This window comes from Myripristis murdjan, chromosome 9 (assembly GCF_902150065.1).
Source record: "Myripristis murdjan chromosome 9, fMyrMur1.1, whole genome shotgun sequence".
NCBI classification, from domain to species: Eukaryota; Metazoa; Chordata; class Actinopteri; order Holocentriformes; family Holocentridae; genus Myripristis; species Myripristis murdjan.
The window spans coordinates 1,454,277-1,526,365 of record NC_043988.1 but is presented as its reverse complement, the minus strand read 5'-3'; the positions used below and the strand labels follow the sequence as shown (position 1 = coordinate 1,526,365).

General features: G+C 42.8%; 3 protein-coding genes across 4 annotated transcripts; 2 read left to right on the top strand and 1 right to left on the bottom strand.

Annotated features, from left to right (window-relative positions):
• The first annotated feature begins 20,694 nt into the window (after positions 1 to 20,694).
• On the top strand, positions 20,695 to 28,024 carry LOC115365541 (Golgi-associated plant pathogenesis-related protein 1-like). Of its 2 annotated transcripts, none has more exons than XM_030060602.1 (6): positions 20,695 to 20,723; positions 20,946 to 20,972; positions 21,158 to 21,367; positions 22,942 to 23,019; positions 26,090 to 26,233; positions 27,432 to 28,024. In XM_030060602.1, exons 2-6 carry the CDS (start codon positions 20,966 to 20,968, stop codon positions 27,512 to 27,514), a joined length of 522 nt encoding a protein of 173 aa, XP_029916462.1. In that variant the 5' UTR covers positions 20,695 to 20,723; positions 20,946 to 20,965; the 3' UTR covers positions 27,515 to 28,024. The 2 variants fall into 2 exon arrangements, with proteins under 2 accessions (XP_029916462.1, XP_029916463.1); XM_030060603.1 differs by having other exon boundaries at positions 27,409 to 27,500.
• Positions 28,025 to 41,796: 13,772 nt separating this feature from the next.
• tubb2b (tubulin, beta 2b) lies at positions 41,797 to 44,599 on the top strand. Its single transcript, XM_030059920.1, has 4 exons — positions 41,797 to 41,947; positions 42,994 to 43,102; positions 43,188 to 43,298; positions 43,392 to 44,599. The coding sequence occupies exons 1-4, from the start codon at positions 41,891 to 41,893 to the stop codon at positions 44,450 to 44,452; spliced, it is 1,338 nt and encodes a 445-aa protein (XP_029915780.1). The 5' UTR covers positions 41,797 to 41,890; the 3' UTR covers positions 44,453 to 44,599.
• Positions 44,600 to 45,311: 712 nt separating this feature from the next.
• On the bottom strand, positions 45,312 to 50,289 carry bcl2l16 (BCL2 like 16). Its single transcript, XM_030061089.1, has 2 exons — positions 49,807 to 50,289; positions 45,312 to 45,489 (listed from the first exon to the last, which is right to left on the bottom strand). Exons 1-2 carry the CDS (start codon positions 50,287 to 50,289, stop codon positions 45,352 to 45,354), a joined length of 621 nt encoding a protein of 206 aa, XP_029916949.1. The 3' UTR covers positions 45,312 to 45,351.
• Between the last annotated feature and the right edge of the window lie 21,800 nt (positions 50,290 to 72,089).

Below are 72,089 nucleotides of genomic sequence, written 5' to 3'. Positions count from 1 at the left end.
GCAGACGCTGCTGCTCACTGTGTCTCAGGCCTGCAGCTGATGACCTCATCATATTCTGCTTTGACATGGGATTTAGTGACAAGGAACTCCTGCTAATTTGAGCCCAGAATCAAAATATAGTTTTCTTCTTATGAAAACCCACAGAATAAGAAAAACAGTTTTTTCTCATAAATTTTAATCTTTAAATAAAGAATGATAGAGGGTTTTTTTATTTTTTTTGCACATTTGTCACTTTGTAACCTCAGAATTTTCCTTTTTTTCATAAATTTCTGACTTTAATGGAATGGAATGGAATGGAATGCCTTTATTGTCATTGCATGTACACATACAACAAATTTTGGAATTTCACCCCCTCTGCCCCGGCTTCATGATTTTTTTAGCCCTACAGTGGCCCTAAAATGGCGTCAAGTGCATCATTCAAAAAACAATAAACAATTTCATCCTCAAATTTCACCCATTTTGCAAGGAGCTACAGTAATGATTTTGTTCAACATAAAACTATAATGCTAAACTATTATGATATGATAAATATGATACATTTTATGATACCCACTTGAAATGTTTTGGTCTTCTCTAAAATTATAAATAGACCAAATTTATTTATTTATTTATCCTTTATTTTACCAGGAAGGTCCCACAGAAACACAATGTCTCTTCTTCCAGGGAGTCCTGGTCATGCCATGATAGTAAAGCCTCATCACTAAATAAAAAAGTCTGTGAGTGCAGTTATGTATAACAGTTCAACTTCATGCTCGGACTGGCCTGTGTTAGAAACAATAAATCCTGGCGACACTGCGGCTGGCTAAGCACAGGAGATATCAATATGGAAGCATGAAGGCAGGTTTCAGTCCTTTTTTTCCCCAGCACATCAATTGTTTGCACAAGAACTGCACTGCTTTACAGCCTCATAAACCCATGCTGATGGAGGATTTTTAGTACATGAAAAAGACAGCGCTACACTTGAAGATGGACACCTTCGCAGCATTGCCCCACATGCTGCAAAAATGTCCACCTTCAAGTCTCACATTGAAATCTTATTTTCTCTCTCTCTTCTTTCTTAAAATAATTGGAAAATGCCTAAATTCCTCTGCTTGGTACCAATAATTTTCGAACACACTTTAAGTATTGTGTTCAAGCTGTTCTTCTCCGTCACAGACAACCCATTGAACCAGCAGATAAAGGAAAAAGTTAAAAGGCTTTCAATAAAAGAATGATAAAAATGACACAAAATGGTATCAAAAGGACGTATCTTCCTCATTAAATGAATTCTCTGTTGACCCTGTTTGACAATAAGCCCTGTTTGACAATAAGCTCAGTGTTTTCCTTGAATTTGAGCCAAGGTATTTATAAGAGTCAACAATTTGAACCTGCTCATTATGGATGGCGCTGGCTCTCGTTGTGTCCTGACGTTGCCTAAAGTCAATGATCAGTTCTTTAGTTTTTGACACATTGAGATCCAAAATGATCATCACACCATTTAATGAAGGCAGGTAGGGCCTGACCATGATCTGAATCTTGGCCCTGAAGGAGAGTCAAAAGGGCAGTGTCATCTGAAAATTTTACAATGTAGCTGCCCTCTTGTGATGTTCTCCAGCTGTCTGTGTACATAATGAAAAGTAATGGTGACAGGACACAACCCTGGGGTGACCCTGTGTTTGAAAGCCTGATGCTGGACAAGCGTCCATTCACTAAAACCTGCTGGATTCTGTTTGTAAGAAAATCTAAAAGCAATGCTAAAAACTGATCTGGTAGCTTAAAATAGGATGCAAGGTGTTTGATTAAAATATAAGGCTGCATCTTATTAAAAGCAGAAGAAAAATGGGCGAATAAGATCCTTGCATGGGACTTTGGTTTCTCAAGATGTTTACACACTTTCTCCGAAATGAAGAGTTTTGCATCATCGACACCTTTACCGGCTTGGTAGGCAAACTGTAGACCATTGTCAATCAATCTCCTCCGTGCCGTGTCTCCTGTACAGTACAGAATGCGTTCAGCTTGCCAAATTTACATAAATCTTCGATCGCTAGCAGTGTGACTCTGAAGTGCTGTATGTTTGCAAAGGTTTGAACTTTGAGAGTTTAAACAAGAGAGAAAAGTGAGAAAATGTTAATGCCTGTCTGAGAAAAGTGTATAAAGTGTGTAGTGAGGGGTTTTACAGCCTTAAAACATATTGTAAAAAATAAAGCTGACTACTTTGTGGATTTTGCCTATTGCGGGTTATTTTTAGAACATAACTCCCGCGATTAACGAGGGACCACTGTAATGTGCATGTAAATGTGTTTGTGTGTGTGTGTGTGTGTGTGTGTGTGTGTGTGTGGACGTGTCTCTGTCTCTCTCTGTCACCTCATCACCTCATCAGCTGGTCTCTGCTGGACCATCACACTGGACTCACGGTTTGTTAGTTGTGAAACGCCTCCAGCTTTTAACTCTGTCATTCTGCAGGTTTGTCTGCATGAAGTGGACGGCATTCATTCATACAGGGCTTCTGTAGTCCTGACACTACTCGGTGTGAGCTTTACATTCATCCACTGACACGTGGGCTGAGGCTGGCGCCATGCAAGGCACCAACCTGTTCATCCGGACTGGTTTGGGGTTCAATGTCTTGCTCAACAACCCATCTTGCCAGGAGGGGGACTCACAAAGTTTTGCAACAAGCAAACATTCATTTCACATTTGAAACCTGAGCAAATTCAGTTGATTTTCTTTCAAACCACCACCACAAAAAAAGAGGGGAAAAAAGTAGTTAAGAATTACCAGGGGGAAAAAATGTCGCCCTCACTTCTGGAACCTGTCCCTTCTGTCCCCTGCACTTTATTCCAGTTACAAACAGCTAATCCAGTCACTAATCCTCAGCACAGCTCTACTGCATTTTTCTGAGGCTGCCTTCAGACACCTTTCCCCAGCATTTAACCGTTTCAAAGCTGAGCAAAATGACTTGATCTCAGACTGACTACAAGTGACTACAGTGACTACAAAATCAACAAGAAAATAATGAGGAAAAAAAACAGACAGAGAGAGTGAAGAAAAGGGACAAAATCAACGAGAATCAACAAAATCAACAAGAAAATAATGAAGAAAAAAAACAAAGACAGAGAGAGTGAGGAAAAGGGAGAGAAAGATAATGACCAAAAAATTCTAAAATTTCACAATACTGTACAATACAGTTACAACAATGTGTTATAAATACAATATATTCCTAATTAAATTAACAAATAATTACCACACATTTGCCCCCAAAATGTGAAAAAAAAAAAATAATAATAATTTGACAGACAAAAAGGAATAATGTGAATTTTGTTAAGAGGGTGAAATAAAACAAAAACTAACCCAAACCTGATGATTTACTTTTACGTAAAAAAAAAAAAAAAAAAAAGAAAAGAACATTTTAAGAATTGATTTAAATGGTACAGTGTCTTGACACTTGACTTAACTAAAAACAAAAAAACCTACCAGCCACTGAGGGGCTGCGTACCAGGAGTTGTCTAATGCACACGTCTCTTCTGCCTAGCATGTCAGTAAAAAGGTTCCAGAGCTTCACTGCAGCCATGCCCAAATGCATTTCTTGAAGTGTGACAATCCAAAAGTAATGAATAGTGAAATGTGAAATTGAATGTTTTTACTAGCTGTGCGACATGGTTTAGTGTTTCTTGTGTTTTGTGGGATTCTGTCATGGTTTAGTGTTTCTTGTGTTTTGTTTGATTCTGTTTCATTTGTGCTTCTGTCATGGTTTTGTGTTTCTTGTGTTTTGGTTTGATTCTGTTTCCTGAGTTTCTTTTGCCTAGTTCCTTTCAGTGATTTCACCTGTGCCTTGTTTGCTCCTCCCTGTGCCACACCTGTCCTGTGTCTGTTAATCATCCCTGATTGTTCTGATCCCTCCCAGTGTTTTACTTCAGCCTATCCTCTGTGTTCTCCTGTCTTGTGCTCCAGCCCCTTCCCCAGGTGTGTCTTGTTTGATCATTAGTTCTTGTGTATTTTAGTCCTGTCTTGAGTTCTGTTCCTTGTTGGTTCATTGTTTTGTTTTGTGTTCTGTTGCGTTCTGCCTGATTTCTTGTGTTCTTGTAGATATTAAATTTTGTTTGCCATTGAGCAATTTTTGCCTGCGGCTCCTGCGTTTGGATCCTCCCACCTTCCAGCCCTTTCGTGTCAGAATGAACCAACCAATTCAGGATCCAGCGGAGCAATGTTTTTTCACGGAGGGAGCTGGCCGTGCCGTGGGCCCTGCGGATCCGGTGCACCAGGCCCTGGCTGGACAAGGCGCTTTACTGGGCTCTCATGAGCTGCTACGCAGAAAACTGTCTGACTGCAACCAGAGACTGTTGGCCACCATCGCTCTGCTCACCCAACAGGCTGCGGAAACCACCACCTCTGTCAGGTCGATGGTTGCATTCCAGGCTCCAGCTGCTCCTGTGAGTGCGCTTTTCGGGAGTGTCGGCCACTTTCAGGTTAGCCGCAACTCCGACACCAGCCTCAGCAGCCCAGCAAGCCCAGCCACTAGCCTCTGCCGCCTAGCAAGCCCAGCTACCAGCCCCAGCATCCCAGCAGCCCCAGCCACTAGCCTCAGCAGCCCAGCAAGCCCAGCCACTAGCCTCAGCAGTCTAGCAAGCTCAGTTCCCCGTGTTCGACTGGCTGACCCGGTCCCAGTCCCTGTCCCAGTTCCCCGTGTTCGACTGGCTGACCCGGTCCCGGTTCCTGTCCCAGTTCCCAGAGTCCGACTGGCTGCTCCTGTCCCAGTTCCCCGAGCCGGACCGGCTGCCCCGGCACCAGTCCCTGTTCCTGTCCCAGTTCCCAGAGTCCAACTGGCTGCTCCTGTCCAAGTTCGCCGAGCCCGACCGGCTGATCTGGACCCGGTCTTGGTTCCTGCCCCAGTACCCCGAAATAGACAGGCTGTCCCTGTCCCAGTGCCCCGAGCCAGACTGGGTGTTCCAGCCACTGCCCTTGTCCCAGTTCCCCGTACCAGACTGGCTGCCCAGGTTCCTGTCACAGTTCCCCGAGCTGGACCCACTGCCCCAGTCCATGTCACAGTACCTCGAGCCCGACTGGCTGCCCAGACCCCAGTTCCTGTCCAAGTTCCTGGAGTGGACGTCGCCGCTGCCCGGCGGCCTGGAGTGGACGCCGCCGCTGCTGCCTCTGCCCGGCGGCCTGGAGTGGACGCCGCCGCTGCTGCCTCTGTCCGGCGGTCCCGAGTCCACGTTGCCGCCGCCGCTGCTGCCTCTGTCCGGCGGTCCCGGGTCCACGTTGCCGCCGCCACTGCTGCCTCTGTCCGGCAGTCCCGAGTCCACGTTGCCGCCGCCGCCGCCGCTGCTGCCTGTGTCCGGCGGTCCCGAGTCCACGTTGCCTCTGCCGCTGCCTCTGCCGCTGCCTCTGCCGCTGCCTCTGCCCGGCGGCCCCGAGTGCACGCTGCCCAGCGGCCCCGAGTCCACGCTGCCGCGGCCCAGCGGTCCCAAGTCCACGCTGCAGCTGCTGCTGCTGCTGCTGCTGCTGCCGCTGCCCGGCGGTCCCGAGTCCACGCTGCAGCTGCCACTGCCGCTGCCTGGCAGTCCCGAGTCCACGCTGCCGCTGCCTGGCAGTCCCGAGTCCACACTGCCGCTGCCTGGCAGTCCCGAGTCCACGCTGCTGCTGCCGCTGCCACTGCCTGGCGGTCTCGAGTCCATGCTGCCGCTGCCTGGCGGTCTCGAGTCCACGCTGCTGCTGCTGCTGCTGCCGCTGCCTGGCGGTCCCGAGTCCACGCTGCTGCTGCTGCCGCTGCCTGGCGGTCCCGAGTCCACGCTGCCGCTGCTGCTGCTGCTGCTGCTGCTGCCCGGCTGTCCCGAGTCCCGAGTCCAGCGGCGAGTGGACGTCGCCGCTGCCCGGCGGCCCCGAGTCCACGTTGCCGCTGCTGCCTCTGTCCGGCGGTCCCGAGTCCACGTTGCCACCGCCGCTGCTGCCTCTGTCCGGCGGTCCCGAGTCCACGTTGCCGCCGCCGCTGCTGCCTCTGTCCGGCAGTCCCGAGTCCACGTTGCCGCCGCCGCTGCTGCCTCTGTCCGGCGGTCCCGAGTCCACGTTGCCGCCGCCGCTGCTGCCTCTGTCCGGCGGTCCCGAGTCTACGCTGCAGCTGCCACTGCCACTGCCTGGCAGTCCCGAGTCCACGCTGCCGCTGCCTGGCAGTCCCGAGTCCACGCTGCCGCTGCCTGGCGGTCCCGAGTCCACGCTGCTGCTGCCGCTGCCACTGTCTGGCGGTCCCGAGTCCACGCTGCCGCTGCTGCTGCCGCTGCCTGGCGGTCTCGAGTCCACGCTGCTGCTGCTGCTGCTGCCGCCGCCTGGCGGTCCCGAGTCCACGCTGCTGCTGCTGCTGCTGCTGCCGCTGCCTGGCGGTCCCGAGTCCCGAGTCCACGTTGCCGTCGCCGCTGCCCGGCGGCCCCGAGTCCACGTTGCCGCTGCTGCCTCTGTCCGGCGGTCCCGAGTCCACGTTGCCGCCGCCGCTGCTGCCTCTGTCCGGCGGTCCCGAGTCCACGTTGCCGCCGCCGCTGCTGCCTCTGTCTGGCGGTCCCGAGTCCACATTGTCGCCGCCGCTGCTGCCTCTGCCCGGCGGCCCCGAGTCCACGCTGCCGCTGCCCGGCGGCCCCGAGTCCACGCTGCCGCGGCCCGGCAGCCCCGAGTCCACGCTGCAGCTGCTGCTGCTGCTGCTGCTGCCGCTGCCCGGCGGTCCCGAGTCCACGCTGCAGCTGCCACTGCCGCTGCCTGGCGGTCCCGAGTCCACGCTGCCGCTGCCTGGCGGTCCCGAGTCCACGCTGCCGCTGCCTGGCGGTCCCGAGTCCACGCTGCCGCTGCCTGGCGGTCCCGAGTCCACGCTGCCGCTGCCTGGCGGTCCCGAGTCCACGCTGCCGCTGCCTGGCGGTCCCGAGTCCACGCTGCCGCTGCCTGGCGGTCCCGAGTCCACGCTGCCGCTGCCTGGCGGTCCCGAGTCCACGCTGCCGCTGCCTGGCGGTCCCGAGTCCACGCTGCCGCTGCCTGGCGGTCCCGAGTCCACGCTGCCGCTGCCTGGCGGTCCCGAGTCCACGCTGCCGCTGCTGCTGCTGCTGCTGCCCGGCTGTCCCGAGTCCACGCTGCCGCTGTTCCTGCTCCTGCCGCGGCTGCTGCCGCTTCCCGGCAGTCCCGAATCTACACTGCCGCTGCCGCTGCCCGGCGGTCCCGAGTCCATGATGCCGCTGCCCGGCGGTCCCGAGTCCACACTGCTGCTGCCGCTGCCCGGCGGACCCGAGTCCACGCTGCCGCTGCCCGGCGGACCCGAGTCCACGTTGCCGCTGCTTGGCTTCCGGGGATCTGCGTTGCAGGACTGCATGGTTGGCCTGCAGTCTGGTGCCGCCCGCACTGCCGCCATTCAGGGAGGTTCCGCCTTGTCCGCCAGCGCTCTGGCCATCCACCCAAGCGCCGCCCCATGCTTGGCACCCAGCGCCCCGGCCGTCCGCCCGAGCGCCGGCCCGTGCCTGGTTCCCGGCGCCCCGGCCGTCCGCCCGAGCGCCGGCCCGTGCCTGGTTCCCGGCGCCCCGGCCGTCTGCCCGAGCGCCGCCCCGTGCCTGGTTCCCGGCGCCCCGGCCGTCCGCCCGAGCGCCACCCCGTGCCTGGTTCCCCCGTGCCTGGTTCTTGGCGCCCTGGCCGTTCGCCAGAGCATTCCCCCGTCCTTGGTTCCAGGCGCCCCGGTCGTCCACCCAAGTGTCGTCCCATCCTTGGTTCCCTGCGCCCCGGCCATCCGCCCCAGCGCCACACCGTCCTTGGTTCCCAACGCCCCGGCCGTCCGCCCCAGCGCTGCTCCGTGCCTGGTTCTTTGCGCCCTGGCCGTCCGCCCAAGCACTGCCCTGCGCTTGGTCATCTGCCCTCCGGCCTTCCACCAGACTCCAGCTCTGAGCCCTGTGTTTTGGCCTCCTCCTCCCCCCGTCTTATGACGGCCATCCATCCTCGTGCCCCAGAGACTGTTTTTGGGACTTCAGGAGCCGTCCCTTGAGGGGGGGGGGTTCTGTCATGGTTTTGTGTTTCTTGTGTTTTGTGGGATTCTGTCATGGTTTAGTGTTTCTTGTGTTTTGTTTGATTCTGTTTCATTTGTGCTTCTGTCATGGTTTTGTGTTTCTTGTGTTTTGGTTTGATTCTGTTTCCTGTGTTTCTTTTGCCTAGTTCCTTTCAGTGATTTCACCTGTGCCTTGTTTGCTCCTCCCTGTGCCACACCTGTCCTGTGTCTGTTAATCATCCCTGATTGTTCTGATCCCTCCCAGTGTTTTACTTCAGCCTATCCTCTGTGTTCTCCTGTCTTGTGCTCCAGCCCCTTCCCCAGGTGTGTCTTGTTTGATCATTAGTTCTTGTGTATTTTAGTCCTGTCTTGAGTTCTGTTCCTTGTTGGTTCATTGTTTTGTTTTGTGTTCTGTTGCGTTCTGCCTGATTTCTTGTGTTCTTGTAGATATTAAATTTTGTTTGCCATTGAGCAATTTTTGCCTGCGGCTCCTGCGTTTGGATCCTCCCACCTTCCAGCCCTTTCGTGTCAGACATCAATGTTGATCTCCCTTGAGGCTTTTGCATTGGAGGTGTTTTTCACAAAGCTTCTCACTTCTGTACATTCACCCATAATAACAGACTCTATCCACCCACGCAGGAAAGGAATTTGTGTCTTAAAATATGCTCTATGCTTATAGATGGCATTTAGAACAATCACCCTGAGACAAGTCCAAACAGGTTTCTTAATGCCAACTTTATGCAAATAGCATAGCATGTATCAGATGACTCAACATATCCAGTTTTTTGCAGATATCTTCACTGCTGTGTTTTGATGTTAATCAAGACCATGGACAGTATACATTTCCATTGTTATGCAGATGATATATCTATCAGTGAAGCCAGATGAAATCAATCAGTTAGCTATGCCATTTATATTTAACTCCCAAACTTCTAAGTCTGCCTTTTTTCATCTATGCAATATTGAAAAAATCAGGCACTTCCCTTCTCAAAAGATGCAGAGAAACTAGTCCATGCATGTGTTATTTCTTGGCTAGATTACTGCAACTCCTTACTCTCAGGCTGCCCCAATAAGTCTCTAAAGACTCTTCAGTTGATTCAGAATGCTGCTACACATGTACTGACAAAGCAAGATCATATTACTACCACCCCACTAAAGAACAGCACTCCCAAAATGCAGCTTACTTGTGGTTCCTAGAGTATCCAAAAGTACAATGGAAGGCAGAGCCTTCAGCTATCAGGCTGCTCTTTTGTGGAACCGTCTTCCAAATTGGGTTTGAGAAGCAGACACTCTCTCTTCATTTAAGAGTACACTTAAAACCTTCCTGTAAGGTTTGGATGGTAAACTGTCCCTAACTGGAGATGGCGGCGGCTACTGAGCTGTACAGCCAGCAGGAAGAAACACAGCACCCAAGTTGCGGTAGGGCTCTGTCCTTTACTCAGATTTAGCATTCAATCAGGTACATGCATAAGGGTAGGGACCATCAATCGTCTACCGCATAGGTCGGCAATTAGCGGCCCCTGGGCCACATGTGGCCCGCAAACAAAAACATCTGGCTCGTGAGATTGTTTGAACTAGAGAATGAAAATAAAAAAAAATAAATTATACTTTTTAAAAATCAGACTGACAGTCTCAAAAAAGCTCTTTATTTGGAAACTTTTTTTCAGAACAGAAACATTTCAATGGATCTAAATTCTTATTTGTTATATCTGGATACGAGGGTGAATAAGCACATCAGCGAGGTGCAGCGTGGACGCTTAACATGCCAAAACAAATGACGTCAGCGGACAGCGCCTGGTGCTGAAATTCCAATATTATAATATAATATAATATAATATAATAATTATAATATAATATAATTTGGTTGTGGCCCACCATGTAATGGCTTGGAAAAAATCTGGCCCGAGGCCAAACTTAATTGCCGACCCCTGGTCTACCGTCTACCAACAAGACCAAAAACACAATGACCATCACCCAGGCCATATTCAACGTAGATGTACTGGTACGTAACATCAAGCTAACAGAAACGATAAAGCTCTGAACAACCTGTTGCATTATGCAAGTGTTTCAAGTATGGAAGCCCAGAGGGCCATTCTCCTCACGATTGTAGCTGAAGAACTGTTTGAGCAGGACATTACTTTACATGGATCATTAATAATAGGGGTACTGCAAAAGACCTTTGACATCACTGCCACATACATGTGCTTTTACCTCTTCAAATGATGGGTAACATTTTAAACAGTGTCTACACTGATTTAGCAGCTTGGAAGCCATAATGAAGCACTATCGTTTTAAATCGTGGAGGCTTAAATACAGGCTGATGCTGATTGGATAACATCTCTGACCCGCCAACAAAATGGAGGAAAACTACCTCCGAGGCATGTTGCTCTGTTACAAAACGGTACGACCAAACATATCATTCAATGAGACAACGCCACACAACGTTACATATCGTGACGTCGTTGAATACACCCCCGGTCAAGGGCGGACTGGCATATGGGGAAACCAGGGATTTCCCCGGTGGGCTAATGGGCCGGTGGGCCGGTGGGCCAGGCCACAAGACAAAGAAGAAGCAAAAGAAAAAGAAAAAGAAAGGGATATAAAGTCTAGCGCAACAGCCAACAGCGTCGAGCAGCTATTGTTGTGATAGGCTATACCTGTGACCCGACTCGCTCCACACTTCACTCCGCAACCAAATTAGATTAATTATTATTGTTCCAGGGTTGGGTCAAATCCTCACATCTGTTGGTTGCCATGACAGCCAGGAGATTCTGTTGCTTAGAAAAAAAAAAAAAAAAAGATGTGTATTACCGAATATGAGACACATGTGCTTTATATGTCAAACTGTAACAGACAGCCAAAAAAAGGAGCACGGGTGTGGCACAAACCTTTTTTTATTCACCATTAGACAACCCCTACTCCCAAAGAAATCAGGGGAGTAAATAACCCCCGAGTCTGTGTCGTGCAGTTAGGATCAGGAGAAGCTGACTGCAGCCTGGACTATGACTATTGTAGTGATTCTATACAGATTTGAGGAAACACATGATGTAATGATATAAAATGAATCTGCACGACAAAGATGAGGAGGAGGATGGGGTGGCGGGTGCACGCACACACACACACACACACACACACACACACACACACTGCTAAACAGAAATCAGCATAATGTGTACATTTCTATTAAGGTCTTATGCAGCGCTGCACTCTGACTATGAAGACTTGAAAGCCAGTATGATGATTATCAATACAACATCACACAGGTTAATTATTTAACACTGGTTAATAATTTTAAACTTTATCCACTAATCAAGACTGAGGATAAGTAAAGGATTTTCTATATCTGCTGCACGTAAATACTCTAATCTTGTTGTTGTGTTATTGTACATACTAAGGATAAATATGTCTCATGATGTGTAAATCTTAACATGTTTAATTGGAGGTTTTACAGAGCGACTGTAAGGTTTTAAGATGGGAAGTGGCAGCAAATTAAACACCACAAAACCCTTCAGCGATATTGTATAACAGTCTGGAAGCTGTAAGAGCCTGTAATGAAGCTGTTACAGTGGCCCAGCCTTGGAACCCAAAACCAAAGCAGCCTCACTTCAGGGTCTCATACAGAGAGCAGAGGGACAAGAAGAAGAAGAAAGTATCCAGACTTCTTCAAAGCCAACAATGTCTGACACTCTGAGCAAGACAGCCATGTGTTCAGTTTGGGTTTCAACTGATAAGGGCATTTCAAGCAATACAGCTTCCAGAAGTCAGTGTTTTGTGCTAATATTCCATTTTGCAAATTTCTCTAAATTTGACCATTTATGTGCTCAAAGTATCCATCATACTTTCAAATACTCTGTTTTCCCAGGATTTTACAATGTCTACACCGTCAGGGTAGAAAAGCCTATGAAACAGTCTTGATACAGCTGGGTACTAAAACTTTCAAGCTACTACTATTACCACTGATACTGCTTTTACTACTATCAACACTACTACTACTACTACTACTACTACTACTACTACTACCACTACCACCACAGCTTCTCCAATAGCTCACCTTAAAAACTACTCTGGTATTGCAGGATTGTTGTTTTTGTGGTTTACCCCTCCATGACATTATTATGTCACTGACATTCATTACCTCCACCAAAGGAGGTGGATGGTGGGTCATGTTTTTGCCCTATGCCATCTGTTTGTCTGTTTGTTAGGAGGATATCTCACAAAGTTATGAATACGTTTGCATAGGTGAAGATATTGGGCCCTATCTTTAACCTGGCACAAAGCAGCACAACTCAAGCGTCTTTTCTAGTTTCCAGCCAGCTCAGCTGTGATTCTTCCATCCAGTGCCCACGCTGTGGAAACAGCAAAGTCACTTGTGTCCATAGGAGCACTCATGGGCGTGTTGGCCTTAAAATGAGCTGTGCTCAGCTGCATTAGCAAGCAGGGTCAGTTGAAAGTGCAACAAAAAGCAGTTCTGAAGTCAGTGCTGAAGTTTTCATTATCAAGATAGTAATGGTGGCCTACATAGGGGGCGCCAGCGTGCATCCACTCTGCTTGTTCCACACACAGGGACGCTGCTTCACCTCTGGGAACGTCGATGGAGTCCTGCTGTCGCCGTAGATGATCAGAGCATAGATCAGGTTGTTTCACTTGGTGCACAAGCAGATCTGCTTCCTCTGCAAAGAAGCCTTCCTTCTGGGAGATGGCACTCTGATTGGTTTATTGCATGTTACACCCAAAACACACCCATAGTTAACAAAGAGACCATGTACAACCCTTTTGAACCATGTGCCTGGAACAACCAGCTTTTTTTCCACCATTAAAATAGTGAAAGTGGACTTGGACACATCCGAAGACTGGCAGCTGAGATTGTTGAAATAGAGACAATTTACTTTTCGTACTGATTGGTCAAAAGGGGGCACTATAGTGGGTGCTGCCCATGGCAAAAAGATATAAAACCTCCGAACAGATTCACGTTAAACAGCAAAACATGGAGAGTTTGGTCTTGAGGCAAGAAAGAGGTGGTCAGCCTTTCCTGATGACTGGCCAAAAAGCAGTGTGGTGGTGGGTGTGGCCTAAATCAACCACACATTTCGTGTTTGAATTTATTAAACAAAAAACATAAACTTCAATTAAAAGCATGAAAATCAATAACTGACAAAAGTTTCGTTTGGTCAAATATGTAACACTGACATCGCAGATCTTGAAAAAACTGCCTAGCATTGGCAGAGGTGAGCACTTGTCTGAGTGTCATCTTCCTAGAAAATTGTTGTAATCATTCTCAGTAATGGTGGTGGTGGGGGTGGGGGGTTGTTCTTATTTTTCTGGATTTCAGTTTTTGTGTCCCATGTCACCAAAACTCATGTAGAGTCTATGTCTGTCCCAGTTCACCATGTTTTGAAGTCTTAGTTTCATATGCACAATTACACGGGAATGTAATGTAACACTAGTTTAGAACAGAAAACTCTCAGGCCCTTAAATCTGCTGTGTAGTTACACCATGATTGTACTTTTTGTTCAAGGAGTTGTTTCTGTTGCTGAACCTCTTCAGGAGAAACTACTCATCTACCTCAGGGACTCACAAGTAGAAATGTTATGTTGTTTTGGGGCTGTGGCTAAACAGATTACAAATGTATTATGTTTGAAAATGGGATACATATGTACTGGCCTAGCTTCTTTATTCTCTTTTTACTGAATGTTTGGAACTGAGAAACTTTGAACAAAGGCACATACAAACATAATTGGAAGGGAATTTTCTCAAGAATTTGGGATGAGGCTGCAGAGAGTGACTATTTTCGTCATTACTCGGTGGTGAAATGTACTGTTGGGATGTATTTGTTCTTACTTGGTGAGAGCGGGTTTCATATTTCCTCATGTTTTGGAAACTCAATTTGCTGTTATTCAGCAGTAGACCACTGCTGGATTGTGATATTAATTTTTAATTTTTAATTTTTAATTTTTAATTTTTAATTTTTATTTTTAATTTTATTTTTTGTTTGTTTATTTGTTTGTTTGTTTGTTTTGGGCATATTCACTTGATGTGTGCAACAAAGGGCAATTTGCAAATTAGCCAGAAATGACCCAAAAATAGCAAGAAACTGAAAATGATAAGAAAATTAGCAAATAAAAAAACAAATAAAATAGAAGCCAAATAATAGTTAAAAAAGAAAAAAAGTCAAGAAAACTTTTTGAAATGATTCTAATTATATATTTATGTAAACAGACTCACAACACTGTATGTGCTCCCAATGGAATCCACAGATTTATTTATTTGTTACACAATACAACGTTTGAAGACATGAAAGGCATACAAGACTGAATGGACAGAGATTCATAAATGATGACATTTAAGATCTATATTGTCAGCTGATTTATTAGATGTGAAGTGTATGAGGGATCATGTTTTCTTTGCTCTGATTTACTCTCGCCTCAATTTGTTAGTGTTCAAGTATGTCATCTAAACAGTTTAAGTGCTGTGTATAACATAATGTAGAACTCCAACCTTTAGGTTACAAATTAACAATGCATTACATGTTTGTGTGGTTTCTTCTTGGCATGGCAATAAGGTGAATAAAGTGTAGTGAATAGCATTTATACCACTACCAGGTTACAAGAGTCACACACTATTTAAGAACCATCAATCAACAAGATTTAATTTGTGACAGGCCTATTATGTTATTACAGACAGCAACAGCAATGTTGCACAATGTGGACCGCTCACACATCTGCCGCCATCATGTCCCAGACTTACAGTTTAAATCTGCCTTGAGGCTTTTGCATTGGAAGTATTTTTCACAAAGCTTTTCACCTCTGGACATTTACTCATAATAACAGACTCTTTCCGCACGCAGGAAAGGAATTTGTGTCTTAAAATATGCTCTATGCTTATAGATGGCATTTAGAACAATCATCCTGAGACAAGTCCAAACAGGTTTCTTAATGACAACTTTATGCAAATAGCATAGCATGTATGAGATGTCTGGCCGTCAATGCCAATGTCAGATCGCTCATGTAACGCAACTCAGCATATCCAGTTTTTTGCAGATACCTTCACTGCTGTGTTTTGTGATGGAAGTCTTACAGCTTTGACCTTCCACACGGACCAGGCTGCAGGTTGTAAGAAGATTTTTTGGATCATGGGATGACAGCAAATATATTCCTGAGAAATTTACTATCAGGTCTTTGTGACCAAGACCTTTGGTATTGTTGCAAAGTTTGTCAACATTTTGTCAAGAGAAAAACTGACATGGCCATTTTCAGGTGGGTCCCTTGACCTCTGACCTCCACCTGTCTGAATGAAAATGGGTTCACTGGGCAGCCACGGCTCTCCCCTTTGCAGACATGCCCACCTTCTGCTAATCCCATGCAGTTTGGCCCACAAACCCTGCAGTCCACATGTTTCTTGTGGCCTGTTGTAAAATGGTGTGTTTGTGCAGACTGGGGCCTAAACATCATCAACTTGTTTACTGGGACTCGTAGTCCATAAAAAGACAAATACATACATTTAAAAAAAAAAAAAAAAAAAAAAAAAAAGCACATGACACCATACAAGAAAGGTTAAGAACAAGAGATAACACTATATCAAACACTTGTACCAAAATTTCCACATTCCGGAGTCATACCTCACAGAACTATACTTGGGGTTAGTCAGCCCCACAATGACAGCATTCTGACACATTCAGACGACAGATAAATCTGTACATCAACTTTCTCAAGAGTGCCTGAAAAGTGCTAACACCTTGGTTTCCTCATAAGGATTCTGAAGCAGTCATTATACACTACTCACAAAAAGTTAGGGATATTTGGCTTTTGGGTGAAATTTATGGAAAATATAAAAAGTTCACGCTACAGTGATATTATATCATGAAAGTAGGGCATTTAAGTAGAAGCATACACTGGTGATTTCCTCATCTCAAACAATTTCTTGAAACAAAAGCCAACAACAGTGGTGGATATACCACAACAAAAAATGTCAGTGTCAATAACTTGTCATGTGCCCTTGAGCATCAATTACAGCTTGACAACGACGTCTCATGCTGTTCACAAGTCGACTTATTGTCTGCTGAGGCATGGCATCCCACTCTTCTTGAAGGGTGGCCCTCAGGACATTGAGGTTCTGGGGTACAGAGCTCCGAGCCTCTACACGGCGACTCAGCTGATCCCATAGGTTTTCTATGGGATTCAGGTCTGAGAAAGTGCAGGCCACTCCATCTGAGGTACCCCAGTCTCCAGCAGCCGTTCCCTAATGATATGACCTCAATGAGCTGGAGCATCAAACACCTGATGTGAATTTTGCCGTTAAACTCCTTGTTAGAGAACAGCAACTTGTGCAAAAAGTACTGAAACATTGAACAGTTGGACATGTGCATTCAAAAGTTTACAGAAGGTCACATTAAGTTCACCTGTAAAGGTTAGAATGCATTTTAGGTTCATCCTGAAATTTCAAACGAAAGCCGAATATCCCTAACTTTTTGTGAGTAGTGTATGCAACCTGGAGCTTATGGAGAGTTGCTTTTTTAAACTTAAACTTCACCCACAATGTATACGTATGTGTGTGTGTGTGTGTGTGTGTGTGTGTGCGCGTGTGTGTGCGTGTGTGCGTGTGTGTGTGTGTGTGGGGGGGGGGGGGGGGGGGGGGGGGGGGTGAATGTGCTGTGGGTGTGATAGTGGGAGAGAGAGGGTGTGGGGGGGATGGTGTTTAGCAATTTGAATTGAAGAGCAGGATGGCTTTGGGGACAAAGGTGGCCCTCCACCTCTCGGTTCTGCAGACAGTGCAGCAAAGACGCCGTCCAGAGGGGAGCCATTGAAATGCTGAGTGGAGGACATGGGAGGGGTCTTTGATGATCTTGCCTGCTTGCCTGTTGGCCATGAATGTGTGTCAGAGTTCTGACAGGCAGTCCAATGATCTTAGAGCACACTGAGACAGTGCTCTGCTGTTGGTTTCTGTTCTGGAGGCTGATGGAGTGAAACCAGCAGGTTATGGAGAAGGTGATGATGCTCTCTATGAAGGAGTAATAAAAAGTCAGTAGAATGTCTTTGCTGACGCCATAGGAACTGAGTTTCCTGAGGAGGTATAGCCGCTGATGACACCTCCTGAGAGTCTCCTCTGTGTTGGAGGAGAATTTCAACAGATTGTAAAAGACGCTGCCCAGGTATTTGTAATCCTCGACTACCTCCACTGGCTTCCCGTGGATGGTGGTGGTGACTGCAGCAGCCAGATCTCTCTGCTTCTTGGAAAAGGTCACCACCATCTCTTTGGTTTTTCTGACGTTTAGTTCCAGGTTTGAGCTGTCACACCACTCAGCAAACTCCTTTAGAACTGGTCTGTGGTGTTGTGAGGGACCCGACAGCAGAGACAGGAGAACAGTGTCATCAGCATATTTGACCAGGTGGCAGTTGGGCTGTGTGGATCTACAGTCATCGGTGTACAGGATGAAGAGCAGGGGTGAGAGTATACAGCCCTGGGGGGAGCCGGTTGAGGTGGAACGGAGATCAGAAAGGGAGTTCTTGACCAGAACTTTCTGTGACCTGTCAGTAAGAAAGTCCAGAATCCACAGGATTAATTGGTCATCCAGGTGAAAGTGGGAAGAAAGTTTGGTGGCCAGGATGTGGGGCTGCAGGGTGTTGAATGCTGAGGAGAAGTCAGCAAACAGTAGTCTGGAAGAGGAGTCAGGGAGCTCCAGGTGTTTATGGATGCTGTCCATAATAAATGTTTTTGCGTCATTAATGCCTCTGCTTGCGCGATAGGCAAACTGAAGAGGGTCCATCAGGGGGTCTGTTGCTCTGATGATGTGTTGTTTTATGATCCTCTCCATGGCTTTCATCGCAAGGGAGGTGAGGGCCACAGGCCGAAGGTCACTCAGAGTTTTTAGATTGCTTTTTTTGGGGATGGGGATAACTGTGAAATGTTTCCACAGTTGGGGGACGGTGTGGCTGTCCATGGAGCTCTGGACTAAGGTCCGGAACACGTCCCCTAGTTGCTGGGCACAGTGCCTCAGGACTCAGCTGCTGATGTTGCCTGAGCCAGGTGAGCTGCTCTCTCTGGTTCTCCTGAGGGCTCTCACCACGTCGTGAGTGCTGAAGATGAATGCAGAGCTGTCAGGTCTGAGTGTGGATCTTAATTCCTCAAGCTGGATGGTGTTGCCCGACTCGAATCTGGTGTAAAAGGAGTTGAGGTCGTGAGGGGCTGTGGGTGGTGGCAGCAGTATTCACAGAGGCCATGATTTTGAGGCCCTGCCAAGCTGAGCAGAGGTCCCCTTTGATGAATTTCTGCTCCACTTTGTTCTTGTACTCCAGCTTGGCAGGTTTTTTTTTAATGTTTTTTAATGTTCACTATAGATTTATGACTAGAATAACTTAACACACAGAGCTGAACTGTTTAACACTTCTATTTGGCTTTTACTGTTGACCTTTTATCTCCCCTGAAGATCCCCGGCCCCCTCAATAAAATGGGTCTAAGAAAGGGCCAGAATCATAATCAAGTAACTTCAAAGTTAGAAAAAAACTTTTTTTCCACATATTGTTTTAGTGTGTCATATCCATATTGTGTGTCTGCTGGTTGCAGATTCACTTCATTTTTCATTAAAGCTACTGTACATCACATTATATTGAGTGAAATATTCAAAGCCAAGATGCCATTGTTTTATGGCTGCAGCTTGCATCAAATAGAAAAGCTCTAACTGTCTTGTGCATTGTTTTAGACACATTTCTCTGGGATTCAGCAATACATGTTTGGAATTTCTGGAAATCTTGGGATCTCGACTAGAATTTAGAGGAAAGTTCTGTAGGTTTGAACAAAGCTTGGCCACGCAGAGATGCTGCATCCACCCATGGACATGGCAGAGTTGAAGAGATTAATGCGTGCAGAGTGTTACCTAACTCACTTAGGTAACGCTCAAATCCATACAACTTTAATTTATTAGGTTAAGCATTCAATGAGGATTAAGAAGTAGAGGTGCTTTCAAGCCATTTTCAGTAGTTTATGAAACATTTTTTGGAATAAACATAAAACTTTTTTTTAAATTACCTCAGCATTTTCTATGTATTTATGGATGTGTGCAGGAGGTCTTTAAGCACATCAAGTCTGAAGTCAAGCATCACTGAGCTGACCTTTAAATATTTAATTTTAATAATTACAAAAATAATTTTTCTTGAAGTTTCTTCTGTTTAGCTAACTTTGACTTTTTCTTTCTTATTTTCCTGGTAATTTCTTTTTCTCACCACACTTTCTCCAAAAGATGTCCAAAAGATGACATCTAAAAAATTGCAAAACTGCAGGATTCAAAGGGTTAACTAGTCCAGATATCATTTTTTGGACACTGGCAAATTGTGGTGAGAACCACAATTTGAACCACAACCACAACCACAGATTCGTGGTAAATCAGAATCAAGAGGAATCAAGAATGTTACAATGCACTCTCATACATTTTACATTTTCTGTATTGGAGTACATTCTAATAAATTAAATCACAGTGAAATTAATCTGTCTCTCATTTTGCTGAGAACCCCCTGGAAGATCCTCAAGGACCCCACACTGAAACCCACTGGACTAGAACAGTGCCACCAAACCATACAGACCATGTATGTTGTCACAGTAATCAAGTACAATATCCTGAAAAGGGAAAATAAAAATCATCTCTTGGTGACAAAATTCACTATTCCTGCATGTTCCCAATTTCAAAAATAAGCTCACACATAGACATAACTGCTGAAAAAGGTGCTGCAGTATGAATGGTTTTGACCACTCAGCACAGGAGTCAATAGCAAAATTAAGCAAATCATCACCTCTTTTTGATTAGCAAGATATTTGCTGCGTTTGTGGTTTACATAACCATGCATTAAGGCACTTGGAATACAACATTTTATAGCGAGCTAATGAGTGCCGGGTGCTTTTTGAAGTGCTCTGTTTGTCTGTGTTTAGTTCAGTCTTGAGCTCGTTAAAACTGGAAGCGACTGTGGCCAATTGCTGTCGGATGGCAGGAGGGAATGAAACCTCAGGGCTTTATGGAAGCGTCATTTGCAGAACCTGTTTGGCAGCGCCTTGATACGCCCTCACTCATCTGTGCAGTGTTTACATGTTTCTTTTGGCAAACGTGTCTCTGGAATTCTCTAATCAATCCCTTTTTATTTAGAAATATGAACCAGGTTATTGTTTCAAACCTCAGATTCAGGGAGGTAACCCAGACTGAGCAATAGACCTGCATGGTTATTATCTGAGGATTAATGCAGTTAGATGGGCAAACCGTAGACATGGTTCTTCATGTGTCACTCCGAGGAAATACCAAGGATCCACACTCGTACATGCCTGTTCACCAACCAGGAAAAACATTTGGTGTAACTTGACCTTAAGTCTGATGCCAAAATGCATCTCATGTGCTTCAGGAAGAAAATGTGAAAAGCAGAATGACAAAGAAAAAAAAAAAAAATTCCAGTTTCCCCACAGAGATCAATTTCAAGTTTCATGTAAATGTGTTAATATCAGATTAAAGTGCAACAACACACCCACAACACTGTGCACTGTGCAACACCGTGTATTTAATCATGTAACTAAGTGTTTACCGACATTTTTGACAAGCATAGTCACGAAGATGCAAAGCCACAGTGAGATAATTACAGGCACAGGGCAGGGTGTCTGTCTCCTCCTACATAGAGGAGGGAAAGGCTCAGCTCATGTGTATAAATACTGACTCAGCGACAACAGAGAAACCCCTTTGCAGGACATACATCCACACACTGGGAAAACACTGAAACAGGTGAGTGCTGGAGATCACAACTTACAAGAGAATTATTGGAGTTTACTGCCTGTGAAAAAGCACTTGATTGGTCGAGGTGACTCATTTCTCACCATCTCATTACAGCTAAGTGTTAGAACACAGGGGTTTCAAATTGGCCTTATAATCATTATTTTTTATTAAATTATTCACAGTGGTGGTTTTGAAATTCCTCGAGCCTAACAGCATTGTTTTTCATTTCAGCCTTCAAAACAAGAGGTGCGATGGCAGGTACGTATGCTCATTGTGTTGCAGATAATTCTTTTCCATATAATTTAGCATTAACCTGGAGGACAACTTCCTTGAGGAGCTCTTTACTGTGATGGAGCATTACATTTGAATTCCAGTGTGGACTTGACCTGTCAACAGTAGAAACCCCAACATTTATCTGATGATCATTTTTTTCTCACCTACAGATGCAAGCTTTAAGCAGGAGTTCCTTGATACCCACAATGCGTACAGGAGAACGCACCAGGCACCACCACTGACCTTCAGCGATGACCTGAATACTACGGCCCAGAAGTGGGCCGATCACCTACTGTCAATCAAAAAGCTGCAGCACAGTAACGGCAATGTGGGAGAAAATATCTACTACGCATCGAGCTCCGCACCCATGAGGCTGACAGGTAGATTAGACACCAAGCCCACTGTTTTCATCCTTCACTTTTAAAGAAAAACTATTCCCAACCCCAAATCTACGACGGCATATTAGTGCAACTGTAGAATGGAGCTGTGGGAGGGGGGTAATTACAATACAATTCTAAAATTCTGACACTATAGAAAGACAAATTTATGAGAAAAAACTCAGAAAAATAGTTTTTTCTTTTGCTTTTTGGCTAAGGAAGCACAAGGCTTGACTTTTGCAAGACTGAATCAACCACACACTGCAGACGCTGCCGCTTGTCATGTATCAGGCCTCCAGAATCACAATTGTTTTCTTCTGAATTGGCCCAAGTCACGGCAATGTCTCTTCGAATTCCAGTTGCTGATGAGAACCAGGATTTTCTTCTCACTGAATCCCACAGTGGAAGAAAAACGTTTCGTCTCAAAAATTTGCGACCCAATTCTGGAAATAAATCCTTTTTTTCTTGGATTAACAAGTGGTATTTGGGGGTTGGGAGTAACTGCTCAAGAGTGATCTTTACTTGACACAATCTAAAGGTTTGCTTAGTTACTGTTCATGACAGAAAATCATTAGTTTGAAAGTAATTCATGGTGAAGTGAATAGAAATGTAAGGAAATTTGTGCACAAGAATTGAAAGAAATAAACGTTTGTGACAAATGGTGAGGAATGCTCACGAAACATGGAACATGGAACCAAAACTTTACATGTTGCGTTTGTATTTGTGTTCAATATACAAATATACAAAAAGAGGCAGTAACTAATATAAGTAGCATTTAATAAAGTTATTATTAATAACCTATTGTTATCCTGAGACCTTATGCTCTTGCTACTTAGTGAAAAATGAAATCTTGCCATACTGAATTATCTGGGTTAACTAGTTCAATTGTATGACCTCACAAGTTCAAACTAACTAGTTGCTAGTCTGGTAGCAAGCGTGCTGACCACATTTACTTCAACTCAATCACTGACCCAATGCTTAAATATATCATTTTACTGATTAACTATATTTCAGTAATTATAAATATTTCTTTTTAATAGTTTTTGCTCATTTTCAGGTTTGTTTATTTATTTATTTCGTTTTTGTCCTGGTCATCTTCTTGTAATTTCTGTAAGTTTTTGCCCTTTTGTTAATTGCCTTTTTCCCATGTTTCTGAACAAAATCAAGTGGATTTATCTGACATCAACCCAGCGTGACTGATCTGACATGTAACTTGTTCGAAGTCTGCAAAACGTCTACAAATTGAATCTGTCTGTCTGACTGTCTTCCACTTTTGTGGTAGCCAGTTGCCAACAAAAAGGAAAACATCACACTTCCCATAATTCAAACTCTTAAAGTGATATACCCTCATTTACAAATAGGATAGAATTCTTGTAGTCTTCAGATAAAAACTGCAAATCACAAAATATGAGTGCTGCCTAGATAGGGGAGGATCTGGGGACATCTCTGGAGACAGCTCCAGCCACAGACAAAGTATCCAATCAGGGCTCCAGACTCCAGACTCCAATCTGCAAATTCAAATGTTGACACAGGTTCATAACACGTTCTTTTGATTTGGTTGCATGTGTTTGTTTTAGGGAAGGAGGCTGTGGACAGCTGGTACAGTGAGATCAAAAAATACAACTGGAACAGCCCTGGATTCAACTACCAAACTGGTAATCCCCACAACTCATTTAACTGGTTACAAAGTGATTCTATAGCTGTGTACACATTTATGTAAATGTGTAAACAAGTAAAAAGGTAAATCTCTTCTAAATCAATTAAGAATTCCCTTATTTGTTAATTTTATGCTCTACATAAAAACAAAATAGTGGTCATGGCTGGAGTCAGGGGGTCCATCTTTTGGGCCTTCATAATGACAGCTGTGGTGTTGTCTGGAGGTCAGTTCATCCATCAGATAGACCCCCAGCAACTTGGTGCTGTGTACCCTCTCCACCTCAGAGCCGCAGATGGTCATTGGGAGATGGTGCCCATGACTGGCCCTTCTAAAGTCAACCAAGACTTGTTCTGAGGTGGAGCAGGGGGGGAATGGCATCCTCCATGGACCAGTCCGCTCTGTATGCAAACTGTGCAGGGCAGCGAGACCTGACTTGATGTAGTTAATGACAAGCTGCTCAAAGCATTTCATGACTATAGATGCCACGGCTACAGGGTGATAGTCCTTCATACAGACTGGATTTGGCGTCTTGGGCACAGATACTAGAGTGGTGCTTTTGAGACAGATTGGCACTCTGGCTTGGCTCAGGGAGATAAAGATGTCTGTGAAGACATCACTCAGCTGTTCTGCACAGTCCTTCAAAACATTGCCTGGGATGTTGTCAGGACCTGACTAACAGGTCCTGACAAACAGGTCCTGACAAACATTGTTGTTTTTGGTAATTAAGAAGGTGACAGTCAGGCAAGCCAAGTTGAAAACAAGGTTATTAACTCTTACAATATATAATAATGATGGTTTTGATGGTCAGGTTTGGTCACGTCAGCGTTATTTTAGTGAAAAATAATGGATCTAGTGTCTGTTCTGGGCAATTTCCTGTGTGGTGCTGGAGTTTACATGACAACGCTGAACACGTATTTCAGGCAGTAAATGTAACCTAGTGATGTAGGACAAGCAAAATCTGGGGCTCGAGTCGGGTTTGGACACAAGAAAAGTATGCTTGTTGGGTTCAATCCGCACACTATTCCACAAATAAGAATGTCTGCGCTGTAGAAAACACAAGGTTACTGTAGAAACATAGCTCTGCCAGATATGTCATCATGTTTATTGCACTCGTTATTATTTACACTGGTTATTCAGTTGTTTACGCTGCTCAGTCCGTTGTTTACATTCTGTTTTTATCTAGTTATTCTCAATTGCACTCATTATTATTTATACTGGTTATTCAGTTGTTTACACTGTTTAGTCTGTTGTTGTACATTCTGTTTTATCTAGCTATTCTAAATTGCACGCATTACTATTTAGCTCCTCTTTTTTAGCACTAGTTATATAGACCATATCATACCAGTTATATAGACTATATTTATGTATAATATTTATATTTATATATACCTAAACGGTCCCACAATTCCATCTCTGCTGTAATCCGGAAGCCAAGCAACGACATTTCGTTGCCAAAATCTCACTGCTGTGTTTTTTTTGTGCAATGACAATAAAAGAAGTCTAAGTCTAAGTCTAAGTCTATGTGTGTGTTAGACTCTAGACTTTAGACTTTAGACTTTAAACTTTATTGTCCCTGAGGGGAAATTCGTTTTCACTGCACACCACAACAGTTTGACCAACACGAAGAACAGACAATATTGCATATACAGAAGCAGACATCATTGCACGCACATTAGACATGACATTTAGACATACATAACGTAAGACATAAACACCATTAAGAGTTCACCTCATTATTTCCGGGGTCTATTGTTAAGAGCCACTATGGCTGTTGGGATTAGGCTCCTGGCTAGTCTGGCCCTCCGACAGCGCATAGTCTTATACCTTTGTCCAGAGGGTAGTGGGGTGAGGTAGTGGTTTAGTGGGTGTGTCATGTCCTGTTCTATTGAGGATGCTATGCGTTCAATGGCCTTTGTATTCAGGTCTGTAAGGTTGGGTGTGGGGAGACCGATGATTTTACTGGCCTTGCTGGTTATGGATATGAGTTTGGACCTGTTTTTGACTGTGATGTTACTGAAGAAGCAGGTGGAACAGTACAGTAGGATGGGCTGAATGATACTTTTGTACAGTAACAGGAGAAGGTGAGGTGCAACATGGAGTCCTTTCAGTTTATGGATGGCAGACAGTCTTTGGTGGCTTCTCTTGTGTATGTCGATTATGTGTTGGTCAAAGTTGAGCTTACTGTCGAGTGTGATGCCGAGGTATTTAAAGCTGTGAATGATCTGGACTGATTGAAGGTTGAAGGATTTGGGGTGCTGAGGTGAAGGGGGACTGATTATGAGTTCTTTGGCTTTAGTGACATTGAGGAGGAGGTGGTTATCCTCACACCACCGGGTGAAGTGTGTGATGGTGTTGTGGTAGTCCTGAGTGGAGTTACTGTCTGAGAGGAGAGCAAGAATGGCTGTGTCGTCTGAGTATTTGAGGTAGGTGATGGTGGGTGATGGGCTGGTGCAGTCATTAGTGTAAAGTGTGTAGAGGAAGCGGCTCAGTACGCAGCCCTGCGGTGCTCCAGTGTTGGTGGTGAGTGTGGGTGATGTGGTTGAGCCCACCCGCACCGCTTGGGGTCTGTCACTGAGGAAGTTGTGTATGAGATGGATGAACCGGGGGAGTATGTTGAGGTGGTGAAGTTTTTGGATCATCAGGTGCTGTTGAAATGTATTGAAGGCAGAGCTGAAGTGTACGAAGACGATTCTGGCAAAGTGTCCTGGTGAGTCAAAGTGCTGGAGCAGGGTGTGGAGCAGGTAGGTGACAGCATCCTCCGTTCCCCTCCTGGCCTTGTAGGCAAATTGGAGGGGGTCCAGCCATGGGGAGATGAATGGCATGATGGTGTTGAGAATCAGCTTCTCCGAACACTTAATAAGGATGCAAATGAGGGCGATGAGGTGGTAGTGGTTGAGTTCTGTGGCGTGGGGCTTCTTAGGTATGGGTATGATGGTGGCAGTTTTCCAGAGAGTGGGGATTGTGGTGGCCTCACAGAATAATCTGTGTATAATAGGTGACTGCATGTGAATCTTAAGTCATAGTTTAACCATAAAGTGACACGTTTGTGTTCTGTGTTGCTTCTCCAGGCCATTTCACCCAGGTGGTATGGGAAGGCAGCACTGAGCTGGGCGTGGGCCTGGCCACTGACGGCTACATGACCTTTGTGGTTGGCCAGTATCTGCCTGCTGGAAACATGCAAGGACAGTTTGAACAGAACGTTCATAAAGAAGGTAACATATAGTCTCATGTATTTATTTAGCTGAGCAACATATTTGGTATATCACCCCATGAAGCTGCATTGAGGAAGCATTTTGAAACTTCATACACTGATAGACAAACAGCAGAAAGACGTAACAAATTTTAAATTTTGAGGATATCCATACCCAGAAATGCTATGCTTTGACATTAGTGAACTAATGTCAAAGCTTTGTGATTTAGACTGAAGAAACAGCTGGATTTTAAATGAAAATCTTGCCTAGTGCTACTTTGAATGGTAACTAAACCCCAAATCTCTGTGAAGCCTGACCTCTAAAGGTGCCAGTATACCTCAAAAGACAAACAGCTACCTGAAGGCAGAGTTTTGCCAGATCTGCGTATCATTGGCTACAAACATTTTGCATTTCATAGATTCACCCAGAAAAACACTAGAAACAAGTGGATCTCAAGAATCCCGAGGGCCATCGCATCGCTTCATATTTAAATATATTTGGACCATTAGCACCAGTTGGCTGAGTCTAGTCACATGAGCTAGCTGACTTCCCTGCTATTTCAGTGTCGTTGCAGTCGTTCCTGTGATTCCAAATTAATACAACTGTTAGATGTGATTAGTTTTCATTTAATGTTTTAAGGAAAAGCTTGTTTTGTTGGCTATGTCAGTCTCCCAGGTCAGGTTTCCCACCTGGAGTGTTCAAAATGGCTGCTGTGTCAGTAAAGTCCTGCTCACTCCAACCCTTCCCCATCTAGTATCTAGTACAGTTTTTTTTCCAGCATGGTGAGGAGATTTTTAATTTGACTTAAATTCATTCTCTACAGCCTTTCCCTAATGTTAGGCGTAATCAACAAACTCTAACATTAACCCTAAACTTAACCAATATGGAAAATGACCACCCAAAAAAAAAAAAAAAAAAAAAAAAAGCTTTTTTGCATCCCTAACTACAATTTAATTTGCACTCAAAATCAAGTGTCACTCAAAAGCAATAGGTAGTGACATAACCTGCCACCAAAGTGCAAGGATCCTGCCTTTCACCATTAGGGGTCAGGCTTCACACAGATTTGGCTTTGGGGTTTAATTACTCTTATGTCTTCTTTACCACAACTAATGCATGGTTTGCATGCATGAGCCTCATCAATCTAGCATTTCCAGGTAGGTAGCTATGCCTCACTAGTATTTACTGTAATTTTCCAGTGTAAAGGCTGTGCATTTTACAGCTGGCAGAGGAACGAGCGGAGCAGGCAACACCTCCAGTGGGGGGAGTGGAAAGCGTGAAGAGAATTCTTGTAGGCTGTTCTAGACCTGGACATCCCCACAAGAACACTACTCACCATGGACTACCGCCAATCAAGGCCAATCATAAGCAGAACCTCTCTGTGGTACACCTTGTCTTATTGTTGCAGTATACCCTTTTTGATCTTTGGAATATTGGATAAAATTTACTATTCTTTTGTCATCATAGACTTGTGTGAAATATATTAATAAATAATATATTAATAAAATTTGTAAAAAAAAAAAAAAAAAAGCCAAACCTCTGGTCACATTTCCATCAATAATTGATTCCTGTCTTCTGATGCTGTGTGCAGCTGAAATAGCATCACATAGAAAAATCATTCAAAAAGCAGCAACCAGGTGGCAGTATGAGACTGCAGAAAGTGCTCACTTGATCTTTACACAGTGCATATTCAAAAGCAGGAACTGAGCAAAGGCAGGAAATCTAATGTGCTGTTTGAAAAGCATGCCGCACGTCCCAGGAAGGCTTGTCACAGGCCAACAAATACTGCAGCATCTGGCTGACTACCAACTGATCCAACACCACTGATCTGACTTTGAAATAGACCATTAAACTATTTGAAATTCAGTTTTCTTGTGATTTTTTCCCCCTTTTTTCTTCTAATTGTCAGTTGTTGTTTTGTTTGTTTGTTTGTTTGCTTGCTTGTTTGTTTTGTTTTGATTTGTTTTGTTTTTTGAATTACCTTTTCACCAAGATTTATTCACTGGACATCTGCACATCTGTACAATACAAAAAACATGTATAAGTTGTTACATTTTAATCTCACCATTTGAATGTATTTGACAAGTCTGACACTTTCATAATTAATTTCATATTTAACACAAAGCAAAATATCTTTTCATATCAGAGTCTTGAGGGCAAAACATAAAAAGAGGTGTCTGGTGGTAATGAGAGTCAGCTTAGGGGCTCAGGAGATGAAAAAGTTTGAAAACACTGCGACTATCACTAGCTCCTCTCAGCTGCCTGTCACCAGGTGTTTGAGCAGCACTGCATATAGTCTCAGCTACAGAGGGAAGTGTGCCAGATTAGCAAATATGCAAAGGTCCAGTGAGCCACAGGGAACAAAATTTATTCATATCTAGAGATAAGAATGGATAGATTCTGTGTCTGTTTCCTGTCATCTAACAAGAAAGAAGTAGCAGAAGTGGTGGTAAACCAAAGGTCACAAGCTTGATTTGTGAAAGTCACTGAGCCAGGCATGTGGTGGTAAATTAAAGAAGCAGGTTAAACTATGAGCTCCAGTCAGTGAGCCTCATAAGACAAAGAATTACCATCAGAAATATGAGTCAGCTATAACTTTCAAAGGGCATTTTTTTGAACATTACACATCAGTGTGATGATTATGATGATGTATACTATAAATTGTTACACTGTGCAAATGAAACAGAGAGTAAACCAGATTTAGATGTTTTTATTTTGGGACTCTTACATGAAAAGATATTTTGGTTTCTGTCAGTTATGGAATTTTCTAGGTGTCAAACTTGTCAAATAAATTCAAAGTGATGAGATCAAAACATAATGTTACATAATCACTTATACATAATTTTGTGTCGGTGAAGGCTAGTGACTTAACCCTTTGAAACCTGCTAATTCACTTGATTTCTTTCCAAAAAAAAAAAAATATATGGGAAAAGGTGATAATCAAATTGGCAAAAAAAAAAAACAAACAAACAAAACAAACAAACAAACAAACAAACAAACATTGGGCCTACTGGAACATTAGTTTAATATATATATATATATATATATATATATATATAGAGAGAGAGAGAGAGAGAGAGAGAGAGAGAGAGAGAGAGAGCAAAATAAACAAAAAGGATAATGATAATGATAATAAGAAAAATAAGAATAAGAATAATAATATAAATACAGGAAAATTACCAAAAAAAATGCAAAACAAACCACAAAAATATAGAAGAAAAAAAAATGGACAATTTGCGAAAATAAATAAATAATCAAACAAATAAATACTTTTTTTAATTACAGGAAAACCACATTTGTAATTATTAAAATGATATATTTAAAAGTCAGACAAGTGATTAATTGACTGACATCATATTTCTTTTAAAAGTTGAATTCTAGTGAAATTAAACTATTCATGTCCTACACTCCTGCCTCACTAATTTTAATCACAGTGAATTAGAGCATCAGCTAAATGCCAAATATGAATATACAATATGTGAAAATAAAACTGCATTCAGGGAATACATTTGCAATTAACAAATTCACTGCAGTGCAATTCTGCTGAAATGCTGATACAGTGATGACCAGAAATACCCAGAGCCAAATCAAAAGTTGTAGGGCTTTCTTTTGGCCCTCATTTATCAGATTACTGGTTGGTTCAGAGTGCCCCCTAGTGGTTGTGACGGTCAGGAACATAAGCTTCATAATGCATTTTAACACTCAGGGTCCATTTTGAATGTGCTTTCACTGATGAATTATATATGTAGCACCTTAAAATGCAGCTCAGTGCTTCCCAATAAGATGCACATTTGATTGACAATCAAGATGACTTTTCCAAAAAGATAAGATAGAAAAATGATAAACCACACCAATTAAAAAGAAATATGCAATACAAAACACAGACCATTAAAGAGTCACAAACAATGGAGAAAAAAGTAAGTAAGAGAAAAATAAATAAAGCACCACAATACCACATACACACAAAGAAAAAACAATCAAGGATTTAAAAAAAAGTGTAACTGTGATTTAAAGACATGAAAAGTCCAAAAATAAACAAATAAATAAGGATATAAAATAAGTAAATGAATATAATATAATATAATGAGTAAATGAATAAATTAAATTAAATTTAAATTAAATTAAAAAAATTAAAAAGGTAACACACCCTAGGCAAATGCCAAGCTATAAAGGTTTAAGCTTATCGTTTAAAAATATCTAGATTTTCAGCTTCCCTCAAGACCCCACATGAAGAAAAAAAACAGATGGACTGGTTAAGTTGATTCTCATTCCCAAGTCGTCATATACCACAGCTTGGTCACACCCCTTTCACATTTGATATTGACTTTTATCAGGTGTCAGTGTGATGTGGTTAGGGTTCAGGCAACAAAGCAAAACAAACAACAAAAACTGGGCACTTGGTCACACATGAAAGGTCTTGCTGGAAACAGGAAGTCTCATGCATGACCTATATATTATTTGACCATCCACTGCATCTCATGCTGACACCAAAGGGGAGTATTTGAATAAACCACTAAAGAGGAAATGTGTATGAGCACCTGGTCAGGAGTTTTGATGTACACTCCCTCTTGGCGACACAAAAGAGTTCATCCTCATCATCATCCTCAGTCAATACAAGCTAAACAAGTTGCACACAGTGAAGCTTTGCAAATGCACAACAAACTTAAAGGTGCCACATGTACCAGTTTCAAACATCAAAATATAATTGTCAAATTAATAATGACACTTTGCCATAAGTATAAAATCATGACTTAAGACTTGCATGGTGATTATTTTGCAAATATACTTACAAGACAAGACTTAAAAAATATAGAGCACAAACACCATTAACCTAATACAATACAATACATTGGCTGCCTTTCCACTGTCACGCCACTGCGAGCTAGGGCTATCCTCCTATCCAGTGTTCATGGCCTGCGGCCTCCAGCCAGGACAGCAAAAATTATTCGTGTTTCTATTGTCGTGCCAATTGCCCCGCAGTCTTGCCTGATAACCCGCCCACCAGTGCCGCCTCAGAGTAAACGTCACACATCCAACCCATGCACGCATGGAGGAAGCAGGAAGCAAGTGGTCAAAGTCTGCATACCCGACACCAACAAACTTACTGCAGAATGGGGCCAAAGAGGTTGTGTGTATGCTGATGCTGATGCTGATTTGGCGAGTGGCAGAGGTGTGATGGTTATGCCAAAAGAGTATGTTGGCTGCACGTTGCGGGAGAGCACTCAAGCAAAAGCACAGCAGAGATCAGGTAATAATGACAGTAGCAATATTCATAAATAACAGTGCTAGTGGGTAAGTAATGTTTTGCAATTATGAGAGATGTGAGTTTATCATCATAACGTACACCATGGTCTTGATCCACTACACCATTATCATAACTAAAAAAGTTATGTGTACCTTTCCTTTTGTTATTGTTAAGATAATGCGTTACTTCGCAAACCTGTGCTGGACACGCGAAGCGTGGGCCTACTCACAAAACAGTGACAGGTGGGAGAACACAGCACAAAATTTCTCCAATGAAAAGTGGCTGGAGGACTTCAGAGTTTCCAGAGAGACATTTACTTGCGTCTGTGCAACCCTAAAGCCTGCACAGTGACAGGACTTGTATTTTATCTGTGCATTCCTTTGGAGAAGAAGGTTGCCATTGCACTGTACAAACTAGCATCAACTCCCACAGGATGGTGGGAAACCTGTTTGCTGTCAGTCTGACCTCTGTTTGCCATTGTGTGCACAAGTATTGCAAGGCTGTGATAACACACTTGGCCCAAATTAATTCAAGCACCAACTAGGCAGAGATGGCATAAGTTTTTGAAGTTAAATTGAAATTTCTCAATGTGTGGGTGCAACTGATGGTTCTCACGTCCCTATACTGAGACCTCCACAGTACCAGTCTGGTTTCTGCAATAGAAAAGGCGCCATCATTCCGCAAGCTGTTGTAGATGCTAAAGGCATGTTCTGGGACCTAAATGCTGGACAGCCTGGGAGGGAACACAACATCAGGGTGCTAAGGAAATCTCGCCTTTGGGCTTGGGCTAGCACCAGCAATGCTTTCTCTGGCAGAATGCAAAACAACTGTAGAGCTGATGTTGGCTACTTCATTCTTGGTGACTCTGCCTATCAGCTGCAGACCTGGTTTTTGAAGCCCTGTCCTGACACCAGTCATCTTACAGCTGGTCAAGAACTGTACAATGTAAAAACAAGTCGTTAATGTAAATGATACTGTTTGATATGATACTACAGATGTAGAATAAGGCCGTGCTTGTGGCATCTCTCGTTATGTACCTGGTGTAGATGTTGCCAGCTGTGTTATATTAGCTGTGAGCTCTGTTACATCACCAGCCTCTAGCTCCAGGACAGGACTAGGAGACAAATGATCTGAAATGACAACCAAGCAAGTTGAGTATTAATAGCGATGGCATAACATAAGCAGACTTGTAAGACCCTGATTAACTTAAAATGGCCATACTAGAGTCACTGTTAACGGCTTCAAGCATTCCAAGTAGGCTAAGATATATTCATTTGATGTGCTTTTGCTGATTTGCTCACAAAATAAATGAAGAACTCACTAGCTGATTCTGCCTCAGGCAACATGATCGCCATGCTGTCCCAGGCAGTCTCTCCGCTTATTTGCGGGACGATGGCCCAGGACAACATCCATCAGGTTGTACCACCTGTTGTACCACCAATTTTATCTTGTTGTGCACTTTAATTGGCCTTTTCCATTTTTTTTTTTTTTCAGTTTTTTGCAGACCTGTACAGTTGTGCGTTGGATCCCCAGTGTTGCCAACTCTCTCTCTACGTAGTGCATAACGTCCGCATGTTGGCAAACACAGTCAATCTGGCATTGGACATTATCCTCTGCCCAGATAGTGAGCAGGGCCCTAATGTCATTGGTCAGCCAGTACCGCTGATTGTTTTCCATTTTTCTTTTCTCTGTTATTTTTCTATTGCAAAAGCGAGCTGTTGCACTGACATCTGTCAAGTAAACCCCACCTATGACCTTCCGCCTCAGACCACGATCAACCCTGGTTGGCGCATGGCTGTTCTGTGGGGCATTCGCACCTGGAAACTGCCGCCAGCATAGCCCCACCTTGGTGTGAACAAAATCCAGAAGTGACAATGGAAACGCAACTGGCCTCAGCAAGCACTAGCCAGTGGCTATTGTCTGGTTACTTTATATTTGAAAGCATTTCAAAAATGGTGTTTGTACTATATTTGTAAGTCTTATTAACTTCCTGGATCACAGTGTCATGACCAGGTGTTTTGAATGATCATTACGATCTTGCCAGTATGGAAAAAGGCAGTTCACCCTAAAACAACATTTGACCCCCCCAAAAAAAAACAAATTAACCATAAGACGGTAGGTCGTGCACATAGTTTTTACCCATCAAGATCCATGAAAAAAGACTCGTGGACGCTCAGTTCGTTTTGACCCATTAAGGCTTTGCGAGGGTTTAAATTAATTATATTTTAAGTCACAGACATTAAATGTGCTGTGATATTATAAGCCATACAGTTATGTTGTCACTACATCCTGTAAGGTCTGCAGACTGAAACGTTGCCCTGATACAGATACAATCACCACATGAATTCAGTTCCAGTTTTATTTGTATAGCGTCAAATCATAACAAAAGTTATCTAAAGGCGCTTTACAGAAACCCAACAGATATTGGTCAAATCCATGGACCAAAATCTTCCCCAAGAGCAAGCACAGGGCGACAGTGGCAAGAAAAAAAACCTTTTAACAGGGCCAAAAACCTAGCTATTACTCATCTCTTATAGAGGATAATAAAAACAACCATAGGTTTCATTTTAGCACCTGGGCCAGACTGACTATAAGTCCTAGCTCTATTGTGTAATGTATTTCTGTAGCTCTCAGTCCTTTTTGTGATGTGTGGACACTATACCCATTTGAAGCGCTATAACTACTACATTCTATCTACATTCTACATTCTACATTCTATAGCACGCCAGAGGTATTGTTAGTGTTCCAACATCGAGACGGCTTCTCATAAACTCTGTTGCTTCCTGTCTCGTCACAAATGCAGCTGAGCCCTGCAGCAGTGCTCCCATATTACGAGACTGGTGTATTTTCGTAACATGATATCCTGTTTTAGAAGAGTGTGCGGGTGCATGGTGGACTTCCCCTGGACAGAGCTGACTATCATCCCTCAGTAAACTCCATGGCGGTGGCTGTGCACATAGCCTGGTCATGACTGTCTGGCTGCATTAACATCAAATGGGCTTCCTGACTCAACCCTCTGGAGAGCAGCCAAGAAGACAGAGAGGCAGGGCTCTTAAAGGCACACTGCACGTTGCAATTGACTGGCAAAAATCAATGGAGGGATGTATTCCTCCCACTGTATTATTCATATCAGTGTGGCCATTTACTGGATCCTATACTGGATAATGAACCAGTCGCCACCTCAGATGTGATGGGTATAATTCAGTTTGTTCATACATCTTGATGGGAGAATCTTGATCTTATAGTATGTGAAGCCCTTAACAGGAAATGTTTCAAATACACCATTTTGACTGCATTTAACCCTTTGAAACCTGAGCAAATTCACCTGATTTCTTTTGAAAACATGGGGAAATGGCAGAGAAAATCAGCAAAAAACATTAGACAGACAGACAGACAGACAGATAGATAGATAGATAGTCCAGGCCCTCCAGCTCTCCTCCGCCCTTCTGCTGAACCTGCTCCTGTGCCTCTCCATGCTGATGTTCAGTGGATGAGAGGGACTGTCCACAATGGCCAGAAGCCAGGACAGTGTCCCCTGTTACAGGCTGACTGCTCTCCAAAGGTCTCTATCTGCCCACACAGTCAGAGAGCCGTCAGTGGTCATGCTTGAATCTGAGATGTGGTTGTGTGGCTGCGTCTCGGTGAAGGACGTGATGCTGTGTTCCTGACACTCTCTGAGTCCTCGTCAACACAACTTCCTCGTCTGTCTTCATGGCTGCTGCTCTCACATTCCCCATGATGGCAGAAGGGAAAGCAGGTTCACTTCCTCTTCCTTTCACGTTGTTTTACACTGGTTCAGGCTGCCACTAGCATGGTAACAGAATTAGTAAACATTAGTAAAAAAAAAAAAAAAATTGCAAAAAACAAACAAACAAAAACATTAATAATAAGAATAATTGACATAAAAAAAATTTAAAATTCTTGTGATTAAGTGTTTGTCACAAGCATTTAACCACAAGAACTGTGCCTCTTTTACAGTGCCAGGTCTGGGTGTAACCTATATTCAGACAAACCCAGCTTTTATGCCATTCTCCTTTTGATCATCTCCAGTGTGTGTGCATGCACTGAGAGCAAAGCTCAGCCTGTGCTTTGCAGCAGAATGCTGAATGGACTCTGCTGCTGTGGGGAGTCAGTAACCTGATATGAGGGTGAATCAGTGGTTCGACAGCAGACACACTGTAGGCTACATGATCCCAGCTGTTCCTGTCCAACACCTGTCCACCCCAAAAGACTGTTCACCCGCATATCTACATGACTTACTTACACACTGGAAACTAGGTCCCTTGTAGGTGCAAACTAATACTCCATTGTTTTAACATTTGAATTCAGAAGGCTGAAATGTGTTACATATGTTGCTGGGTGATTTCAAACTGCAGTAAGAATGTTCCTTTTGTTATACTGTAAGATTAAGACACAAGTCACATTAGATCAGGGGTTTTCAAAGTTGTTCATTTTCTGGACCCTCAAGTTGATAAGTTAAACCACAGACCATCACTTGAACTGATTTTGCCCTCGGGACGCTAATATGAAAAGATATTTTGGTTATATTATATTTTTGGTTATATATTATTTATTTATATTTATATTATTATATATTTTGGTTTGTATTAATTATGGAATTGTCTAGCTGCCATACGTCAAACAGATTCAAAGTGGTGAGATACTTGTAGTGATGTCGTAGCACATATACATACATACATACGTGTGAGTGTGTGTGTGTGTGTGTGTGTGCAGAGAGAGAGAGAGAGAAAGAGACAGACAGACAGAGAGAGAGAAATATATATAGAAATATACTAATAGTAGTATATTTCTTAATTTTAAATGCTTGTGAAAGGTGTCTGAACACAGCCATTTAAATTGCAGTGAAATTAAACTATTCCTCATCTAGCTGAGGACCCCCAGCGAGAACCTTAAGAACCCCACTTAGAAAACCACTGAATTAGACTGATTAACTTACTAAACAAAACTAATATCATTCATGCTGGTTTTACAATGTACTGACACATTAACTACCCTGAACTGCACAATGCAGCTGGTGAATTTAACCAGGATGTGAGGCCTGTCTCATTATTTATAGTCAAATAGTCATATCTGCAGCTTTACAACATGCCATAAAATTGTTAAGCTGACATTATCGCAATTTATTTTTCTTCATCGCAGTGGTCAAATTTCTGAAACTAATTTAGATCATCGGGAGACACTAACAGTCTCCACTGACACCCAGAATAATTACAATATTGAAACACTATTGCATGTCTGCCTTCATCTGATTCAGAGAATTAACTCAGATTTAAGGTTTTCAGTTTAGAGCCACTGTAATATTGATAGACATTTTGATTGATTATTGATCTGATTATTATCAATTAAACTGCATTACATCCATAATATCACTGACTGGATCAAATTCAGTATTTTAATAGAGGGCTCAGTCTAAGTATCAGTCTAAGATAATACACTATACCCTAACTTAATTATACACATTCTGTATCATCTGTATTGAAAATAGCATTTTGTGGTAACATTTGTACAAAAAAATAAAAACAAATAAAACAAGGAAAAAGAAATAAAAACAATCAAATCAAATAGAAGTAAAATAATTTTTGTTAAGAGGGCAAAATAAACCTTTCAAAACTATTTTATTTTTTCATTTATATTTTATTTATATTTCATATAATTATCATTTTTAAAATATCACTCCTGGGTTTTAAATGGTTAATATGCACACACAATAAAAGTGATACAAAGCTGCTGATTTCTTTTTATGCAAAACAGTCTTGTTCCTGAACATCCCATCCCCCTCTCTGTGCCTTTGCATTACAACATGAGCAGTGGTGATGTGAGAGCATATCCTGGCTGCATCAGCTTCCAGTCTGCACTATTGATCTGGTTGCTTGGAGGTGGGCTGGCTGAATGCTGCAGTGTCCAGAAGGATGCTGAGTCAGTGGTGGCCATATTGGTTCAGAAGAGCTCTAGAGAGAGCGACCACATGACCTGCTTCATCAAAGTGCTTCATCATGATGTGCTCATAAAAAGCCTGGCCCAGCAAAATCTCCTCCCAGTACTCTGAAAAGGCTTTTCATGCATCGAGCCCCAGTTGACCTGCTCGGCTTGTAACCCCAAACCACTTAGTGCACTTCTTCCTCCCAAAGAAAAGGATAAATGAATAATTGATCGGCTACAGCACAAAGCCGACACACTGTAAAGGAACAAAAACTGCTGTAGATCAAAGAGAAAATCACCAAGCCTTGAGGCTGTCTGCCATAGTCACACCCTCTCTGTCTGCGCTAACACTGCACCATATGCCTTATATATTACATACTGAATTGAAATTATTTAGCTGAGGCTCCTACTAAGACTCTAGTAGGTAAGCAGGTACAGGACTTCCTTCATAATATATCATTTTTTAAATTTGTCCCCAGAGGGATATTTTCTTTTTTCATTTATGGCCTAATTGAATTTAATCCATACCTGGAAGACAACAAGGCAGAGAATCAGAGAATCTTAATAATATACCAGAATGATCCTTTGATATTGTTAAAATGATATTTACTCATTCAAAAATGTGATATTGTTTGATTTCTCCCTAGTTGTTATGTAGGACAGAAGTGGTGTTTTCTTCCTCTCACCATTACTGAGTGTTGGATACTAACTGTTAGCCTCCTGCCATTTAGGTGGGCCCCCCACCTCCACTAACTTCTTAAAAAATAACTGCCTAATCCACTGGAGTTGTTAAATACACACATTTATACAGCGCAAAATGGTGTCAAAAAGTTCTCAAACAAAACATAAACATTAACATTATGGATAACATTAACATTATGGATAAACTGCTGAAGTGCGCAGCTTCTATCATCAACATCATGGATGTTCCTCTCAACCCTGCATACCCACCCTACTCTGCCTCTGATTGGTTAGTACTCATTGCCTTCATTGGTTAGGTTGGTTAAGGTTAGGTTTAGGGTTAGGGTTAGCAAAACAGAGGCAGACCTGGGGCCGGTTTTCCCAGCTGGCATACTTGCCGTGCAGGCCCAGCATGCCAGTTTAGTCTCTCCCCCTTCCCACCGCAGTGATCAAATGTATGGCTAAATTCACACAGTGTCTAAATATGTGGTAACTGTGCAAATAAAGCAAGTTCACTCACTGGACTTTGTAGGAAGTCAGAGGTCAAAGGTCAGCATCAGCTACAGAACAGCACATCTGGAGCTACTACAGCTTCAGCAGCTGTGTCATAAAAGCAAGCTACATGCTAACAGTAAACAGTACCTACTGCATACTAAACTCCATAGTATACTGTTTTCAACAGGCTACACTGTTTTTTACTGACAGGAAATGAGGAAATATGTCTGCATCATGTGACCGATATTATGTGACCTTCTGACATGAACAACTACAAAAAATAAACTTGTATCTCAATAGATATTTTGGTTTATTTTTGGTTTTCATGAACTTCTCATTTACTGTCGCCCCATGCACTGCATTCTGGGACAATAGTGTGCAGTAACTGCACACTCAAAATGCAGAGCTAATTGACTATGTATTTTTGACATTCTTGAGTATACTGCATTTTTATGCTTTTACAATGTGACCTCAGTACATACTCAAAACATGGCTAGAATGAGTACAAAGTATGTTTTTGGGACAGAACCAGCGTCTTGCTCAAGGACCCTTCAACAGAGTGCATGCTTGCACCCAGCTGTTCTGTTCAAAAACCAGTTTCCCCTCCAGCTATGGCAACCTGTTGCCCGATAGCCACACATTAGCAGTGTGGCCACTGGGCAGCAGTGACTGCAGCAGTGGGATGAGTATTGCTGTTTACAATACAAGATACCAAACTTGGGTATATAGGTCTGTACAAATATATTGATGTCAGCTTATATGGCCGTGCGTTCTCTATTTTTTTTTTTTTTTTTTTTAACCATTTGAACTATGCAGAAGTCCATCTGAAAAAAAAATGGAAATGAAAGGAAAGGCTGAAACACAATACAGAAAGGCACAGCCTGCTATTATCTTGACTTATGCTCTCTGACATAACACCCTCATGAGACTGAACACAGGAGGCCAGGCCTTTGTGTTGCCAGTTCACAGTGCACACACAGTGTATGAGCATGACCTACATCTGTAAGCATACAAGGCCCCAGCTGAATGAATGTCATGCTATACTATTTAAAGAGATGCAAGCAAGTGCCTTTGTTTTGATGAATTACTATTTATTCACCCTCAGAAAGACTTGATCCCTTCGAAGTGGGGTGCTTGAGGGTCCTCCAGGGGGCCCTTAGCAAAATGAATAGTTTGATACTTAATACTGGACAACAGATCAGTGATCAGTGATTAAATACTTGACAACAGATCAAATCAGTGTTGCAGCTAAGCATCACTTGTCTGATGTTTAAATATATATAATTTTAATAATTGTAAATGTAGTTTTCTTGTATTTTTTTCTAATTTTCTGGTCATATGTTTTTGTCTTTTTATGTGTGTGATTTTTTTTTTTTTTTTAATAATTTTGTGCTTTTTTTTAAAAAAAAAAAAAAACATTTTCTTGTAATTTTTTACTACTTTGATAATTTTCAGATCATTTCTTGCTTATTTGATTATTGCTTTTTTTGCCCATGTTTCTGAGAGATATCAAATGAATTTGCTCAAGTTTCAAAGGCTTAAGTCACTACATTGCAGAACATAACATTGCATTATGTTTTAATCTCACCACTTGGAATATATTTGACAAGTATGACACTTAGACAATTTAATCATTAACACAAACCAAGATATCTTTTCATATCAAAGTCCCAAAGGCAAAAACACTTGAAGTGGAGTTCCAGGGCCTACTAAGAATCAACTTGGGGGTTCAGAACACGAAAAACTTTGAAAATCCCGGCTCTAGCAGACCTAATCTACATGAAAATGTGCAGTATGCATAGATACTGTCTTAAGGGCAAGTAGGTCGATCGAAAGCTATTATGAAAGCCCTGTTGTAATGCGTAGAATTTCCGACTACCCACTGGAAAAGCCTAATCCTTATAGCAACAAGCAGCCAGCATCGATGCTTCTCTCCTCGGCCCTCGGGGCATGGCAACTGTACAATGCAGGAGCACTGCTGTCACAGCCACATCCTCGCCTGGTATTCAGATTAACTATTAATAAGCCCATCTGCCCTCATTCCACAACTCTGTTTTAAAGCAGCCAATGCACCCCCTCAGCATAAGCACTGAACACACACACACACAGCAGAGGAGGAGAAGGGACACATACACACTCCATGTCTTCAACTAATCTATGCTCTTTCTTTCTTTTGCATGGAAGTGCTTGACACAGCTCTCCTGTTGCTACATTCTAATATTGTGAATCCATATGCCAAATACAGAATCAGTGCTGGATCCACAAGATAGGTCTATGTCTATGTACATGTACCAGGGCACTGCAGGACTTTGAGCCTTGGAGATCATGATGGTGGTTTTTCATAATGTCTGTGATCGAGGAGGAAATGAAAGTTTACTGCTGACCTCATTGTTTATCACTCTAGATAACAGAGCACGCACAGTGGCTCAAATGCCAGTATTCTTCAATCCTTGGCATATTACAAACACAGTGTCTAAATGTGCATACATACATCAAATGTTTCAGTAGTTACAAGGCTGTTTTGAGAATGAAATCAAATCTGACGCAAGTGTGAGTTTTGAGGTTGTCACCTAGTGTTTTCAATCATTGCACCAAGTCTGTAGGGTTTCATTTCCATCTAGCTCTAGTCCACACAAGCTCATTGTACTGATCACCAGAGAAGGGGAACTAATCAGTGATATAAGCTGCTGTTAGCTGGAATGAAAAGCTGCAGACTCCTGAGCCTCTGTGGTATGACTGAAAAGCACTGTTGTAGCCACACACACCACTCAGAGTTTTGAAGCATGAGACGCTACATTGTGTTCCTTTGTTGCATCTTTTGCTAACCAGACCAATTGTAGCCTGACAATCAGCCACGTGGACGATGGATGGCGATGAGATGACAAGTGAGATTTCCTCTCCACTGTAACGAACAACATCTTTAGCTTTGATCATCGAAAATACGTTTTACTGTCCGTTTGAGTGGCCCCATATATGATTGTAAAACAATCAGTACATGAAAGCCGTTGTCTGTGTGTTACATTCCTGCTTGCTTGGCCACACGACATATAGGACATGAGGCTGGATTAGACGAGTCACACGTTAAAAGAAAACCTGAGTGACAGTCCGAATAGGCCAATGGTGGATATGCATTTGAAATTCTATTGCTCTAGAAATGTGTCCGTAAAACAGGCTTATGAACGCTATCCAATAGGCATGAGGCACTGCATGTGAAGGGCGGGTTTAATGCCCATATAAAGTGCAGAGCTGGAGCTATGTGCGCATATTCTCAACTCCAGGCAAAGTCATTGTGTTAGTCAGCTCTCCTACCTTCCGACAAAATGAGGGAAATTGTGCATCTTCAGGCCGGCCAGTGCGGAAACCAGATTGGGGCCAAGGTTAGTAATATTGTATTCTCAGCTCTGACTTGTCGTGTTTTATTGTGTGCTTGTTTTTGCGCTGATATCTCCACTGCACGGCTTGTGCTGTGCTGCGTGTCCCTAAACCACACCCAAGGAATTTCAGTTTGAATGTGTCCTACTTTTCAATCTTGCCAGGTGCATTTATCGACCATTTTGAGCCTCTTTTTAATTTTAGGATGGACTACTCAAATGTGGTTCATTCTCCAGTTGAATTAATTAAATTAAATTACTTCAAGTTAAATTCAAAAACGGAAATGGTATCGATAATGATTGAAGAAATGTGCATGCATTTACTTGTCATCACGGTAGAAAATGGACCGTGGCCCTAACATCAGATGTATTGTTTGTCTTGAGGTGTTTATGAAACTAGTTTGAGCCAGTTTACCATTCATTCGGCCTACTGCATTGCGCAAAAAAGGGGAAGCAAAGTGACCATGAGAAATGACGAAGTCTAAAGGCCAGTTTTATCACCTCATGAGGTGAACCATATTAATAATGTAACTGAATCAATCTATGTGGTTAAAAGTATTTATAGTTAATTAGTTTCATAAGGCTACCGGCTTTTTGAGGCCTACTTTTCAACCGCGCCCGGTTTTTCCACCGGAAGTAGGCGGTGTTTCGGTTAATGACGTAGGAAGGAATTTTGAAATTCATAACCGATGGACTACAGCCAATGAGAGGTCAGGCCGCGCGCGCCTAATGCAGTATGGCGGGAAATTAGTAGTTTTGATTAATCAAATCATGCTATATTTACAAATTAATGTAACAGCACTATTTAGCATTAGATGTTTGGGGAAAATAAGATTCGTAATGGTTGGGTTGTGCCACCTGCTCTGTTCTGCACCATATGTAATTTGATATACTTTTATGTCTTATTTTTTGTATACACACTTTTTTTTTTGAAAAGTACTATCATGATGTTAATGGGGAAAGGATTTACAGTTGATTTAGTCATTTAGTAACAATAATCTAGCTCTGTACAATATAGCAGACTGCAAATCTAATGTCTCTTTCATTGACAGTTTTGGGAGGTGATCAGTGATGAACATGGCATTGACCCAACTGGCACATACCATGGTGACAGTGACCTGCAGCTAGACAGGATCAACGTCTACTACAATGAAGCATCTGGTAAATCTCACTCTGACTTGCACATTTTTAAATAAAATTACTTCACTTGATTGCTCAATTTATTGACATTTACTTTTCCATCTAGGTGGCAAATATGTTCCCCGTGCTGTGCTGGTTGACTTGGAGCCAGGCACCATGGACTCCGTGAGGTCCGGACCTTTTGGCCAGGTCTTCCGGCCAGACAACTTTGTTTTTGGTAGGTTGCTGGCCGTATGTCTATTGTATGAAAAATTTGTGCTGCCGGTGTATTCCTAGAACAGTAAACTGATGTATTGATTATGTCCTACAGGCCAGAGTGGTGCTGGTAACAACTGGGCTAAGGGTCATTACACAGAGGGCGCAGAGCTGGTTGACTCAGTCCTGGATGTGGTGAGGAAGGAGGCAGAGAGCTGTGACTGCCTGCAGGGCTTCCAGCTTACACACTCCCTGGGTGGTGGTACTGGCTCTGGTATGGGCACCCTGCTTATCAGCAAGATCCGTGAAGAGTACCCAGACAGAATAATGAACACCTTCAGCGTTGTGCCCTCCCCCAAAGTTTCAGACACAGTTGTCGAGCCCTACAACGCCACACTGTCAGTCCACCAGCTTGTAGAAAACACAGATGAGACCTACTGTATCGACAACGAGGCGCTGTACGATATCTGCTTCCGCACACTCAAACTCACAACGCCCTCATACGGCGACCTCAACCACTTGGTCTCTGCCACCATGAGCGGCGTCACTACCTGCCTCAGGTTCCCCGGACAGCTCAATGCTGACCTGCGTAAACTGGCTGTCAACATGGTGCCATTCCCTCGTCTGCACTTCTTCATGCCTGGCTTCGCCCCCCTCACGAGCAGAGGCAGCCAGCAGTACAGATCCCTCAGCGTGCCAGAACTCACCCAGCAGATGTTCGATGCCAAGAACATGATGGCTGCCTGCGACCCACGTCACGGCCGCTACCTGACCGTAGCCGCCATCTTCCGTGGCCGCATGTCCATGAAGGAGGTGGATGAGCAGATGCTTAACGTGCAGAACAAGAACAGCAGCTACTTCGTCGAATGGATCCCCAACAACGTCAAGACAGCAGTGTGCGACATTCCTCCCCGCGGCCTCAAGATGGCTGCCACATTCATCGGCAACAGCACAGCCATCCAGGAGCTGTTCAAGCGCATCTCAGAGCAGTTCACTGCCATGTTCAGGCGCAAAGCTTTCCTCCACTGGTACACCGGCGAGGGTATGGATGAGATGGAGTTCACTGAGGCTGAGAGCAACATGAACGACCTGGTGTCTGAGTATCAGCAGTACCAGGATGCCACTGCAGAGGAGGAGGGAGAGTTTGACGAGGAGGGCGAGGAGGAGCTGGCCTAAATGTAACTGTTTTCCAAGCTGTATAGTTTACTGACATGTCATGTCTTTCCAGTGTTCTGGCCTATGTTTCACCAACTGTTGCTGTATTTTTTTCCCCCCCTTGTCTTGTACAGAAGTACATGTCAATAAACTTCTTTGATATATTGAGCTTTGCCTCTCTGGATTTTTTTTTTTCAAATCTTAATTCATGGGTGGACTGAAGTTCACGGTAGAGTAAGTTTTCTTGATGTGCATTGCAGGTAATTCATGTGCTACACTGTACATAAAGTGTGGCGTTTCTCTACTGGTCTTGATTTGAAAGTAAACTTTCATGTGTATGAGGCCTGTTAAACAAGTCTAATGAGCTAGTTATGTTAAAATTTGTTTAGTGCCTTTGAAATTAAATTAGTGACTATTCAGTAAGTTCTTTTTTGTGTGTTTTGATTCTGAAGGCTTGGAACATGTATCAAAAAAAACAATACTCAAGGATTGTGTTCTGAGAACCAGCTTGGTTAATCTGTGCTTAGTATAATGACTGCATGGTAAGCTTTGTACACAGATGACGTGCAGCTCAGACTTTGTCAATTCCGAATTACTGGATCAAAGTTCATATAGTGCTACACAAACAATAGTATCATCTGAGAGACATGATTTTCCAGCCCAGCATGTGACTTCTGGAATGGCTGCAGTTTTTCTCACATCTTACTGCAAGTTTTTCTGTTTAATATTTTCACCAGACTTTGATTTATACAGTAAAATATGTCCATGGTTGTATTGCATATCTGTTATTCACAGCAGTTTTACCTGTCGGATGGATTAACATACACGTTATAGTGTCTTTCTTGACTCTAATGATAATCAGTGTTGAATCAAGCACATCTGGAGTTGTTCCACATCTCGTCACTAGGTGGTAGTGTTGATCAAGCCATTGTTTTCCATCTTTTCCATGAGAGGTAAGTGAGGATGCCTGTGGCCAGCAACAGCAGTGTCCAACAACACAGTTTCTTCAATTGGCCCTCCAAGTCTTGTTTTTTTCCAAAGCGTGACACAAAACCACTCTGCCAATGACAGAAAAAGAACAGAAGAAAACAGCCTCTAATTATATCATTCTGTGCACTACACAGTGGTAAAGGGTTTTTAAATAAGGCAGTTTACACATAAGGGTGCACCCTTAAAGTAACAAAGAAGTGGCATGTATCTTGCATCCACAATTCAACATATTCCATTACAAACTGGATATAGCCCCTCCCTGGTTGGAATTTTTCTGTGCATTCTTTCAAATACACCATTTTCCAAGTGCTAAATGTAATGGGATTTGGATACAAAATTGAAAAAAGTGTAAAATTTCTGGCAGAGTCTTTAGGCCCACTAGACAGCACAACCAGCATAACTCTGAGGGCCCTGCATTCCTCAGTATAGGTCACAACCAAATATTTTTTCCTTCAAAGCAGATCGATTAATGTCTGATTTCGATGTCATATATACAGTGGGGAGAACAAGTATTTGATACACTGCCAATTTTGCAGGTTTTCCCACTTACAAAGCATGTAGAGGTCTGTAGATTTTATCATTGGTACACTTCAACTGTGAGAGACAGAATCTAAAACAAAAATTATTTTTAAATAATTAATTTGTATTTTATTGCATGAAATAAGTATTTGATCAACTACCAACCAGTAAGAATTACAGCTTTCACAGACCTGTTAGTTTTTCTTTAAGAAACCCTCCTGTTCTCTACTCATTACCTGTATAAAAGACACCTGTCCACACACTCAATCAATCAGACTCCAACCTCTCCACAATGGCTAAAACCAGAGAGCTGTCTAAGGACATCAGGGACAAAATTGTAGACCTGCACAAGGCTGGGATGGGCTACAGAACAATTAAATAGGCAAGCAGCTTGGTGAGAAGGCATCAACTGTTGGCGCAATTATTAGAAAATGGAAGAAGTTCAAGATGACGGTCAATCTCCCTTGGTCTGGGGCTCCATGCAAGATCTCACCTTGTGGGGCAGCAATGATCATGAGAAAGATGAGGGATCAGCTCAGAACTACACGGCAGGACATGGTCAATGACCTGAAGAGAGCTGGGACTACAGTCTCAAAGAAAACCATTATAAACACACTACGCCATCATGGATTAAAATCCTGCAGAGCACGCAAGGTCCCCCTGCTCAAGCCAGCACATGTCCAGGCCCGTCTGAAGTTTGCCACTGACCATCTGGATGATCCAGAGGAGGAATGGGAGAAGGTCATGTGGTCTGATGAGACCAAAATAGAGCTTTTTTGTATAAACTCCACTCACCGTGTTTGGAGGAAGAAGAAGGATGAGTACAACCCCAAGAACACCATCCGAAACGTGAAGCATGGAGGTGGAAACATCATTCTTTGGGGATGCTTTTCTGCAAAGGGGACAGGACAACTGCACTGTATTGAGGGGAGGATGAATGGGGCCAAGTATCGCAAGATCTTGGCCAACAACCTCCTTCCCTCAGTAAGAGCATTGAAGATGGGTCGTGGCTGGGTCTTCCAGCATGACAACAACCCGAAACACACAGCCAGGGCAACTAAGGAGTGGCTCCATAAGAAGCATCTCAAGGTCCTGGAGTGGCCTAGCTAGTCTCCAGACCTGAACCCAATAGAAAATCTTTGGAGGGAGCTGAAAGTCCGTGTTGCCCAGCGACAGCCCCGAAACCTGAAGGATCTGGAGAAGATCTGTATGGAGGAGTGGGCCAAAATCCCTGCTGCAGTGTGTGCAAACCTGGTCAAGAACTACAGGAAACGTCTGATCTCTGTAATTGCAAACAAAGGTTTCTTTACCAAATATTAAGTTCTGTTTTTCTGATGTATCAAATACTTATGTCATGCAATAAAATGCAAATTAATTACTTAAAAATAATACAATGTGATTTTCTGGATTTTTTGTTTTAGATTCTGTCTCTCACAGTTGAAGTGTACCTATGATAAAAAATTACAGACCATTACATGCTTTGTAAGTGGGAAAACCTGCAAAGTCAGCAATGTATCAAATACTTGTTCTCCCCACTGTGTATATACACTATATTACCAAAAGTATTCGCTCACCCATTCAAATGATCAGAATCAGGTGTCCTAATCACTTGGCCTGGCCACAGGTGTATAAAATCAAGCACTCAGGCATGCAGACTGTGAAACAAGACATTTGTGAAAGAATGGGCCGCTCTCAGGAGCTCAGTGAATTCCAGCGTGGAACTGTCATAGGATGCCACCTGTGCAACAAATCCAGTCGTGAAATTTCCTCGCTCCTAAATATTCCACAGTCAACTGTCAGCTCTATTATAACAAAATGGAAGCGTTTGGGAACAACAGCAACTCAGCCACGAAATGGTAGGCCACGTAAAGTGACGGAGAGGGGTCAGCGGATGCTGAAGCGCATAGTGCAAAGAGGTCGCCGACTTTCTGCACAGTCAATTGCTACAGAGCTACAAACTTCATGTGACCTTCAGATTAGCCCAAGTACAGTACGCAGAGAGCTTCATGGAATGGGTTTCCATGGCCGAGCAGCTGCAGCCAAGCCACACATCACCAAGTGCAATGCAAAGCGTCGGATGCAATGGTGTAAAGCACGCCGCCACTGGCCTCTAGAGCAGTGGAGACGCGTTCTCTGGAGTGATGAATCACGCTTTTCCATCTGGCAATCTGATGGACGAGTCTGGGTTTGGAGGTTGCCAGGAGAACGGTACATTTCAGACTGCATTGTGCCGACTGTGAAATTTGGTGGAGGAGGAATTATGGTGTGGGGTTGTTGTTCAGGAGCTGGGCTTGGCCCCTTAGGTCCAGTGAAAGGAACTTTGAATGCTTCAGGATACCAAAACATTTTGGACAATTCCATGCTCCCAACCTTGTGGGAACAGTTTGGAGCGGGCCCCTTCCTCTTCCAACATGACTGTGCACCAGTGCACAAAGCAAGGTCCATAAAGACATGGATGACAGAGTCTGGTGTGGATGAACTTGACTGGCCTGCACAGAGTCCTGACCTGAACCCGATAGAACACCTTTGGGATGAATTAGAGCGGAGACTGAGAGCCAGGCCTTCTCGACCAACATCAGTGTGTGACCTCACCAATGCACTTTTGGAAGAATGGTCAAAAATTCCTATAAACACTCTCCTCAACCTTGTGGACAGTCTTCCCAGAAGAGTTGAAGCTGTAATAGCTGCAAAAGGTGGACCGACATCATATTGAACTCTATGGGTTAGGAATGGGATGGCACTTCAGTTCATAGTATGAGTAAAGGCAGGTGAGCGAATACTTTTGGTAATATAGTGTATATATATATATATATATATATATATATATATACACTACTCACAAAAAGTTAGGGATATTCGGCTTTCGGGTGAAATTTCAGGATGAACCTAAAATGCATTATAACCTTTACAGGTGAACTTAATGTGACCTTCTGTAAACTTTTGAATGCACATGTCCAACTGTTCAATGTTACAGTACTGTTTGCACAAGTTGCTGTTCTCTAACAAGGAGTTTAACGGCAAAATTCACATCAGGTGTTTGATGCTCCAGCTCATCGAGGTCGTATCATTAGGGAATGGCTGCTGGAGACTGGGGTACCTCAAATGGAGTGGCCTGCACTTTCTCAGACCTGAATCCCATAGAAAACCTATGGGATCAGCTGAGTCGCCGTGTAGAGGCTCGGAGCTCTGTACCCCAGAACCTCAATGTCCTGAGGGCCGCCCTTCAAGAAGAGTGGGATGCCATGCCTCAGCAGACAATAAGTCGACTTGTGAACAGCATGAGACATCGTTGTCAAGCTGTAATTGATGCTCAAGGGCACATGACAAGTTATTGACACTGACATTTTTTGTTGTGGTATATCCACCACTGTTGTTGGCTTTTATTTCAAGAAATTGTTTGAGATGAGGAAATCACCAGTGTATGCTTCTACTTAAATGCCCTACTTTCATGATATAATATCACTGTAGCGTGAACTTTTTACATTTTCCATAAATTTCACCCAAAAGCCAAATATCCCTAACTTTTTGTGAGTAGTGTATATATATATATATATATATGTTTGTGTGTGTGTGTGTATGCGTGTGTGTGTATAGTTAAAAAGAAAACTGATTTTAAAATTTGCCAAAAAAAAATAAAATAAATAAATATAAGAAAATGTCATAATGACTCCTCTATCCCTCCCTGAAGAAAGGTACAAAAATCTGAAAAATTAAAATGAAAAAGGACTAAAGTGAATTTTGTTCAGAGAGTGAAATAAATGTCTAGGGACGGCACTTTTTGATGGCATGTAGTATGCTATGTTTCATATACACACTTGAAATGTAAATGGGCCTGTAGATGTGGCCGCTCATCAGTGAGCACTTACCCATCCCCCCTTGTCTCGAATCTCAGGGCAGATGACCCTCTCCACATAGGCTCCCACGTGCTCCTTCAGCTGGGGCAGCACGGCCACCATGCCCCTCTCATGGCAGTGCAAGGCCATCTGGCCGGCCAGCACATACACTGAGAGCACCGCGCTCCAGGCCAGGTCCCTGCGGCGCCCCCCGGGGGTGCTGTGGAAGAAGTGCTCATCCAAGATGTTCAGGAGTGTGGGGCAGGCCGTGCTCTTGGTCACATCCTGGAAGACACGGGGCCAGCGCCTGAAGAAGATTGGGAAGCGGATGAGGAGCTCGTCGCCAGCGTGGCGCAGGGCCGCAGTGCAGACTGAAGGGGCAGGAGCCATGGTGCCCTCTGCCCCGCCCATGGTCACATAGTCTATGTAGTCATGGGCCATCAGATATGCCTCTCTCACCAGCGGGTCAGGACTGTTCAGGCCAAGTCTGGCCTCTGGGACTTCAGACTGACACATCACTGCCTCTGACTCTCGTTAATCACCAAGTCGTATTCTCATTAGCCTGCAGATGACAGTTCCCTTACTAGGCAGCACACCCATTGTCTCAGTCACATCGATCTGTTATGGTGGCTCTTGGTGCTGTTGAATGAAAATTATATTACATTCAGTATAAAACTGGTCAAATATGCATGCATGTTTCACTAATCCAGTCAAAAAGAAAATATGTACAACTCACCCCCTCCTCCAAAAAATACAAATGGCGCTAAGACACACAGACACACTAGTGCAAAAGGAAAACAAACTAGCAGGTGAAAGAGTGGTGGGGTCCAGAGAAGTGTGTCTGTAGTGGAGACGGGCTAGGTCACCCAGTACCCTAGCCTGCTTTACCCTCACGCTAAATATAGAGCCCTTGTTGGAAACTGACACTGATCTCTCGCCTCATATGCACAATCATCAGCCCTCCTGACACACATGCCCATTCCAACACAAGCAGGGCTAAATAAAGACGAGACAGTGGACCTGCTCATTGAGGAGAAGCAGGTTAACATTGCAGTAGAAGTGTGTGGGAGTCCCGGCAGATCAGCCAGGACAGGGGGCTGACAAGAGCAGCTGAAGCTTGTTGAGGGGAACTGCAGGTAATTAGAATCATTTTACTCACAAAGTGCCATACATGCACAGGAATTTGCCGTGGTGATATTGGTGCAGACATACATAATAATATCTAGGCTTAAGTCATCAGATGCAGCACATCTGCATTAACATAAATACAGCCAGCAGTTTCATTTTCTAGTTAACCCTTTGAAACCTGAGCAAATTCACTTGACTGTGCTCAAAAATTAGCAAATTAGCAAAAAAAAAAAAAAAAAAAAGCTAAGAAAAAGACCAGAAAATTACCTGAAGGCCTTTCACAAGCATTTAACCCTTTGAAACCTGAGCAAATTCACTTGATTTCTGTAAAAAAAAAAAAAGGGAAAAAAGGTGTTGACCCAATGAGAAATGACTAAAAAGTTTAAAGAAAATGACCAGAATAATAAAAAGAAATAAAGTAAAAAAAAAAATAAATAAATAAATAAATAAAGTGAATTTTGTTTGAAATATGGGGAAAAGGTGATGAGCAAAGGAGAAATGTGTAAAAAGTTATAATAAAATGACCAGAAAATTTATTTTAAAAAATACCAAAAACAGAATTTTTGTATATAATAACAATACTAGACAATGGTAATAATAATAATAATAATAATAATAATAATAATAACGATAGAAAACACATTTACAAGACAGATTACAAGACAGTTACTATAAAATCCCACCAAACAACTGTAAAGTAAAAGGAAATAAAGTGAATTTTGTTTGTAATATGGAAAAAAAAAGGGTGACAAGGAAAGGAGAAATGAGTGAAAAGTTAAAACAAAACTGACCAGAAAATCAGCAAAAAAAAAAAAAAAGTACAAAAAAATTAGGAAATTAGTAAAGGAAAAAAAAAGGAGAAAATATGTTTAGAAAAATACTGTAAAGTACTGTACAAACAAACAAACAACTATATAAAAGAAATAAAGTGAATCTCATTGAGGGGATGAAGTAAAACCTTTCAAAACAAAAGCCCGCCCATGTGCTCGTGGGATTCCAAGGGTTAAAACAGCCATTTCTCTTGGACAGTTTGCAGGGCCTCTGTCTGTCTGTCCGCCTGCTTGCAATACCTATGGTGTAAAAGTGCTGTCAGGCCTGTCTTTGACCACATGGGAGCAGTGGTGTTTTACTGGAGACGGGCAGCTTTTCACTCACCATTGCCATGAAGTTGGTGGGGTGCGGGGTTGATTGCTGTGGCCGGCTCCCCAGGCTTGTGGAATTTGAGAGCTCTCCTCTGGATTCCAGCATAAAACCACTTGTTTAAAATAGACCTCAAAATAATAACCATCTTAGCAAGTCATACCTCCAGGCCAATGTTATGCTATCACAGTGGCCATGAGCAAAAACTCAAAAACGAAAAAAACTATGCACATCCTGTCTGTGCACAAATGTAAAGAGGCATACGTGTTCGATTCAGCTAAATGTGTTTACATTACGGCTAATGCCTGTGATCGTAACCGTTAAATGAAGTGTTTTCTCCATGCTACATGGTGGGATTGACTAATGCTCAGGCACGCATGGCTAAATCTACATTGTCCTTTAAGTGTTTCCTCTCCTCTCATGAAATGGTTTTATGCGTCACATGGGGATCAATCAAACGCTCTCTGTATGGCATTTATGCCTGTTGTTAATGCACTGATTTATAGCTGAGCGAAGACATGATCAAGTGGCACCATTAGTGGCTCTGTGTGTTCTCTGGCCATCTGGCGCATACATTGTGAATGTGCATGGGAGGGAAGATAAGGCCAACCATCCAGAAAGGACCCAAGTCACCCCCTCTACCTCCCCCAGCCCTTCAGATGTACTATCATGGTGTCTGTGTGTGTGTGTGTGTGTGTGTAAAATGGCTACCTAGTTCTTCCTCATTGCTGAGCCCAGGGAACAGGGGAAGTGACATGGTTGATAAAGGCTCCTATCAGGCCTCTCATGTGTTCATGTGGCAACATCTGCAAGCGGGGCAAACTTCCTGTCTCCAGTAGGGAGGTTTTTGAAGTGCAGGCAGTTGCAGGGGGAAAGGAAGGTGCTAGATTAAGAGGAAGCATTAAGAGGTAACTCACAGTGTTACTGTATCATTCCAGTTTTAGAAATCTATGGGGCAGCTGATCTTAAGGTTGGTATGTTTCATTTTCAGCTCAGATGCTCCTCTCCTTCCATCACTGACCACTTTTTTTCTCACTTTGACTGTTTTACATTTACAAATGGAAACGAGGGTTATTTTAACCAGAGCTGTCCTTAGATATTTTGGGACCCTTGGAAAAAAAAAATCTTTTACCATGAGTAGATGAATGTAGATCCAGAAGCTAAACAACCTCAAAGCTTTTATTTCACCCTTTAAACAAAATTCATTTTGGTTATTTTTTATTATTATTTTATTTATCTAATTTTCAAATCATTTTCTTGTAATGTTTTAATTACTTCTTGCTAATTTGGGGTCTTGCTAGTTTGCTCATCACCTTTTTTCCCATGTTTTTTCTAAGAAATCAAGTGAGTTTACTCAGGTTTTAAAGTGTTTCACCTTTCACAAGCATTTAAACACAAGAAATCTGATGTCAGTCGAGCATCATTGATCTGATGTTTCAGTATATCATTTTAAACACTAGAAATATAGTTTTCTTGCACACCCCCATCCCCCCAAACTTTCTGATAAATATCTGATATTTTTTTCTTTTTCTTTGCTAATGTTGTACTATTGTTTTAGCATTTTTTATTTTTTTTTTTGATAATTTGCTTTTTTTTTTTTTTTTTTTTTAAACATTGGTTGTGGGGGCCTAAAATTGAGGAAGGTGGAGCCCTAGGTGTTGTGGGCCTCATGGATCTGTTTTTAACACAAGAAATATTGCTTCTAAATGCAACAAGTGCTTACCGCTGGGTCAGGAGATAAGAGTTCCTCCCCACAAAGAGCAGTTTGATAAGATTAAGAAGGGGCATTTTTGTCAGTACACATCTGACACACCACACAAAAGACGCTGTTGTTATTTAATAATTTAATACTCTCCCTGCTAATAGAGGAACACAAAAGAAGACGGCAGAGTCGCAGCGGAGTTTTTAACTGGCAACAGCGATCAGCAAGATGAAGCCTGCGTCACCATGGGGCAAATTTAACCACTTGCATAGCCGAAACAACATGGCCTTGTTGCACTGAATGGAACAATCCGCTGTGCCTGTGTCTGTCCGTGTTATCTGCACACGGCATAAGAGTATCTCTCGTTTTCAGGAAGTTGCTTATCAACATCTACACAGAAGTTGAAACGCACTTTGAAGTTTCTCCCCATTGAAAAAAAAAAAAGGAAAAAAAGAAAAGCTCCAATAAAGCTGCAAGGTGACAGAGAAAGGTTGAACGAGCCAGACGGATGAAAACCGACCTCCTCCTGCTCCTCCCCACCAACCCACAGTCAAACAATCGCGATCTCCCCGCCTCTTTGTTCAGGGCTCCCATCAGCCTCACAGTGGGAGGTGTGGTCAGAAAGAGGAGGAAATTGCTCTGAATTTGCGGGTAATTGAAAACACCTATATCCCTCTGTGTCTCCATCTCTACCTGGTTTAAAAACCTCCACACCCCTTCTTCCTCCTGGGTGCCTACCTTCTATACCAATACAGTCCTAATGGCACCCCTTCCCCATCCTGTCCTCCATCTCCCACTGGACTGAATTGATGCAAACGATTGCGGGCCCATTTGCTGTCTGGAGGAGAGGTGACCCACTTGTGTGGTTTGCTCGCTGTCTCCTGCCCCACCTTCTCCCAATTGCAGGTATTGATGCCCCACCATTGTTTCCCCCCTGCCCAGGGGGTGGAGTGGTTTGTGGGAAAATTGGGGGACCCCTCAGGTGTTTGATGGCTTTTATCGATTTGCACCAGACTCTCCAGCTCCCATTTACCCTCTGCTATGCTGTACAAGCTTTTTGGATAGCGTCTGTATCTGCAGAGGCGGTTATTGTTAAGTGGTATTATTCTGTTCCATGGATGCAAAAGCACATGTTTTTCTTCATGCAGGGTTGATCAATGCAGAGAGAAGAAAATGCCTGGCACCATTCCCGCCTGATTGAGTTTCTGCTTTGAAAATTAAACCTGCTCTGCTTTCAAATGTAGCCCATGAAATGCACAACCTATTTTAAAAAGTTTTTCATTTTTGCTTCTTTGCTATAGTTCTATTTCTTGTCTTAGCATTTGGAGCGTACATGAACTGTCATGTGGTCACATTAATATTGTAAAAGCCTTGACTTTTAACCTTAATTTTGGTTGCTTGTAATACTGATGATTTAGGAAATTAAATACATTCTATTGTTGATCACATTGTAAATCAGTCTTTAGCCAGTTGCTAAAATGTAAAATATGCTATAGGTGGAATTAATTTCCTACTGAAATGTATTGCCTCAGCTTTTGCAGAGAAGACAGCAGAGGACAACTAAATGTGAGTTTTAATGTATTCTGATGCTGAAAAACTTTAATTAACATTAGCTATAAACTCTTTTTCCCACCAGTACTGTATATCAATCTGTTTCCTCACAGCCTGCAGGTTGTGTTTTCTTGGGTTTGTAACAGTGTCAGGTGGACCGGAGGCTCTAAACTGTCCATAGAAAAGAATGGAAACATCTTTCTATCTGTATTGGCTGGGCTGAAGACCTTCCACCCAATGCCTGCTGGGATTGGCTCAAGCCTTCCACTGCCAACAGTGAATAGTCGATAAGCAGATAAAGACAATGAGAAATTAAAGGGGAAACTCTGCAACAACTAGGTAGCAAAATAAATTCTGGATTGTATATTTGAATAGATGGAAATCGTTCCCATGTGTGATGAGCTGCGGAGAGAACAGGTTTTACCAGCGCATCATGTAGACAGATACCAGGTACTGCAAAAAAGATCAAATATGATAATTAAAATAAAGAAGGAAGAGAAACAATACAAATCGTCCCAGTTGAGATATAAAGGATCACCAGTGGCTTTAAAAAAAAAAAAAAAAAAAAAAAAAAAAAAAAACACCAAACAATAAAAATCAAGATGGCACAATCTGAAAGTGAAGCTGAAGTGCAAAGTGTAGGAAAACGGGGCTGTACGTGCTGGTGTGAGAAGTCGATTGGAGCTATGAGCATTTCATGTCCATTAAAAGTGACAAGACTAAAATATACATTAACCAGAGTTAAAAACTTTGGGGAACCAAGTGCAGATCACACTAAATTAATGTCCACATGTCCTCTGTCCATGCTGAATGAAGCAGGATACGTCAAAGAACATCCTCCACACCACAGAAGTTTCTGCAAGGCGGCAAGGAAATAAAGTCACAATGTGTGAATTCTATAAAATGTCCAGTTTGCTCTCTGTTGACAGCTGATAGAGCACAGCATGGCCTCATGTCATTGGTCTCTGATTTGTTAGCCTTTTGACAATCTCAGAACCAATCAGCTATTGTTGTTGATGATGATTTAGCCTCTGCAGGCAGGTGCTGGCTTATGATTCTGTTGTGCATTTCTGTTGCTTTAATTGCACAAGTTGAATGTTTCTCCACACCAAACATAAACATTGATTCTTTTTGTAGGTGTTTTAGGCCGAGAAGCCATTTCTGCCAATGTATTGCTTCTCTTTCGCTACCCATGGACTGTTTTCGTCAGAGAACCACTCAGACTACAAACAGCAGCTACTCAGACTTCCTTCACTCTGGAGGTCATGTCCTCGTTGTCTGTCATGCTGCAAGTGACAAGAGACAGTTTGAAATCCTATTTGAGTTGTAGATCTGTACAAATTCAGAATGGAATCACATTTTAAACCAATCTGATTTGCATAAATCACATTTCATGTACCGTATTTCACCAATTAATATCCCGGGCGTTTAATACGCAAAATCAACTTGGACCCCAGGCGTTTAAAAGAACCAGGTGGCTATTCGCTGCAGGCCTTTATTTATTTTTGCACAGACCTGCACCAGGCCATTATTGTGATCACAGTTACTGTCCAACATATTTACAGTCGGTCGATTTAAGATTACGGTACACCCTTTTTTCTAACGTTAGTTAGCTCTCATTTTAACAGAAAATGGAAGTGCCACACAGTTATTGTGCGGCTAACTGTTTACTTCTGCAAAAATAAGGTGAATAGCCTTATTTTGGGTTTACCTCAATATAATGCAAATAATCGCCCCGGTGGTTATTCGGGTGGGCGTTTAATACGCAAAATGCGTGCAGACCCCAGGCGTTTATAAGAACCAGGCGGCTATTTGCGGCCGGGCAATTAATTAGTGAAATACGTTTTTTTTTTTTTTTTTTTTTACTATCCAGACTTTCTACAGTTAGTGAGGATACAGTCTGGATATGCCAAAAATGGGTGTGGGCTGGCAGTCTGGACAAGGCCTGTTTATCTAAAAAAAATTTCATGCACATTTTTTACATTTTTTAAATGTGAACACAGCTGATGTAGTTGTAAAGAAAAAGCTAGCGGCTTAGCTTAGCCACCCATACTGAGCCGCCACACTGAGACGTCACACGCAGTTACAGGGATGCCCCTCCTCCAAAACACTTTTGTTGTCGTCACTGAACAACAAGAACAGATTGACCAAAGAAATGGTCATGGTAGCTACTAACCAGCTATTTTTCATGCATCAGCAGTGAGCCAGGATGATTGGAGTTGTAAATTCATTAGTTAGTCACATAACAGCCAGCTACGTTTTTTTCTGTGTTGCAGCTTTTTATGAACATTATAATGACTTGGTTTGGAAAGTGGCAGCATAATTCAGTGGATCTAGTCCCATTCAGGAAGAAATGTGCAGATAAAAACATACAAGTTGACCAAGCTGTGATTAAAGCCCCATATTTGAGTAAAGTTTCTTGTTAATGTTCCATTTGACTTGTGAGGCCTGTTGTGATGCAACCCATATCCAGTCTGCCAAAGCTCTCATATTTGTTGCTTTAGCCATTCTGTGTCTGGTAGGTCTTTCTCTGGGAAAAATACATAATGCACAGGAAATAATATGTTTTACACCTCTGGCAACAGAAATAGCAGTGCCTACATTCCATTCCTCAATTCCTTAAAGTCAGGCGTTGAAAATTCCTAGCTGGGAGCTCATGATTATGTGTTCCTGTGGCCTTCGAAAAAAAAAGGCAACAAATATGAGATTTTCTTTGTCCAACTTAGACCACTGTTCCCCATGCAGCAGCTAACGTTAATGATATTTGGCAAGGTTAGCTAGTTAGTTAGCACAAACCATTAGCATTTCCTCCAGAGCACTGCAGGCTGCACCAAAGCACCGGGACGTTGTCAGTGAGGAAGCTATAGGATAATGAGGCAAATTACACTTTGGGACCCGCAGTAAAACTGTTTGGCTTCTTGGACTGCGCTGCATGAGCTATTCAGAGAAATGTGATGGATATTTATTGCTGAGTAGATAGACTGAATATTTATTTGGAGGTGAACCATCTGTTTCACCTAAAAAGCAGTGCAGTGTAGCATCTAGAGCGTATGCTTCCCTGTTGGTGTGATGTCAGACAGCTGCATCTTAGGCCTCGCTCATGTTTTGTGTTCACACACAAACACACACACACACACATACACGCACACACACACATATTTAGCAGACTAAGAACGCTTGCATGTATTAAACATGAATAACATTCTGTATTTTAAGGTGTCATATGTACTTGGCAGCAATATTTGCTCTCGCTTGACATCACTTGAAATATCTCCTCTCATTTGAAATCCCTCATTTCAGATGTCACACAGTGTAACCTGATCTCCATTTGTTGTCAACAAACATGGAGGTGGCAGTACAGTAAGCTGGAGAGGATGTGTGTTTCTGCGTTTTCTACAGCAGCTACCACAATAAAAAAGATTTTTTTTTTCTTAACATCAGTGGCCATCTTGGTACTCCAGTTCTAGAGCTTGTTGAAAAGCCCAATCATCTGCTGTGTTTCCATACACATGTGTTGTCTGGGTCATCTCAGTTTGACTTGGCACATGAGCCCAGCATGGCTGGGATTTGGGTTTCCACTACAGCAGGCCTTCCTGCTTGAAGGTGTGTCTTTAAGTGCCTGTGGGCATGGTCCCTAGTTTTACCTCCCTTCTCTACAAGCACCCGACACAAAAAATCAATAAGACCAACTCAAAATGGCTGCTTCACACCAACAATATTAGATTCACTGAAAAAATCATTTTTAACATTGTTACATCAACTACGGTACAACTTTCATCAGTGTCACTTTCACAACTTCCTGGTTGTAAGCAACTTTGGCATTTCTTAGTTATTGCAGAGCTCTTTTGGGCTAAATACCAAACAGGCAGTGTATTTCCTGGATGCTCCATGTCAACACTCTATTAATTTCCTACGTTGCTAAATGCGAGGTGCTAATGCTACCAAGTTGCCTCTTTCTGCTTAATTGTTTCTTCTTGCTGCTTCAGGCCAAAATGCACTTATTTCCTGCAGTTGAATTTCAGTAGTTTGATGTTCACACCGTCAACAAACCGCTCCAGAGTTCATTCCCATCCGATAGAGAGCACCTCCTCAACAGGGTCTCTGTCTGCTTGTTTCGGTCCAACCCAAGTGCGATTGCTGAATTCACAGCTTCCCAAATGAACAGCACCAAGGAGGGAAATACATCAGAGTTCAATTAAATGGGACTAAACAAGGCAGATGTGAAAACGGCCATAATCACAATATCTCAGCAGAAAATAACAAGCAGAAACATAGCACAGTACCTGATACACTTTGACGAATAATCAGAAAGTGGAAGGTGCAGTGCAGAAACACCACAGCATGGAGGGTTTAGTAGCAAAGATGGAGACCAAATCAAAAGAGACAAAAACAAGGAAGGGGTGTATTAGCACTTTAACAGCCTACTGAGATGTAGAACAATCAGCAGCAACGTGATACAATCCGGGCATACAGAAATAGAGCTTTAGAGGCTGTTGTGTTCATTGTTGTGAAGGAGAGGCGAGGTGAGAATTGACTCTCTGGTGCAGGAGAGCAGGCTCTCCATGCCAATAACCACCTCTTCATCGGCACCCCTTTGACACCAGCGTTCACCCACCAGAATATATATCACTTTCACAAGCATGCCGCCTGCTCTCCAGAATATTTAATTTTCAACTTGAGGTGTACCTCTTGTTTATATAACAAAAGCCTCCTCTCAATTAGAGCACCCAGAGGTGGGAGGAAGCGAGGGTGCATATCCATACACCCATACCCCCAACCCCTCCCCTGCATCTCTCTCTCTCTTCTCTCACACACACTTATTTATGCACACACACCTGCACACACAATGCACGAGCACAGACATATACACACTCTCCTCTCTCTTGCTCTGTCCCTAACACACCTCACTCTTTCCCTCTCTCCCTCTCGCTTTCTCTCTCTCTCCCTCTCTGTTCTTGCATAGCTGTTGTGGAGATAATGAGATTAAAAATCTATTTTTGTCAGTTACCTGCAAGTGATGCATTAGTGAAAACATTCCACAACACTACAGCTATTACCGAAATGAATGCGAATGAAATTGCTTTGCCCATTTTTTTCCCTCTTTAACGGCTGTCACAGTTACAGAGTTGTTAGCACTGACTTATCTCATTCACCTTGTCTTATTTGTTTTTGCATTATTCTTTCATGCAACATAGCCTTGACTTCAGAGACTCTGTAATGGTGTGTCACTCGTGGTTGAGATTACATAAATTGGAAGTGCAGTCAAACTGCAATTTTGTAACAATCATGTAATTATGCATTTCGATGTAGGCACAAAGAAGAAGGGCTGGGTGGAGAACACACTCAGTCGCCTGCTTGTACATTCACGTCCATATCCAAATTGTTTAGATTTAGATTGCTGGTGAGCAAATCTAAGCATCAATTTTGTGTTGTTGTTTTTTTTTTTTCAGTCTGGCATAATGTTGGCTGTGTTCATTTTTGTCTCTGCTGTCAATGCTTCATTACTCAAGTACTACTCATTTGCCAAAAAGGAGGTTAAGGCCTTTTCACACCACACTTAGCTCTGGGCTAAGACTCTAGTGAGTTCTGGGCTAACTGTGTTTTCACAGTTGAAGTTTTGATTGTTGTATATCCCAGTCTTAGCCCAGGGCTAACCAAACTGTGCTATGTCCCTGATCTGATGGCCCGTTATTCTGAAACCCCAATCGTCTGAAAAATGTCCCATTGGACCCATTAATTGGACAGCTGGTTATCCTGAAAACAAACACGCATTGCTCCGAAGGCTCCTTGCATTGAAAAGACTCTGGAGTCGTTGGAGTTCAAGTGGTTGCTGGTGTTACGTCAGTTTTTGTGTCCCTGTTCTGAAATGCATCCACCCCTGTTTGCCCTAACCTTAACCTGAGGAAACCCCTGCCTAAACCTAACCACATTTACAGAGTACATGCTGTTCTCACTAATGGGCTTTCAGTCCAAAAGGATATTTTTTCAGACTGTTGGGGTTTCAAAATAATAATAACAGGCCATTGGACTAATGGGTTTTCAGTTCAAAATGGCATATTTTTTGGATTATTGGGGTTTCAGAATAATGGGCCTTCAGATCATTGGCCAGTCAGCTTTGTTAGCTGCAGAAGCAGAACCTAATAAGGTGGGAGTTTGCAACCAAAAACTCTAATTTGAAAATTGTGATGTTGTGAAATCTTTAGTATCCCCCCATGATTAGTGAAATGGCTTGTTGACAAGTAAAGCCACTGGTATGGTCCTTTAAATTGGAAAAAAAAAAAAAATGATATTGATGAAAAGCAATTCATTCAACTACCAGGTGAGCAGAGTGGACGACCTTGTGGTCAACAAGCCATACATTCCACTGGAAACCGGTTCAGTCCCAGTGTTGAGCACCTCGAGGCATCAGCTGGTTCACCTATAGGGAGACCTGACCCTGACTTCAACCAGTCCACACCATGACAGGTTGTGATCGTTTGCTCCGCGTTGAGGTAATGTATTGTATTAGTATGAGTGTTGGGCAGCAAGCTGTGCAAACACAGCCGGCAGGATGTGCTGGGATTGATCTGAGGCTAAAGGTGGGGAAGTGGTGCCAACAGGCCTGGACCCCATAGAGTGGAACCAGTCAAATTTGCCATTATTTGAGTTTAAACTGAGCAAAGGTTAATGGAGTTAGTGACTTTGGGAATGTAACTTTACTGCTGTTATGTTAGATGCCGTCTTTTATGGTAAAGGGAGAACTGAATGCTGAAGCGATTAATTACTGTGTTCAGTTTATGCAGCTGATGTATGGCAGTAAGAAATTTGAGTTTTAACGGGCAGATGGTGCCTTGCACTCTTAGGCTGTGTAAAGAAGAGCTTTTTTTTTTAGTGGTATCACAGGGGTCTTAGCCACAATTCCAAAATCAAGATTAATTTAGCTGTTACATCTAAGGTATCGAGCAGATTATATATATAATCTACTTGATATCTTAGATAATCAAGAACAATTAAGAAACAAATGATCAAACCTACTAAAAAATATATTCTGCATCTTGTCCTGAATACAAGTTGGCACTCTAACATCAGTACCCATTTTCAAATTTTATCAGCATAACACTGCAATATATTTTGTCAAGCTTTCCACCACCACCGCCACCCCCCATCCCATCCCCAATGTGCAAATTAATATGAAATGGTGAACAGATCCTCTTTCAAAACGTAAACGTTTATAGCCTCATAATAAGCGTTCTGACGCCGCTTTACAAAGCTACAATTGTTGGCTGCTCGTTCACAGCCATGGATGGAACAGCTACCTTTACAGACCCAAATTAGAGCCGTTTTCTATGCTGTTTGGAATTGAGTGGGAGTAAATGAACCCAAGGGGTTTTGGCAAAAGTGATTTGAAAAGAACGTATAACTTTAATCACGGCGCACGCATGTAAGAACAGTCAGAACTAACATGAAAGGGATGGAAGACATAAAAAAAGGTGTGTGTGTGTGTGTGTGTGTGTGTGTGTGGGTGAGGGTGGTGGAGGATATTACCAGTCCTTTTAACAACTCACAGATTTGTTATGGTCATTTTTGGTCTGCAAAATCTTACTGATTGCCCCTTTAAGTCTTAAGTATTTTGTTTTTCTTACCTGAGGATTTGTATTTATCGTGTGACCAACAAGGGAAAGCTCAGGATTAACACTTGGGAGGATTCAACAGCAAAACACGTTAACTGTTAAAACACAAATCTGCCCACCTTTCTCTGGTTATTGTTTTCTAGTAAATGTCCTCACATCAGAAGTTCCTGTTAGCACGCGAGAATTATAATGACATCATTCTGAAGAAGTGGAATCTAAGCAACTCCAGGTGGGGTGGAGGAGGAAGGACAGGCAGAGCAGGAACTCCTTCAGGTCTCAAATAAAACGTCCGTGCACAAACAGCACAAATTTTCAGTGCCATCGTTGTTTGATTTGTGTCGTCGCTCTGACCTCTGACCCCTCAAACAAACTCTACAGCAGAGCTCACCACCCGAGTACACGCCTTTTTCCTACCATTCGTGTGGTGGAGGATCTTGGGAAATGGTGTTTTCTGGTTTCTTCACCTTCTTCCTATTAAATGTGTTGCATTTTTTGCATTTGTTTGATTCAAATTGTAATCAGTGCGGTCACATCTACCTAAGCCTGCAAAGCTGCAAGGGCTGAAACTTCCTCGTATCGGTACAAAGAGGTGTAGTTGGTAGTTTCACTGTGTGACTTCAGCCTAGGTGGTCTTCAGCGTGTTGGCGGGGGTGAGGCTGAGGCGGCGAGGAGCTGATTTGAGCAGAGCCGCCGAGAGGGAGCTGCTTTCCTGCTGCCTCACTGAACTGCAAATCAAACCAGATGGACTCATTTATGGCCAATTAGCAGTGTGCTGTGAATGGAGCTCCACTGACTCACCTAGCGCTGTTATTATTACAGCTTTTATCTAGGCTCAGGAGAAACCTGGCGGCTACTAAGTTGGGTTTTGATGGGCGTTTGACCCCGGGCGCACGAGGAAATTGGAGAACTGGTCCTGAGATCTTGAATGGAGGCAGAGCGTGATGAATAGCCCAGGAATTTCTTGCGTTATCTGTAACGTGTGAGCAGACACGGACATAGTTCACACTATATGGTTGAATCCTAGATTTGGAAAGTAGAGGAAGAATGAATAGACTGGCAGGCAACGTGAAAGTGTCCTCTGCGTCAAACAGGAAAGGAAAGGAAAGGAAAGGAAAGGAAAGGAAAGGAAAGGAAAGGTAGCAGGGCTGTGCTTCCAACTTGCTCTGGGCTTCTATCATGCGAAGTTCTCACCACAGAGACAGAGTGTCCTGTTACTGAAAGGGGGGGGATCGAGTCCTACGCTGGAATGCTGCTTTTGCCTCCCCCTCTCTTTCATCCCCCTCACTCTCTCTCCTGTAATCGTTCCCTCCATCGCTTACTTGGCCTTTGCTTGACTCCCTCTGTGATGGTCCACTTCACTTAGCTCATAAACAATGCCCCCAGCCCCCTTCCACACCTCCATATTTCTGCCTGCCTATGAACACAAGCCTCTCGCTGCCTGCCTACCTCCAAGTCATATCAGACCTTTTACCAGTAATTAGTTGAGGGACTGCAGCACAGCAAGATATTTCCCTAATTCATCCCTATCTCTGGGAGAAAGAGTCGGGGAAGGTAAAGCTGTGTTGGTTGGAGCCTGCTGCGATAATGACAGGCTCATCATACACATCCAAACAAAGCCAAGTCTTTGTGTAAAAAAAAAAAAACACCTTTTTGTTGCCTTTATTGTGTGCAAACATAGTCACAACAGAACTACATGAAAAGGAACAAAGAAGAATATAAGCAGCTGCTGCAGTTAGCACTGCAAACGCCTATTGTCTGCAGGAGTTTGAGCACATATTGTCACTGAAAAGCGTCCAGATCAATGCAATTACAGCTATTGAAAGGACGGCGGTCCTTTGGCTGGGTTGCCGTCAAACTAAACTACTGGACTTTACCTCCGAGGAGGGGTGTTCCTACAGGAGGAGGGGGACTCGGTGCAATGGTATGTCCCGCGGGTATCAGCCACCGATGACGGCTGAGCGTCGTTTGAAAGCCTCTCAATGAAACTCCTGCCTCTAATTGTCCCTGCAATGCTTATCAACACTGCCAATCCCAACTAGAGCGGAAAGACAGAGCAATTTTCCCATTACAGCAGGAGCAGAAAATGGAGGAGAGACGAGGAGGCGAGGGAGCCCGGTGTCTCCTGAGAGCGGTGCAGATGGCTTCATCTCCAAGTTCAAAAAACACAGACAGGAGGGATGGGGGCGAGGGACCCGTGCGCACACACACAAACGCACGCACGCACGCGCGCTCACAGGCGCTCGCGAGGCCACATGCGCCACGCATCTACATTCATATTTCAGTGATTCATACACTCTCACATACTGACAACATGCAATCAATTAGCTTTTAACCTCCTTCTCTCCAGCCAGTCTCTTTCAAGGCCACAGTTGCGCAGAGCCACGGAGGATTCATTTCAATAAGCGCCGAGATCATAGCTGCGTTTTAAGCCTACTGACCCCTACCACGGCCGTTAGATAAGCCCGCTTCAGTGCTGTCTGTCCCGTGCTTTGATCTGCATTATATCCCAGAACCATATCTAAGAGCAGAGCCTCCGCAGACGTTCACGTGTTTAGATTTCCTCTCAGAATGTAGAGATTTACATTAAACTTCAAGGAAGAGAGCTAAATTTCCTCTTCAGACCGCGGCGCTCCGAGCAAAGGAATGCAGCGCCACTGTGCTTGGATGGCTACGACAACAAACGGAACTCCTGATAAAATCATGTGTGCCGCGATTCAACCTGAGCTTTTCCACCACGCAAGGCAGCGATGAGATTCATTTGTTTACCCGCTTCCTTCGAGGTAATGTTTATTCAGACACATGCGCCTGTGTATACAGTTCACTGCTGCAGCCCGGGCACTCCAGCACAGGTTCAGAATGATATGGTGAGTATGTTGGTGTGCATGTTTGGAGGGGGGGAGGCTATACTAAACTCTCTCTGTATTATCAATGCAGACATCTTTAAGTGTCTGCCGTCTGGCTCCACTAGGCTTATCAGTTCCTCATTGGCTTACGCAATTATAGAAAACACACACAAAAGTGTGTAGTCAGCCGTACACACAAAGGCATGTGCACATAATACACACACACTCGAGAGCCTTACCTCACACACACACACACACACACACACACACACACACAATAAGACATTTACCAGCCCACTTAAGTCCAAAATAGATCAACTTAACCTCCTCGAGGCAGCAGAGTGGTTGTACAGACCATTACAGCCAAAGTCTTACAGGCTCTAACGGACGGAAACAGCCGTTTTCATTACAAAAAAATCCATCACAGAATTCACCCTACAAGCCCAGAAACGGTGCTCTGTTTCAGATACCCTTTATACCTTCATATTTCGGAGGTCATGACCAGCAGAATAAGCAAACAGAGGGAGATGGGGACCAGAGATAGGTGGAGAGGACTGTTGGTCAGATCTCTTATCTTACACCACCCTCTCCCAGCCTCCACTGTGAATAGAAAGTTCAGCTCAACAGCGCCTAAGCTGCCTTTTCGCTGCACACAACATACAAACATACAGCAATGGAGCAGAAGTCATCCTTTTTCTGTGGCCTGGTGGGGCCTGGATGTGAGCAGCTCAGTGCATAGATCTTCCTGTTTGACCACTGCTCAGTAGAAAACAACAGAAAAAAAAAAACAGCAAACATAAGAGGCACCATCTGCAATAGTGAATGAGTATGACTAATAGGGATGAGACGATATGCTCATCTCATGATACAATACATGATTTGATACAACCTCAATACAATGTAGGTATACTGAAAACAAAGTATGACAACACAGAACTGTGTGTTTATTTTTCACCCATAAAATCTAGAAGTAAATATGTAAAGTATTTTTTTACAAAGTGCAGAACAGCCTTTGCCGTTATGACATTTTTGTCTAATTGAAGACTCAGAAGACCCACTGACTCAGACACTCTGAGTCAGTGGGCTGGCCCCATAAACTAACTCTTGTGCAAATTCCCTCTGTGCAATAATCCATATTCAATACCATACTTATGTGCAATAACCTATAGTGCAATAACTCCTGTCCATGTTTGCACTTGTACATATATTTTTCTTTCTTTTTATTCTATATATATTTATATTTATATTTATATTCCTTTCTTTATTTTTCTTGACTATTTGCTCTTTTTACTTTACACTTTGAGTGGGAGTTGTTACTGTAACAAAAAGTCATTTCCCCCTGGGGATCAATAAAGTATTCTGATTCTGATTCTGATTCTGATTCTGATTCTGATTCTGATAAACATAAGAGGCACCATCTGCAATAGTGAATGAGTATGACTAATAGGGATGAGACGATATGCTCATCTCATGATACAATACATGATTTGATACAACCTCAATACAATGTAGGTATACTGAAAACAAAGTATGACAACACAGAACTGTGTGTTTATTTTTCACCCATAAAATCTAGAAGTAAACATGTAAAGTATTTTTTTACAAAGTGCAAAACAGCCTTTGCCGTTATGACATTTTTGTCTAATTGAAGAGAAAAGATTTTGTCTGTGTATGAGAGGGTAACCTGAAACTGTCCAAACAGGAACCTTGAAACAGACATAGGCAGCACAATGTTGAGCCAAGTTCACACACAGCTTCTGATGGCCAAATAGTAGCGTATTGTGATTTTAGCAAGAGGAGAAAAACATGGAGAGTGATTTACACCTAGAGGCTTGGTGAATGTTGCACTACCATGGCGAGGTTTCTGCACAAAAGTCACATGTGCTCTTTCGTGCATCCAGGAGTTCATCAAGTCGGTATAAAGGGCCACCGTTTCTACCAGCCTTTTCCCCATCTTGTCTGCCCTAACTACCACACACACACACACACACACACACACACACACTTTACCATGGTCCCCTATTGTCTGCTTGTGCAGGTGTATGGGTGCTGATAAGAGGCATAGGTGCCCTGTGGTTCATGGAGGTGAGGCTGCGTGGGGAGAGCTCTGCCCTTGGCCCTACACTGGCATTTCTGAGGTGGGGAGGCAGTACCACAGAGGGCAAAACCAGCACCGCTTATCAAGCCGGGGACCAAGGACCAGACACCCAGCGGAGCCACAAGGAGTTGAACCCTCGCCCTGATACTCCCGGCCTGCATCCCAACATCAGGCCTAACATTGTCTGGCAGCGAGGCCCTGTCACAGGCAGGAAAACCACAGCCCACCACTCTTAGGGCGAGGCTGAACCCCCCGCACCACCCCCGAATCAGGGCTGCACACCTCTCACCCCGCTCTGCAATGATATCTCTGTCTGAAATGCCAAACCACCGCACCACAGCAGAACGCAGCGCACACACACACACACACACACACTGACATTTCAGCTGCATTTCTTCTGATCAGCATACCCTCCTCTGCCTGCGATCCAGCCTTCACAATTGCACGGACGGTTGAGTGATTTTAGTTGGTAGACAGACTGCTGCACTTACTAAAGTCACGTAATCCTCACATCAAATATATATCACAGAAAACGGCAAGGATATTTCTAACCATTATTATTATTAATATTATGACGGGCAAAACACTTTCAGCACAATGGCGTTTATCGGTGTCTGTGGATAAGAGGACTTCCATCTGACACAGAACGTTTGTAGGTTACAGTCAAACAGGATTCATATCAAGTGGGTTCAAGCAGGAGATGAGCTTGTTTTGTTCAAGCAGTCAGTAATGTGAACATAGCGTAGCGTAACAGCTTCGTACAACACTTGGTTGCCCCTGACTCACATGTCACTCAACTAACCAATCAGAGGCTGGAAGGGCCTAATCTAAGGTAAATGTGAGGAAAAAAAAAAAAAAAAAAAAAAAACACTGAGGTAGATTCAGGAGATTATCGTAACTGTTTTAAATATGCTGATGTAACTATTCAAACATGTAAACATGTAAATAATTGTGTAAACATAAAACTGTGAATTGTTAACTGAGTAAACATTGTAAACATATATTTTTTGTAAATTAACTCAAATATGAATTACTTCTACACATTACAACATGCACCATAATCATCCATGGATTCCCGGTTGGTCACTGGCTGTGGATCTCCAAGCTAACACTTCAGCATGCACTATTTTGAGTTACAGCTGACTCCATGCTAACTCTTACAATGAGCACTCTTAAACTGACGCCATACTAATTCTTAAGCCCACTATGTTTAGTGATAGAGTTGATTCCGTGCTAACTCTTTTAGCATGTACGCATTGTTGAATAATAGCTGACTCCACTCTCGCACTCTGGTGAACTTGCATTTACATTTTTCATTGAACTTATAATAGCACAGACTAATTATTTCAGGAATTATGCATGACTCATATTTTCTAAATTAACTTAAAAAGAATCGCCCCATTGACCCCATGTTAACACTTTAGCACACTATGCTGAGTAAGATGACTTCATGCTAACACTTAGTAGTAGTTTGAGCATAGGTTCAATTCAAATCCATTGTAGGTTAAAGTCATATCCATATTTTCAATAGCCTACACCAAATATAATTTAAAACGTGGTGGTTAAGAAAAGACTTAATGTAGGGGAGAGTGGGGTAAATAGTGCCAATTTTTATTTAAAGTGCCTTTAAAGCGAGGGGATTACAGTAATGCCTCCAACTAAAATATGCACATATAGTTTAGGATGTTGTGCATCCCTGGGAACAATCACTTTGGATCTTATATAAACTGTTTGAGAAATATAGCTTTTGAAAAAAAAAAGTGGTTTTGTGGCACAACTTGCCCCCGGTGCGGGGTAAATTGTGCCATTAGAGAGAATACACTGGGGTAAATTGTGCCATTGATAATTCAACTAAAACAGATCATTTTAATCTCACAAATGATAATGCTATATAAAAGCAAAACAAATTCAATACAAAATTATTTATTTAACATTTATTTATTATTTTAACAAGATCACAGGCCACTTTTCTATAACAAGGCCTAGCGCCACATGAACACATACCCAGAACAAAATAAAACTTCCAAAATGAGCACCTGCAAATCATCTTCATCTGAATCTGAATAGTTTTAGTGATCAAAGGTAAGAAGACAATGTACAATAACAATAAAATGCAATAAAGTAATATACAGTATATAATCAAAAGTTGTACCCTAGGCCCTTTGGCACAAATTACCCCAAGCCCACCATTTTGAAAAAAAAAAATGCATCCCCCAGCTGTTTTGAGCTAACATCATGCTAATTGTATAGACTCATGGTGTAGCTTACTTAAGTACTAAAACCTGTGTGAACTGTTTTCAAAGTTTTCTATAATTGTTCAAACACAGCAATCAAAAAACCTTGATCATAGAAATTTTACTTTGGAGAGCAAAAAAATGTTTTTTCAACTGAAATGTTCTTACCTCTCAAGCCATGTGTCTCCCTTCTTTGCTCGATGAGTGAAATGGATGTCTCTTCAAAAATATGTGGTCACATGACCAACTTCTTCTATGGTTTTCTAGATAACAGGGGTGGCACTACTTGCCCCTTGGCACAAATTACCCCACTCTCCCCTACATTTGACCATCAAAAGGCTGATATCCAATCTGACTACCAATAAGGACTAAGGTGGTAAATGGAAGCACCAGGCAATGAGCTGTGCACAAAACAGAGTCACTACAGTCATACAGTCATGCTCTTAGTCATATTATGACTGTGCTTCAGGTTGGAGGTGAGGTATCATACCTCAAATGCAGTACATGTTGAAACTGAATGTAATACCTGTGTTAGAGATTACAACTCTACAACTCTACAAATGAAATGAGATTCAAAGACAAAACTGTTTTCCTCTCTCAGGGAAAGTATGCTGAGAACACATGCTTTTTTTCAGCAACACCCTGCTGTCTTTTACTCTTGACCACAAAGGAACTGTGCTGAAGCAGTAAGGGGTTTTAATGCCCTGTTTAAGGCATTCCAACATTCGTTGTTAAGGGAAGGTAGAGTATTGGTTTACTTCTAAATTTTCCCAGTTGTTGCAGGAATTAAGACTCAGCCTTCCAGTCAAAACTCCAATTCTTTAGCCTTCAGCTCAAAACTGTCCATGCTGCAGTTGAGAGCCTTCATTATGCTTATTTTACATTTTTACATTTTGACTGTACTCTGTCACATTGATTTGTTGTTCTGGAGTATATGTGTTTGGAGTGTTTGTGTATTTGGAGAAGGTCCCTTCAACTAACAGATTTTGAAATGTAATTTCCTGCTTAGATCAGCAATCATAAAGCCACCAGTGAATGTCAACTTACTGACTGGTTCCCAGTTGTTGAAATGGTTATGTAAAAGCTTATGAAATCCACTGTGAACATACAGTAATAGTTACCTCTATACACCTTCCTTCAAGTGCTCTTTACCTGAGAATTCACCGGCAGGTATCAAAATTGCCTGAACATAATAATCAAGCAATTTTCCTATGGAAAGCAGAGACAGCTAAAATTGCTGAGACATCTTCAGGCTGATTAGGTTGTCTGGGATATTTTATCAAGCTCCATTTTAAACCGGATACACCACAGAAGGTAATTGTATTTTGAATTACCTATGTTGGAACACACTTTATGCTTTGAAGAATGATCTGGTTGGGTCTGACAAAGCAGACAGATGATAGAGGTGAATGAATAAGTCTCTGACGCAGATAATTTCCTTTAATCCTACTCTTCATGCCAGTAACACTGGTTCTTGTTCAACTGTGGTGAGTTTCTTATACCTGCATTTCATGTGCTATTTTTCCAATTGAATATTGCAGATTCAGAGCTTTAGGAAGGGGGACTAGGTTACTTCAGGGTTTCCAGCAAATTCATGCTGAGTCTAAACCCAACGTGGCAGTCCAAACCCTACCTGGCCCCCTAGTTCAGAGGCCTCAATTAGGGAACAAGACTGGGATGTTGTGAGTTAACTTTAATGAGCAATAAGGGGATAGTGGCTTTAAAGGCTGGCCCTCTGGAAGAGAGCAGTCAGGGTTCGGAAAGCTCACGTGGCAGCAAATTCTAGAAAAAAAAAACACAATGTTTCCAGTTTCGAGTTTATGTCCTCAACATAGCCATAGACAGACATGGACAAAGATTGATAAACTGATCCTGTAGATTTCTAGGAGTAGGAGTACCTTAGGTACTCCCTCCAAGCTGGTGCTCCGGTGACCAATATCAAAGAATAACAATCAATGAGCCACTGTTGCACTTTTTCACCACAAAGTTTTCCAACAGAGCTTAGGGTTG

Bases quoted from the DNA above. Each gene is read 5' to 3' on its own strand.
- LOC115365541 (XM_030060602.1), top strand. The intron at 21,368-22,941 runs GTAGATTAGACA...TGTTTGTTTTAG, and splicing joins CGCACCCATGAGGCTGACAG to GGAAGGAGGCTGTGGACAGC. The intron at 26,234-27,431 runs GTAACATATAGT...TGCATTTTACAG, and splicing joins ACAGAACGTTCATAAAGAAG to CTGGCAGAGGAACGAGCGGA.
- tubb2b (XM_030059920.1), top strand. From the start codon at position 41,891: ATGAGGGAAATTGTGCATCTTCAGGCCGGCCAGTGCGGAAACCAGATT. The intron at 43,103-43,187 runs GTAAATCTCACT...TTTTCCATCTAG, and splicing joins CTACTACAATGAAGCATCTG to GTGGCAAATATGTTCCCCGT. The intron at 43,299-43,391 runs GTAGGTTGCTGG...TATGTCCTACAG, and splicing joins GCCAGACAACTTTGTTTTTG to GCCAGAGTGGTGCTGGTAAC.
- bcl2l16 (XM_030061089.1), bottom strand. From the start codon at position 50,289: ATGTGTCAGTCTGAAGTCCCAGAGGCCAGACTTGGCCTGAACAGTCCT. The intron at 45,490-49,806 runs GTAAGTGCTCAC...TGTCATTGGCAG, and splicing joins TTCGAGACAAGGGGGGATGG to AGTGGTTTTGTGTCACGCTT.